The sequence below is a fragment of the Salvia hispanica genome, chromosome 6 (assembly GCF_029641045.1).
Source record: "Salvia hispanica isolate PSC_SH4W2 chromosome 6, Shi_PSC_v1, whole genome shotgun sequence".
Taxonomy (NCBI): domain Eukaryota; kingdom Viridiplantae; phylum Streptophyta; class Magnoliopsida; order Lamiales; family Lamiaceae; genus Salvia; species Salvia hispanica.
In genome coordinates, this window is record NC_142697.1 from 32,355,147 (window position 1) to 32,427,235 (window position 72,089).

Genomic DNA, 72,089 nt, shown 5'->3' on the forward strand with positions numbered 1-72,089 from the left:
CTATGGTTTTATGTTCTTAATGTGCTAGATCTATTTAAATTGCTAAATGCTTGAAATTTAAATATGCATATGTGATGAACATAAAAGATTGTTACAAATTAAGAAACGATTAATTAAGATTTAAAATCGCGGTCAAGCTTAGCGACCGCGATGAATCAAGTTAATTAATCGAAAACGAATAAATAAACGCAAGGGATTATACCCTAGATGTGTTCTAGAACCGGGCTGCCTTCGTCAGGGATCCGAGATCCAGATCTGGTGAGAAAAAGGCGGCGGCGGCTGGTCGGAGATGTCAGCGGGCAGCAGCTCCGGCAGCGACTGCATCGTCTTCGGACAGCAGCGCCGGGCAGCGGCTGCACAGTCACGTGACAGCAGCGAGCTCCAGCAGCTACGTCGTCTTCGGGCGACGATGCAGGGGCTGACCAGCGGCAACAGCGACAGCCACAGTCAGCGGCTGCGCTGTCTTCGGGCAGCAGCGGCAGCCGTGAGATCTGCAACGTCGGAGGCCGCGAGGAGCTGCGCAAGCAGCTCCGGCAGCGGCAGCAGCAGCTGCGTCACCTTCGGGCGCCGGCGGAGGAGTTGTCCTCGTCGGACAGCAGCTTCTTCTCCGGGCAGCAGTTACGCTGCAATGGCAGCGGCGTCTGCGACGCCGGATTCTTCGTCGCTGGACAATGGTGGCTGCTCCAGTGGAGCGGCAGAGGAGTAGGCGGTCAGAAGCGGCGACGCTGCAGTGGGAGCAGCGCCAGCAGCCGCGAGAGGCGGCGGTGGTCGGGCGCGGCAGCAGCGGCTGCTGCGAGGCCCGTGGCGGCCCAAACCCTAATTAGGGTTTTGGGTTGCATCGTCGTGTCGTCTCGTTTTTCGTTTTCGTGTTTTTGTTTCTTAAGGCACAAGTTATTTATAATTGTGGTTTAAAATCCTAAACCTAGAATAATTAAATATCTTGTGGGAATTAGAATGATTTTGCAATTAAGTCAAGATTCTAATTTAAATAGAATAATTGTCTTCTTTAAATTTTTCCAATTGGAATAAATAGTCAAATAATTGATTAAATTTGTTAATTAGTTGATTTTGGTGGATTATTTCCATCTAGATAATATCATGATAATTAACATAAGGAAATTCAATATTTATTTGATCTAATTTTTGGCTTTTCGTTAATTGGATGGAATTTTAAAGAATATTCTCTTAATATGCTTTCATGTTTTATTTTTAAGGTTTAATTGAAAATTGTCTATATTTTATTTGGTGTGTTATGGAATTATTTCCTAGATATATACCTAGGGAAAAAACATGAGTTTTTCAATTGTTTTAAACCTTCAAAATTTTCGAAAATTACATGTATATTAATTGGATGGATTTTAATTGGAATCTATTTCCTAGTTTGAATTTTGTCTTTAATATGATGTAGGTGAATTTTATTTCATCTAGATAACATCGGATTAATTAAAGAAGTGAAAAATTCATTTGGCATTTACATGCTACTAAAATCCTAAATTATTAAAGTGTTAAATAATTCATTGGATTTTAATTGGAATTCAATTCCTAGTTTAATTTGAATTTTATCTTTAATTTTGATGAAGGTGAATTTGTTTCATCTAGATAATATCAAATGTGATTTAAAGGTATGAAAATTCATAGAGCATTAATTTTGCTATTAAAATCTTTAATTATTTATTAAGTTGAATTTTGTCTTTAATTTTGATGAAGGTGAATTTTATTTCATCTAGAAAACATCATTTTGAATTAAAGATGTAATAAGATTCTTCTTGTCATGTGATTTTATATGAAAGCTATGAGAATTTTAATTCTCGAATTTAATTGGTGTGTTTTAAATGGATTTAGTCTTAATTGGATGAATGCGGATTTTTATATCCAAGTGGGCATTTTAAATTGAGACTTAGCTAATCTTTTACGATATATACCTAGACATTGATTTTTAGGATAAGGATGGATTAATTCTATCTAAGTAAATCCTAATAGTATTAAAAGGTAATTCTAATAATCAAGATACGTTATTTAACTAATAATGTATGATTGTTTAAGATTGGACTTAATGTCTAGATAATCTTGTTTATGTGAAGATAAAATTTTAATTCTATCTATTTATTTTAGATGCTTAATTAAATGATCAAGTTTCGTCATTATGTGTATGTGAACCTTTTGTAAATGTGTTTACATGTTTTATTGATGAAAGATGGATATTTAATTTGAGTTATGATTTTATTTGTTAAAATCTAGTTTAACTCGTGCATCGCCTATGTACTTATTGCCTTGCATGCATAGCTAGTACATGTTTAATTATTCTTTGAATGTGGATACCTACCTAATTTGCTTAAGTGATAATTAAACTATTAAAATCACCAACAAGAAAATATGAAGCGATAATTACAACACGTTTGTATATGGCCTCCATAAAATTGGTCTTAGTGCGAAGTAGTGACCGGCCTGTCTTTACGGGAGGAACATTACCAGTTCGTAAGTTTTGACTTCTCTAGATAAAGGTTATTAAAATCGTAAAATTAGTTTTTCAGTAATATCGCGACTGGTCTTTACCGGAGCAATATTGCTGCGAAATTATAAGGATTGTATTTTAATAATGTTTAGAGGGAGCTATAGGAGGAGGTGCTTGTCCGGTTCGACCTTTCTTTAGAGGAGTTCACGCACAAGTAAAGAATCCTTAGTGCTTAATTTTATGGTTATACGCTTTAGCATTGTTAGTCAGCCATGCCATTCTTATGGTCTCTGGACTATCTGTCGACATTGTGGCCAGTAAAAATAATGGATTTCTTGCATGAATATGACACGGCTTCCTAGTAGAAGAACGTTTGTGCTTGATTTTTGTGGATGTAAAATTATTTGCAATTCCTTGAAATTTTACATGTTTATATTATTGGTGTTTATTCTCATCTTGAACGAAAGATGTTTACTACTTGGGAAGTTTATAGTGCGATCCTTAAATCAAAGGAACGCGATTCTAATTCTTATTTGGATTGGAAAATGAGGCTTGACATTGATCAGTTGGCTAGCGATTTGAGGTTGGTCCTCACAAAGGATCGCCCCTATGCTTATTACATATCAGACAAGGAAAAGGATACTTGTGATCGATGGGATACCGCGAGCGGTTATGTCAAGAGGTTTTTGTTGGCCTCGGTCGGCAAGATTGACAAGCCCGACAGGTCATTGATTGAAGAACCTAAATGGTTTGATGAAATGTCCACCAAGTGTCTCATGAGATCGGTGGTGAACATTTTGAGGAGAACGGTCTTGAAGGAGAACCAAAACATTAACGACTATGTCGTGGAAATGGTTGATGGTTTTGATAGGCTCGAGGAGTTGGGTGGGAAAATAGGCCCAGAAACCCAACAACTCATGATTCTCGACGGACTTCCAAAGAGCCATGAGAAAGTAAAGAAAGAGATAATGGACAAGCTTTGGCCAACATCTCTTCTAGTACTCTCTAGCAAGCTCATTGAGGCACAAGTCCAAATAAGGAAGATGGAGGGTGGGATGGTCAATAACTCCACTGACCTAAGACGCAAGTCTGACATGGCAGAGAGTTCGAGCCAACCCAATGTGATTAGGAGGAAGACATGATCTTGATCTAGCTATGACATTTATGTTTTGAACAATGAAAGTCTTATTTTGCTTTATTTACATTGTTGAATTTTAAGAGTTTTTGATATTGTTTGGTTTTGATATCATATGGATTATTGATATGGAATTTTATTCCTAGTTTATCAATTGTGTTTTTGGATTATCGATGTCATTTTATAGTTCACTTAATGGATAATATACTTCCCTAAAATGATAAAAGAGAGCACTAAAAGCATGGATCACAAACAATTCACTCTAACACTCGAATACTACACTTTAATCATGTTTTACTTCACTAAAATGAAAAAATAGAACACTTAAAGCATGAATCACAGACACTTCACTCTAACCATGGAATACTTCACTTAAATCATGTTTTACTTCACTCAAACCATGAATCACAAATATTTCACTCTAGCAATGGAATACTTCACTTTAATGATGTTTTACTTCATTCTAATGCATAATATACTTCACTACAAACAATATTTACTTCACTATAAAGTATATTTAATAGACGATAGTACATATTTACTCACTAAAAAGCATATTTCTACACTACAACGCATATTGAGCATATTTACTTCACTGATCGTCACATATATTTCATTCTAACGTTTTTCATATCATACACAATCTAATCATGCTGAGCAACAACACTTAATTGATAATAATTGATGATTACCTTTAGATTCAGTTTCTCCTTCCTCTCCCGATGAAGAGGAATCGGAATCGAAATAATCTTCCGATGAATGTATCAGAATTGAATCCATGGGATAAGGAATCCAGGCGTCGCGATGAAGGAATGAACGTGAAGAATGAGTAAAATCGTGAGCGAATTTGATACCTTCGGTTTGCCACGCTGATCGATCCTGAACGATCACGCTGATCACAGAAGAATGAATTCAATCACGATGAAAAAACGTAGCTGATCAATCGTGAACGAATTGGATCGGGAAGCTGAATTTGTTTCAAACTTGAGAAATTGCGCATGAATTTGGTTCAGAAATCTCACAGTAATTCATGCTTGATTATCGTGAATGAATTTGATTGGGAATCTCATATTTTTGGAAGAAATCCTAAGCTAAATTTGGTTGAGATTTGCGCATGATTTGGGAAGATTGAATACAGAAGATTGAATTCACGATGATGTTCTTTTTTATTCTTTAATTCATATTGAAATATTGAATTCCCAAAATGCCCTTGGACAAGTATTTTTTCATAAAAATCTGAAATTTTGTTTAAACCATAGGATTAGTCTAGATTAACAAGATGTGTGGCTGAGATTTGTTCTCTAGTTATATACTTAAAAATAGTTAGACCTTGATCATTCCTCTATATATATATATATATATATATATATATATATATATATAGGGGTGTATTCAGATGAAAACCATAATGTATATTAAAACATCAAACCACGTAAATAATGTACATTATACACACTAATAATGTACATTTTATTCATGTATAATGTACTGTTCTAAATATTGTACACACTAATAATGTACATTTACATTATATGAATTCTGTACATTATGCTGACAGTACATTATACATGAATAAAATGTACATTATAAGTGTGTATAATGTACATTATTTTACATGGTTTGATGTTTTAATATACATTATGGTTTTAATCTGAATACACCCCTATATATATATATATATATAGGATTGTGTTAAAATGACAACACCTCTTAAAGTAACACCATACCACCATTCCTAGCCAATCATTTGTACATGTGGACGAATAATAAACTGCCATGTGGCAATCATAAAAATTGCTCAATGGTAAATTTTCACGGACTGCAATATCCAATACACTAGACTGCAACTTTTCCCGACTGCAATATCCAATACGCTAGACTGCAATCTATAGATTGCAGTCTAGCATTTATACTATTGCAGTCTAGCATATATAATATTGCAGTCTAGCGTGGTGTCACATTGTCATTTTAAGAGTGTTGTCATTTTAACGCACCCCTATATATATATATAGGGATGTATTCAAATCCTTTTCATATCTTTTGTCCTTTTTCCTTCTTAATCCTAGCCCCACGATTTTGTCATCTGACGGTTAGATTAATGCCACGTGTCATTTAATAATGCACAGCAGCTAATAATGCAACATTATAGACTAATAATGCACATTTTCATTCTAATAATGCACAACGGCTAATAATGCAACATTATAGACTAATAATGCATTGATCACAACCATCCAATTCAAGGATCCAAGGGCTGAGATTAAGTAGGAAATAGGACACTTAGGGTGCAAAGGAACCTAACGCACCCATATATATATATATATATATATATATAGGGATGTGTTAAAATGACAACATCATTTAATATAACACCATACCACCATTAGGGGCCCTAGGATCTGGGAATCGGACGGTTGCTAAGCTGCCATGTGGCAGCTCATTTTATTTTTGTTTAATCAAAATTAAAAGACTGGAGGGCATAATAGGAATTTTCTTTTCTAATTCATCTTCACCCATTCACGCATAAATTCATCATTCCGCAAATTTTCTTATCATTCTCAACCCAAATTTCACGCTAGATTCTGCAAATCACCCAACTAATCTCGATTTTGATTCTCGATCCTGCAATATCTAGCTCCAAATAACACGGCACATGTTCAATCCGGTTTGAGGTCATCTCAATTCGAGCTATCAATCTCACCATCGGTTCAATTGACCCAAATTTGATTCCTCCAGAATTGACAGCTATTTCTCTGCAATTACAGCACTTGTGCAATCGATTTTTGTGCTCTCTGCAATTCATTCACAAAATCGTTTGAATATGGGTGAATCGATTCAACTTTGACCTGAATGTTTTTCTAGAAGGTGAGCTTTGTTAGATTATCAATTCTTGATTCAGATTGTTTGCGGATTTGTCATATTCAGATTCAGATTGTTTTGATTATGATTGGTTGGCGAGTTTTTCTTTTTTTTTTGGTTAAAGGGTGGTTTATGATTTTGGTTGATGAGAAGTTTTTGGTTGAGCACTGTTCTGTTTCAGTAGATTTAAGGAATTATGCAGAATATGCAGGTTGTGATTTTATGGCAATACTATGTTTCTGTTTTATATAGTTTCTATGTACTAATTGTTGTTTTACATCTTGTTGTTTATATAGTCGTATATTGCAGTCCATACTATCTGAACTGATTCAGCTTTGATTCGGCTTTAGAGATTAGTACTTTTGCAGAAGGTAAGCATTTCCCTAATTTTGCAGATTTTGTAATCTCCGCGATAGGGTAACTTTCATGATATGTGTGTTGTGTAATCCTTGACACAGATTCAATTTTTTGTCATTAATTTAAGTTGTCGCGATTTTGTAAGTATTTGTAGATGTTGTTGTTCAATCAAATTTGGCCATATTTTGTGTTCACCAATTGAATTAATTCAGTTATCTTCAATTTTTGCAGCTGGTTTCAATATTTCGTTGTGCATTTCTTTGTTGGTTTCAATTTTTTTTACCATTGAATCAATTTTGTCATCTTCATTTTTCTCATTATACTATGCTGTGGCAGATTGCTTAGTTATGCAGTATATATCGCATTACATAGAAGAGGTATTTGCAGTTCTATACATGCAATGATTTCCATGTTCCCCTGTTGATTTATTGTTGCACACGTGTTATGTTTTGTCGTTGTTGTTGGTTTTGTAGTCATTACTTGATTCCAATTTATTTTTCCATTGAAGCAATTATGTGATGCTCTTATTGCTCCACCTTCTTTGTTGGCTTTGATTAGAAGTTGTTCAGTTAAGTATGTTTTGATTTGTGTTGAAATTACATGTTATTTGCTATGAATTGAGTTTTTTTTTCATGAGCTCATTGATTGTTGTTCAAATTCGTTTTGATTAATTTTTCTATTAAGTTCTAATGGATACCTTGTTTTTTACCAGATTGTTGCATTATGTGTTACATATTGCTGTCCACCATATGATTAATTGCATTCGATTGCAGGTTTGGGAAGCAGTTCTACAAACGATGCCCTGTTTGGGAGGTGTGATTTTGGGGGAATCCTGGAGGTATTGCTTGAGGAGCGGTGGCTTCTGGAGGCGGCAGGAGCGGAGCTGGAGGTAATCGGCAGTGGAGGAATTGAGGCGCTGGAGGGCTAGGGTTCTGGCTAGGGTACGGACGCCGAGGGGAAAGTGAGAGACGTCGAGGTCTCTCATGGTTTTCCTGCAGTTTTCATCATCACACCTTTTCTTCTCAATTTGGAGGGTTTTTCTCGATTTTCCTGCTCGATTTTTGTCTTATCGGCTTCTCGCCGTTGAAGCTTTTCTTCTCAATTTTTGGATTTTCATTTTTTCATCTCAATTTGAATTTTTTATTGTAGGAATATAAACATCCCAATACACATAAGGGATATTTGAATTTGTACATGATTAACATATTGCAGTGTGACCAAGTAGTATTTGTTGTGCACATATTAATTTATTGTACTTGTTCCCATTCGATTTTCTCGATTTTCAGTTTTTCATCTCGATTTAGATTTTTTATTATAGGAATATAAACATTCCAATACACAGAAGGATATTTGAATTTGTACATGGTTAATTTAATATTTTCTGTTATGTAATACGGATTATAAATTCTATATTGCTTGGTTAAGTATTCTATATCGCATTACACTGAACGAGCATTCCATATTTTACTGGCTTTTGATTGGTGTAAAGGATGACTCCTATATTGCATAGTACTTGAACATTTTATTTGTATTACTTTTTCACAATACAATTACAAGATTGTAGTTTTACTTTATAAATATTGCAGTGTTACCAAGTAGTATTTGCAGTTACAAGTCTTATCGTATTGCCTATTATAGCTTTGTGGCATGCAGTGTTTGAATTACTTCTTGGCTTGCACAACACAATAAAAGTTTTTTTTTTTGTAATTCTATACTGTTCTGGCAAGATTTGCATTCTCATTAATTAAATACTGCTTCCTAATAATTGCGTTGCAAACATACGTATTGCAGTACAGAACTTAATGAATTGCTGACTACTCCATCTTATGCATGCAAACATTATACAGTTATCGGACAGCTAACAACTATGCAACAATGAGCATTCAAATTATGTGACCAAAAAGGTCTACACCACGATAAAATTATCAGATTTTTAAGTACGAGTATTCACAAAATAATAACATTAGTCAATTCATTTACACCAAAAACTAACCCTGAAACTAAACCTAATGTTTGAAGATAAAAGAAGTTCATTCAACGACGATTTCTTGTAGTCCGCGACCATCTTCTCAACATCTTCGGTCTCTTCTCTTTTGCCTCCTCAAAGTGTTTTGTCGCAATATTCATGACAATGCATTACATTGTTAAACAGTGTTGGTGACATCCGAAAGAGCAGGGCCTTCACTCCCTTGTTTACTTTCACCATCACTGTTACGTAGAAGAGTATTTCAATCATTAGATCATTTTAATATTGCATTTTCATATACACTAATATGCAACCAACTAATGTAAATACTGCAAGGATAAATGTATACAAAAATGGAATGTCCTGTTGCACAACATCGTACACATGTATTTAATAGTGTACTGCAATGCCAAATAACAAAGTATTGTAATCTAAATATATGCAAATAATTTGTTTCAAATATGCAATCCGTATAACAAAATACTGCAATATAGACTCGGATGTACTGCAATAGGCAATGTAATGTCAACAAATTAATTTGTCTCAGATATGCAATCCATATAACCAAATACTGCAATTTATATAACCAAGTACTGCAATATAAACTTATATCCACAATATGCATCTGCATCATTTCACTACATTCACATATACATTAATCTGCAATCTCCAATACTATCAAGTGCATTCATGTTTTAAATCACTATCTCACGCACATATGCAAACATGTTACACAATAATGCAAGATGTAGGAGTAGTCACAGGATTGAACCCAAATGTCAACTTCATAAAAGAAATCGCCAAAAAAGTAAGAACAACATTAAACAGAACCGGAATTGAACGAATGATGCTTAAATCACTGCTTAATGTTCCATAAAAAGGCTACAGGCATTGCAAAATCAAGCAAAAATTGACAAAGTTCGATAAGCATAATACAAAATAACATTTTCAAAACAAATTCCTATCAACACCAACTACAAACGAGAAAAGAGTCCAACAATACTGCAATACTTTAAATGAAGCACTGCAATATATAACAAGCAATACTGCAATATATAACATCAAAACAGCAAGATGTATCACAATACCTAAACCTCCTAGTCCTGTTATTTCTCTTTTTTCTTCATCAATGTTTAAAATACTGCTTGTTTCAGCTTCCTCCTCATTCATATTTCGATTACTAGTGTTGTTTTCAACTTCTTCTTCTGTCTCCCTTCTAGAGTTATGTTCAAACTCTTCTTCTTCTTCCGTCTGTGATCTTGTTCTTTTTCGTGCCATTTTAATTTGTCTTACACTGCATTAAACCAAGAATATGAATCAAATATTGGCCACCAAACAAGCAACATTTAAAAAAATTCAGTGGATACAATATAGCAACTAATGAACAACCAAATCATTCCCAATCAACCAAACCATCCACAAATCATCTAAATCAACCAAAAAACGATCTCACATGGCTTGGTTATAGTAGCTCACTGATCTAGGGTTTCCTAACCGAGCTTCATCTATGTTCTCCAAAACATCAACCAAAATCTCAGAAAAACCTCAGATCCAAACCATAAATCTCTCACAAAAACACAAATCAATATTAAACAAGGCATAGATTGTAGGAATATTAATCTCTCAGCAACATCAAACAAAAATCGATAAACACATTCATTAATCTGCATAAACAAACCAGCAATATTCTCGGAAACGTATTCCCATCAACATACCTTGTCGACGGTGGACTAATTTCGGCGATTACTGGCTGAGTGGTATAGAGGCATTCGGAATTGCTGAAATTGGCTGATTCTCGAAGTAGTTATGGTCGAAATCGCTGATTCTCGAAGTAGTTATGGTCGAAATCACCGATTCACGGTGTAGAGGCGGAGGCGGCAGATTTTGTGTGAGATTTTCATAATTTTAGGGTTTCTATCGATCGTTTGAGGGTTGAAGAAGATTAATTGCGGTGTGAAGAAAGAGAGGAGGGAGAGAGGGAATGTAGAGAATGGCGTGATTGTGAGGAATATCCCCAAATCTGATTTAATTTTAAAATTTATGAAATGACTAAAATGCCCCCGACAGCAATTCGTAATACATTAGACAGCAATCTCGCAAAACTTAATCTTGGGTGTTGGATTTCCAGATCCTATGGCTGATATTGGTGGTATGTTGTGACTTTAAACATGGTGGCACCATAGTGTGCCCCTATATATATATATATATATATATATATATATATATATATATATATATATATAGGGTTTTGATCTATGAAGACCAGATTTAAATACAGAAACGCAGAACACAGTCATACATAGGACATTTTTAGGTAATAGTTAGTTTATTTTTATGTCATGCTAACAAAGCATGACCTAAAATGATCTTAACATGACATAAACCCAAATCTTATAATATGACCTAAAACTACGTAATTATGACCTTCCGTATTTTGGGTTAATTATTGACCATTAGATCATCTAATCCTAGGGCCAAGATTTGGGCTGCATTTCTGGATTTAAATACATTCTTATTTTGATCATCTCCCTATATATATATATATAGGGATGTATTCAGGTCAGAACGCTAAGTATAAGTAAAACTCAAAACACTTGCAGTCCATTGGATCATATGATCTAATGGTTAGATTAATGCCACGTGTCATCTAATAATGTAGAATTTTAGACTAATAATGTAGCTCGGATAATAATGTAGCATTTTAGTTTAATAATGTAGTATTTTAGTTTAGAAATGTACAGTTTTAGTCTTACAATGTACATTTCTAGTCTAATAATGTACCTCGCCTAATAATGTAGATTTTTAGTATCATAATGTAACAAATCACAGCCATTCAATCTAATGATCCAAGGGCTGTGATTTGTGCTGTGTTTTACGCTAAGATGCTGTAAGGACCATAACACACCCCTATATATATATATATATATATATATAGGGGCATGTTAGGGTGCCACCACCCCTTAAAATAACACCATACCACCATTCCTAGCCAATCATTTGTACACGTGGACGAATAATAAGCTGCCACGTGGCAAAAAAAAAAAACCCCCAAAAAAGACGGACAGCAATCTGCTGGCCTTTAAACAGGAATTTTTCTTGAACAGCAATATCCAACACGTTAGAAAGCAATCTATAAATTGCTGTCTAACGTGTTGGATATTGTTGTGTAGCGTTTATAATATTGTTGTATAAGCGTTGTCACGTTGTCATTTTAAGAGGGGTTGTCATTTTAACACAAGCCTATATATATATATATATATATGGGTGCGATCATATCATAACTCATATTCATGTGATAACCTAATAACCCTATCATTTTATGGGTTAAAAGTATCATTTTTACTACAAAATGATATTTATACACGATAAAATATATATATATATATATATATATAGGGTCTTGTTAGGTTGAGATTATTTAGCTAAATTGAGAAATGAGATGCAATATGGGCCACTAATCCACAAGATTAACAAAATGTCAACAAATACCACATTATGTCAACAAGGGGGTATAATTGTCTTTTCATTAAATTGTGTTTGAAATCATTTTCTAAAATCCTCTCTAAAACTCTAGCTTCAACATTCAAATCTTCAAATCTTCAACATTCAAATCTTCAAATCTTCAAATCTTCAACATTCAAATCTTCAAATCTTCAACATTCATATCTTCAAATCTTCAACATTCATATCTTCAAATCTTCATCATTCAAATGTTCAAATCTTCGAATCTTCAAATCTCTTCAACATTCAAATCTTCAAATCTTCAAATCTTCAACATTCAAATCTTCAAATCTTCAACATTCAAATCTTCAAATCTTCAACATTCAATAAAATAACACTTATAATTCACATATAAATACCGAGAATATCGAATGTCAACAACTCGTATTAAAATGTCGACAACTAACAAATAACACTTACAATTCACATATCAATACCGAGAATATCGAATGTCAACAACACGTATTAAAATGTCAACAACTAAAAAATAACACTTACAATTCACATATCAATACCGAGAATATCAAATGTCAACAACTCGTATTAAAATGTCAACAACTAACAAATAACACTTACAATTCACATATCAATATCGAGAATATCGAATGTCAACAACTCGTATTAAAATGTCAACAACTAAAAAATAACACTTACAATTCACATATCAATATCGAGAATATCGAATGTCAACAACTCGTATTAAAATGTCAACAACTAACAAATAACACTTATAATTCACATATCAATACCGAGAATATCGAATGTCAACAACTCGTATAAAAATGTCAACAACTAACAAATAACACTTACAATTTACATATCAATATCGAGAATATCGAATGTCAACAACTCGTATTAAAATGTCAACAACTAAAAAATAACACTTACAATTCACATATCAATATCGAGAATATCGAATGTCAACAACTCGTATTAAAATGTCAACAACTAACAAATAACACTTACAATTCACATATCAATATCGAGAATATCGAATGTCAACAACTCGTATTAAAATGTCAACAACTAACAAATAACACTTACAATTCACATATCAATATCGAGAATATCGAATGTCAACAACTCGTATTAAAATGTCAACAACTAACAAATAACACTTACAATTCACATATCAATAGCGAGAATATCGAATGTCAACAACTCGTATTAAAATGTCAACAACTAACAAATAACACTTACAATTCACATATCAATAGCGAGTATCGAATGTCAACAACTCGTATTAAAATGTCAACAAGTAACAAATAACACTTACAATTCACATATCAATACCGAGAATATCGAATGTCAACAACTCGTATTAAAATGTCAACAACTAACAAATAAGACTTATAATTCACATATCAATACCAAGAATATCGAATGTCAACAACTCGTATTAAAATGTCAACAACTAACAAATAACACTTATAATTCACATATCATCACCGAGAATATCGAATGTCAACAACTCGTATTAAAATGTCAACAAATAACAAATAACACTTACTATTCACATATCAATACCGAGAATATCGAATGTCAACAACTCGTATTAAAATGTCAACAACTAACAAATAACACTTACTATTCACATATCAATACCGAGAATATCGAATGTCAACAACTCGTATTAAAATGTCAACAACTAACAAATAACACTTACTATTCACATATCAATACCGAGAATATCGAATGTCAACAACTCGTATTAAAATGTCAACAACTAACAAATAACACTTCAAACTGAAAATGACCTTAAAATAGGGGTACTGCGGTTCAGAACTATATGCCCAATTCTTAGAATTATAATTGACTTGACTTGTTAATGATGTATTTTACCAATTTTAATATCTAAAAGAAAGAATTCTGAAGTTGGTCAATAATTGTATGGTATGGTCATTTTTCTTTGAGAAAAAACACCTATATTTTTCGTACCTTTACATGTAGATGACATATACTCAAATAAAAATCATCTTAATTTATTGTAAAGTGGAATTGTACAAATTCGTGCTACTGATTAAAGAAATTAATAATATACTCAGCAAAAAATAATAATAAGGGAATTAATGTGTATGGTTGATGATAGTTCTCAAGCAATAAATGTAGAGAGACGAGCAACTGAATCAAATTTGAATTAATGGAATATTCAAACATAACAAGAATACTGTGAAATTTTTCGCAATTGAAGTTTGAATATCAATATCGGCGTCGTTTCCGCTGCCTACGAACCGAGTCAGATCTACATTCCTCCTCCGCAGATCCGACATCGAGAAGCTGAAATCCGCCACCAAATCGCCGGCGTCGTCGTTTATCGCCGCCGCGGCGTATGTCTGGAGCTGTATGGTGAAATCGGGCGACAAATCTGACGAAAATGCAGCGGAGCTTTTCATCATACCTGCTGACGCCAGGGGGAGGAAGGATCCGGCGATACCAGAGAATTACTTCGGAAATTGCATCGTCAGCTCGGTGGCGCGGGTGGAGCGCGGGAAGCTGGCGGCGGAGGACGGATTCGCGGCGGCGGCTGAGGCAATTGGCGCGGAGATCGAGGGGAAATTGAAAAACAGAGATGAGATTTTGAGAGGAGCGGAGAATTGGATGTCGGATATCTTCAAATGCTTCGGGAAGAGCGTGCTCGGAGTTTCTGGATCGCCGAGATTCGTTCTGTTGAAGGCGGATTTTGGATGGGGAAAGGCGAGGAAATTGGAGGTGCTGTCGATTGATGGAGAGAATTATTCACTGTCGCTGTGTAGCTCGAGCGATTTCAATGGCGGATTTGAGGTGGATTAAGAGAGAGAATGTAGAGAGCTGAGAAATCACGGGAGACTGTTTCAATTGTGGTTGTTTCAATTTGTTTTCACTGAATTTACTATTATACCCTTTCATAATAAATTAATCTAAAAATACTTTTTGTGTGGCAAAATCTGGACCACTCATTTAATAAAAATGAGTGGCTGATATTGCATCTTATTTCTCAATTACCCTAAAAAATCTCAATTGATCATGAACCTATATATATATATATATATATATATATATATATATATGGGTGCGATCATATCATAACTCATATTCATGTGATAACCTAATAACCCTATCATTTTATGGGTTAAAAGTATCATTTTTACTAAAAATGATATTTATACACGATAAAATGATATTTTTTCAGCATGCATAAAATGATACTTTTATTCCATAAAATGATATTCTGTTCCATAAAATGATATTTTTCATCCATAGAATGAGGGTTATTAGGTTATCACCATAAATATGGGTTATGATATGATCACATCCATATATATATATATATATATATAGGATTTTGATCAAAACAAAAATCTCTTTAAACCAAGAAATACAGGCCGAATGTCAACCATAGGATTAGGCGAGATCATCTTAAAATTAGAATATCTAATGGCTAGATTAATTTATGAAATATTATTATTTTAATCACTAATAATCCTATAAGGTTACTTATGTCATATCATCTAATCGGCTGTTATGGAAAATCCTATAATGTTGCCTCTCAATAACAAATCATCTGCGTGAGTGATGAATCAATATTCCAAAACTTCAATCTCCTTCATATCTTCCATATTCTTCACACGATCCTCTACTCATCTTCCATTAAACTTAATTCCAAGGAGAGTTATTATTCTTGAGCAATTAGTTTCCAGATTTTGTCGCTGTCGTGTTCCAGATCAATCTGATCAACTTTCAATTCTATACCATCGTCGTTGGCAGATCCCACATATACTGACATCGTTTCTCATATCATTTTTCATTTCAGCCAGAGGTCAGAATCATAACCTACAATTCTAGTTTATGAATCTTCATTGTTTTTGTTTAATGTTTTGATAACAAAACCCATAGTTTTTTGCTTTGTATAGATTTATGTATCCTAACTCCAAAAATGGAATCCGACACAAATTCTACTTCGCACGTAGATAATCAATCATACTTTGTTCTTGAGAATACATGTAATGGTTATGTTTTTCATTTTCATTTGTTTGTTATGCTCTAATTCATATTTTTGTATATGTGACTGTCACCGTCTTCTGTTTTATGAATCTTTTCACCTATATTATCTTATCGATTTTTCTGTTATGCTTCGATTTGTGTTTAGTATGACCCATTTTCATGGAAGATAGTTTGTACGCGTTGTATGCCACGATTTGTCTTTATTATGACCTATTATTATTCTAAATCCAGTAGATGGAAACTTGTCTTTACTTCATCGTTAGTTTTTTATGAGTGTTCTAATTTATGAATCATTACAGATTTAAACCAGAATGCCCTGTAGAGCTTAAACCATTTGTTGGTCGTAGCTTCCCAATATTGGACAATGCCATTGAGTTTGAAATCTCCTCTAGTTAAGGCTGTTCATGTTGTCCAATGCCAAGATGTAGTAACACATATGAGAAGAAGAAGGCACAAGCAATTTTGTTGGGAGAGATTTTGGGTTTGTACCAGGCTATATGTGTTGATATGGATTGAATTCATGAGCTGACATCTATAGTTTGTGAAGCAAGACAACAGATTTTCACCGACGGCGTAGTAACGTCTACAGCCTAGAAGAAGAAATGAATTGGGGAATTTTATGGGTCTGAGGCACCCCAGGAAGTAGATGTTCGACCACCTGAAGTCGTTAGTACGAAGGGATCTGGTAGTAGACTCCCCTCAAGAGTGGAAAAGACTTTGAATTTTAAGAGCAAGCCTTTGCGTCAATACAAGATATGTCAGAAGTGGGGTCACCACGATTCAAGGCATTGCGACAAATTAAAAGAGAAAGAAAAGCGACGATCTAGAAGAAATTCTGAAGTTTGGTACCATGTATTCTGTTTTTCGAAGTAACGTCAGTTTAAGTTTTTTTTTTGGAGTCCATTTTATTTGCAATGTTTTACTCAGTTCATTCAGATTTGTATTAGGCATTCTGGTAGGCAGTAGTTTTTTTGTAATGACTCGAATATTGGATTATTATGACTCAATTTACCCATAAACTTCCATGACCCAAATATTCATCTAGTATGACCCGAAAGAATAGATTATGTTTTGGGAATTATAACGGTATCCTTGTACTCAGTAGTTTTATGTCATGTCTCGAATATTCGATTATTATGACCCAATTTACCCATATGTTTCCATGACTCAAATATTCATCTAGTATGACCCAAAAGCATAGATGATGTTTTTGGTTATTGATTGTGTATTCTTCTGTCGTACTAATATTTGTTTTTTTTAATATGTTTAAAACATGAGAACAATCGTGTATTTGGTTTTTTTAATATGTTCAAAACATGAGAATATTCTACGGTCGTACTAATATTCAGTTTGTTTGATATGAACATTTCGATCAAATTGTATGAGACATACTCAGTAGTTTTATGCCATGCCTCCAATGTTGGTATATTATGACACAAATTAACCTAACAATGTTATGACCCAAATATTCATTTACTATGACCCAATGTATCGAGTAATGCTCATCACATGGGCTATCGTCTACAAGAAACAAGAGGAAAACATTCCAAGGCCATTGTAATGGAAGTTTTTCTCATCTTACAAATCTGTAAGATGAAGTAATATATAGTAACAATGACATCCAGCCGCATATAAACATGGTTTAAAAAATGTGAATTACAAGCTCTAAACATCGTTTCATTAAAATAGTGGTAATCTAAACATCCTTTCGGTGCTTTTGGGATCGGCGGTATCTTCTTCTTCATCGTCGTTCTCTGATACACTACGAGACATCCAACCAATTGAAGTGAAAATTTTGCCAGATTTTGTCAATTTCAAGCAATCGTTGTACGAAATCTTACTAACCTTTTTCTGTCATGCCTCGCCGATCCAGAAGCTCAAGTGTCGACCATTGTTGAAGTAGGCTTTTGGTTAACTCTCCTCGTCGATTTCAGAATCGTAAATTAGGATTAGAGTTTTTGTGGAGTAGCCGCTTTGTGTGGAGGTAGGGTTTTTCTTGATTTTGTGGAAGAAGAAGAAGAAGAAGAATTGAGGAAAAATAGAAGAGTTTAGCGTGTGGAGTAAGTATCCCAATAAATCCGTTCTTAAAAAACGGAAGGGCGGTTCATTATATTTTCAGTTCCTCTTTTACCCTTACATGACACAAAACGCTTATATTATGACCCACAGAAATGGTTGACCAATCCATCATGGCCATTCATCTCCAGATCTAACGGACCATATATGGTCTGTATTTATATACTTAGGGGCTTCTTTTGATAGATGAAAACCCTATATATATATAGAGAGAGAGAGAGTTTTGTTGTGCTGGGCGCCCTATTTAAGCACCTCCGTGAGCGACAATGACATGGAGCCCATGTCAGCAATTTTCTTATTGTTTCAATGTATTTGTATTTTATAATTCTAAATAACTTTGCGCTCTCTCCCAAACGAGAACATATTAATTTTACGGCTCTGAGACTCTCAAAAAGTATAACAATAAAATTAGAATGATTATGTTGAAATTTCAAATAAATTCAGATCTGAATTTCAAGAATAAGTGAGTACTCCATTGTCGGAGTCTGAGAGCTCTCATTTCTTAAACCCAAAAATGAATATTTAATCATGTCATAACAAAAAGTAGAAGGGATAGTATTGATTTTAGTTATTCTTTCAAACAATTAAGGTAGACTGATGTCAATATTTAAAAGTGATTCAGATTTGAATTTGAGGAACGACGATTAATGATAAATTACAAAAAATTTTAGAAAAATAGATTTGACTCCTCTCTTCTCTGTCATCGTTACAGGCGGAGAACTGTGCGAAACAAACAGCTTATTAGAAACTGAGAAGGGATAAATAAGGAGAATCTAAAAATACTCCATAAAAAATAGGATGAGTTGCTGATTAATTATAGTCTTAATGGGTTGAGAGAAAATGGCATTTCCAGCTTTTCTATTCTTGCGAGAATTGAGAGACAGTTTTAGTTGAGGAAGGTAGATGAGAGAAAAATAAATGGAAAGAAAATTTAGAAATAAATGGGTAGAGAGAAAATAGTGACGTGGCTCAGTCGCTTAAATTAGACGCCCATATAGGGTACGCAGCAGATCAGTGCTCTATATATATATATATATGTATATATATATATTTATTACTGACTTCGTATGGTCTTGTAATAGTTCCATATTGGAGGGACATCAACTATAGAATTTTCAACAAATATTTTCCAGTACAAGGTCAATAAAAAAATAGACAAGAGACTAATATAGTAAATGGTGTAGATGGAGTTTCTTCCATCTTCTAGTCAAAAAGAGCTAGAGTCAATTTATAATCCTCGTCTTCGTCGTCAGACAGATCATCGGGACACTGTTCAACCACAGTCACACCATCAGAATACTCCACCACCAACGACTGAAAAAAAATGCAACGTTTCCATTGTTAAATAGTTCATTACGTTTTGATGCACTGTTCGAACTTTGTAACGTCCTTTCATCACCTTGAGACATTTGAGGTTCGGAAATTGTTAGCTCACATAATCCATCTCACACATGTGCCACTTCCAATGATGATTCGACGGATGGCCAACGTGGAAAGCTTGCAGTATCTGTTCCAGATCATCACATCAAAATGGATAGAATTGACGATGCCAACTCATCTCTGAAAACCAACAATATTTTGCTGCAATCTTGTTAATAATATTCTGTATATATATCCCTTAGTTAGTTAGCATCTTTGTCTTTTAGTGATTGATAATATCTAGATCCTTCCTATGCTATGTATATATAGCTAATTATGTAGTCCTTGTAGATCATCTTTTTGAGCAATACAACAGTGAACTTTCTCCCATATTTCTTTTGTGTTTCCTTTCATGGTATCGCGAACACAGCTCTGATCCTCTATTTTTTTAGTATCTTCTACTTATCCAATGGCCTCTTCTCCTTTTTCTGATTCCCCCACCTCCGCTCCTCTCGCCTTTACCCATTCTCACCCCATCCCCATCAAACTTTCCGATAATAACATCCTTATCTGGCGCCAGCAAATTTTGGCCACCGTCTCTGGCTACGGCCTTGAAGGATTTCTCACAGGCGACAATGTCGCTCCTTCTCCTGTCGATGCATCTTCCTCTCTCCCTAATCCGGCCTTCTCGGCATGGCATCGTCAGGACCAGTTGCTCTCTGCCTGGATTCAAAGCTCACTTTCCGAGAGCGCAATGATTCTTGTTGTCGGACTCACGTCCAGCAAGGACATTTGGCAGGCTATTGAGGCCAATTATGCCAGCCAATCCAAGGCCAAAGTGATGCAGTACAAGCTCCTTCTCCAGACCTTCCGGAAGAATAATCTTTCCATGAGTGAGTATCTCAACAGAGTAAAATCATATTGTGATTTTCTTTGTGCTGCAGGCCACCGTGTTTCTCAGGATGATCATATCCTTCATATCCTTGGTGGCCTCGGTCCTGAATATGATCCCATCGTGGTCACTGTCATGTCCAAATCCGGTGACTGGTCTGTTCCTGATGTTACAGCTATTCTCTTAAGCTTTGAATCTCTCTTGGAGGCTGCTCGTTCTCCTTCTCTGAATGTCGACGGCTCTCGGTCCTCTGCCTACGTTGCTTACTCTCCCTCTCCTCGCAGGGATGGTAGCTCTGGTTCATCTGCTTCGCCTCGTAATGATGGTCGGCCTCGGACCAGTTATCGCGGTGGTCGAGGTGGTCGTGGTCGTGGTCGCTTCTCCAACAACAGACTGACTTGCCAGGTCTGCCAAAAGCCCGGCCACTCTGCCGACCGTTGCTGGTACCGCTTTGACCAAGGCTTTACTCCTTCTGGTTCTTCTGGTTCAATTCTTGGCAGACCTCAGTTCGGAACTGCTCCAGCTCCTACTATGCTGCTGCCACCTTCGGCTAATCTCATTCAGTCAAGGCCTCCTCAAGGCTTTCAGCCTCCTCGGCAGCCTGCCCCTGTTCCTCCCTCTGAGTTTAGCTATGACAACTCATCTGTCTCCTCTTAGTACCCAGATTCCGGAGCTACCAACCATGTCTCCAATGATCTGGCCAATTTGAACATAGCTACTGAGTATCAAGGAGGTACATCTCTCCATCTTGGTAATGGATTTGGGATTGATATTGCTCTCATTGGCAGCTCTAAATTTCTCTCCTCATCTCTTCCTAATTCTAAATCTCTTCTCCTGAGTAATCTCCTACATGTTCCTCAGATTTCAAAAAATCTCTTAAGTGTCTCCCAGTTTGCCTCTGACAATAATGTTTGCTTTGAATTCCACTCTAACTATTGCCTTGTGAAAGATCAGGTCTCCCATCAAGTTCTTCTCAGAGGCACTCTTAAGGAAGGCCTTTATCACTTCTATCTGCACAAGCCTCCTCCACTACCAAATAAGCGCATCATCAGTGTTCCTGCTGACTGCTCTCCATCTCATTCCGCTGGATCTCCTGCTATTTATTCAGCTTCTGTTATTTCCTCTTTAGACATTTGGCACAAACGTCTTGGCCATAGTGCCTTTGATATGGTAGAAAAGGCCCTCAAAAGCTGTAATATTCCTTATCATTCAATAAAGACTAGCATATTGTGTCATCCTTGTTGCATTTCCAAGAGTCATCGGCTTCCCTATCCCTCATCTTCCACTATATACACAGCTCCACTTCAGCTAATACATACTGATCTTTGGGGACCATCCCCAGTTAAATCCAGAAATGGTTTTTCATACTACATCACCTTCATTGATCAATTCACCAGATTCTCATGGATTTATCTTCTGAAAACTAAAAGTGAAGTAGAAGGTGTCTTCAAGCAGTTTAAAACCACGGTTGAAAATCAGCTTGATCACAAAATTAAAACTGTCCAAAGTGACTGGGGTGGGGAGTATAGAAGCCTTACTAAATACTTTCAAGAGGTTGGTATCCAACATCGGCTATCATGTCCTTATACTCCCCAATAAAATGGGCTTGTTGAAAGGAAACATAGGCATGTTGTGGAAATGGGCCTTGCCCTCCTTGCCCAATCTGGTCTTCCTACTTCATATTGGGATGATGCATTCACTTCAGCCATTTTCATAATAAACAGAATTCCCACCAAAACTCTACAATGCTCATCTCCTTATGAACTTCTTTTCAAATCTAAGCCAAATTATCATATCATGAAAGTGTTTGGTTGTCTTTGTTATCCCTTCATAAGACCATATAATCACAACAAGCTCGAATTCAGATCTTCTCCAGCCACATTCTTGGGTTACAGCAGCTCACATAAAGGCTACAAAGTTCTTCTTGCAAATGGGAAAATTCTAGTCTCAAGAGATGTCATATTTGATGAATCTACTTTTCCTCATCTTCTGGCAGAACCTCCTACCTCTCTTATTCCTAATTCAAATGGTTATCCACCCCATTTTCCCATTCTCTCTCCCCCAGTTACTACTCCTAATAATTCACCTCACATCAGTCCCTCAACTTCTTCCTTCCCACCCTTGCACAGTGACTATACTCATGATACTCCTGTCTCTGATCCTATTAATGTTCCTGTCCTCTCTCCTATTACTTAGTCATTACCCGTAGCTTCTTCCTTCTCTAATTCTTCCCATGACTCTCCCATCTCTGATTCTTCTCAATCTCCCACTCCCACATCTGCTACATCTCAATCTTCTGCTGCTACAACAATTTCCCCTCCTCAAAACATCAACTCTCACTCAATGGTCACAAGAGCTAAGGATGGTATTTTTAAGCCAAAAATTTTCCTTGTTCTCCTCCCTGGTTCATTTCTTCCCAGATCAGCTGCTGCTGCACTTCTAATTCCAGTTTGGAAACAAGCCATGGTCGAGGAATTTCTGGCTTTGTTAAAAAATAAAACATGGATTCTAACTGTTCTTCCTCCTGGGAAGAATCTTGTTGGTTGTTCTTGGATTTTCAGGCTCAAGAAACATGCTGATGGTAGCATTGCTCGCCACAAAGCTCGCTTAGTAGCTCAAGGATTCTCACAGGAACCCGGTTTCGACTTTACTGAAACATTCAGTCCAGTTGTGAAGCCCACAACAATCAGGATTATCCTTGCGCTTGTTGTATCTGCTTCTTGGAGTATTAAGCATTTGGATGTCAATAATGCTTTTCTTCACGGCGATCTCAACGAAGAAATATACATGAAGCAGCCTCTTGGTTTCGAACAAGGGGGTCCTCATCTCGTTTGTAAGCTAAACAAGGCTCTATATGGCTTGAAACAAGCCTCCCGCTCTTGGTTTCTCACTGTACAGTCAGCACTTTTATCTCTCGGTTTCTCTCAGTCAAAGGCTGATACATCGCTCTTCTTTCGAATCCGCAAATCAGAGACTGTTTATCTCCTACTTTATGTCGACGATATGTTGATTACTGGTTCGTCATCCTCTGTTGTTGATCAGGTTATTGCAAGCTTAAGTTCTAAGTTCTCTCTCAAAGACTTGGGCCAAGTCACTCACTTTCTTGGTGTCGAGGTTACTCGCACGACTGAGGGTCTTCACCTTAGTCAAGGAGCCTATATCAAAGATGTCCTTGACCGTGTTAAAATGCAGGATGCAAAGGGAACTCCAACTCCTATGCTAGCTAATCTTAAACTCTCCAAGGATGATGGTAATCCCATAGTTGATGGAAAATTATACAGGAGTACTGTAGGTGCTCTCCAGTATGCTACATTAACTCATCCGGAAATCAGTTTCTCGGTTAATAAGGTAAGTCAATACATGGCTAACCCTTTGGATTCACATTGGAAAGCCGTGAAGCGTATATTGCGCTATCTGGCTAGCTCCATTGACTATGGCCTCCACATCAAAGCTTCAAACACATCTCTCACAGCCTTCTCTGATTCGGATTGGGCTTCTGACATTGATGATCGCCGATCAGTTGGTGGTTATTGTGTTTTCTTTGGCAAAAACCTCATCTCCTGGTGTTCTAAAAAGCAACCAATTGTCTCCCGCTCAAGTACTGAGGCAGAATACCGAAGCCTCGCCCAAGCTGTCTGCGAGATCTCTTGGATTTCAAGTCTTCTTCATGAATTGCAGATTAAATGTCCTTCTGTTCCTGTTATCTGGGTGGACAACATCAGCACAATCTCCTTAGCCAGCAACCCTGTCCTCCATGCTCGATCAAAGCACATCGAATTGGATATTCATTTTGTTCGTGATAAGGTCCTAGAAAAGTTGATTGATATTCGTCACGTTCCATCCCTGGATCAAACGGCTGACATCTTCACTAAACCTCTTTCATATCAATTCTTCTCCAGACTCCGAAACAAATTGAGCATATGTTCGAAGTCCTCGCTCGAATTGAGGGGTAATGTTAGCTCACATAATCCATCTCACACATGTGCCACTTCCAATGATGATTCGATGGATGGCCAACGTGGAAAGCTTGCAGTATCTGTTCCAGATCATCACATCAAAATGGATAGAATTGACGATGCCAACTCATCTCTGAAAACCAACAATATTTTGCTGCAATCTTGTTAATAATATTCTGTATATATATCCCTTAGTTAGTTAGCATCTTTGTCTTTTAGTGATTGATAATATCTAGATCCTTCCTATGCTATGTATATATAGCTAATTATGTAGTCCTTGTAGATCATCTTTTTGAGCAATACAACAGTGAACTTTCTCCCATATTTCTTTTGTGTTTCCTTTCAGAAATGGAGGACTTTGCTCAATTAGACCACCACTCAGTTCAAGAACCTTTCAATTTCAAGCAACCATTACCATACATATATACATTTAAGCAACAATAGTACTAGTAAAAGTAGTAGTGAGAGAGAGAGAGGGTAAGGTACCCTAAGAGTGTCAACAGTGAGTGTAACATTGGTAGCATTTCTAAGTTGGTGAAGCATCCTAACACATTTCTGATGCAACCCTTTCACATTGTATATAATACCCTCTCTGTTCATCTGTAGAAGATATAATTCTTTTTTGGCACGAGATTTAATTAGAAAAATTGTTTTAAATGAATTAAGTAAAACGAAAATAAAGTACAAAGGAAAATGTAGAGAGATGAAGAGAGAGTAAAGTACTTTTTGACAAAAAAAGGAAAGACTCAGCTGTAAAAGGACGGAATGAGTACCATAAATGTCTACATAGACTTGTTCCAACATTGGGAGATTCATCTTCGAACATTCCAACGGTGAAAAGTTCTCGTATCGAAACGAGGTAAGCAACGGAGCAGAAACCTCTTCCATAGTATGCGAATATTGAAGGAGTTCAAGATCTCTAAGCTTCGGAGCCTTTAAAACAAGGCCAATCATTGGATACCCGCATAGTGAGAGCTTCTCGAGCTCAGGGAGGCCAGAAAGTGGCTCCATCCCGTAAGGCTTAAAATAATTATCGAAGATCAAATGGGTTTCGAGATAAAGGGTTTTCAAATTTGGTAAAGAAAACCGCTCTGGTAGATGAATGATGCTGTGTAACTGCCTGAGCTCTAGCTCCCGCAGCGTCTTGGAGGCGTAAAACGCGGAGGGAAGCCTCAGAGAAGGGTAGCATGGCGCGTGGAGGTGGAGGGATTGAACGCCGTGGTTGATGGCGTAGTGCACGCATTCCTCGACGAATTGTGTGTCTGTGTTGGGATTGAATATGGTGTCGAGGGAGAGGTGGAAGTCGTGGACGGCGGCCGTGGCGTCGCGGTGGGAGAGGAAGTGGGAGACAAAGCGGAAGAAGCGGGGAGAGAAGGCTTTGGTGTCTTTGTAATTTTTTATAGGGACGCGGCTGTGGGCGGCGGCGCGGCTGAGGTAGAAGCGGATGCCGGGGAGGGAGCGCCAGAGGTTTTTCCATCTCTTGGAGAGAATGGTTGTTTCAACGGCTTCGTAAATGTCGATAAAGGAGAGGATGTGTTGAAGAATTTCATCTGGGAGTTGGCTGATTCTGTCTTCCTCCATTGTTTCAGATGATTAATTAGGCGATGAATTTTGTTTCATTTGTGATTATATTTTATAGTACTAGTATATGTTAATGTTTTCTTGATGTCCAAGTTCGAATATTTTTGAAACTCATTTAAATTAATCATTACTAGTAGTTATGCATCCAACGCACATTGAGCATTGACCTTGATCAATTATTATAACTAATGTACGTATATGTATGTATATAGTTACTTGATCGAGAGTATTCATTCGGTGGTGTTCGGCTTCGGCTTGCAAGATAAAATAATATCAAAATACAATCTAGGATTGAGGTGTAAGATTATTTTAGTTATAGGAGGTTAGCTATGATTAATTATCCTATGATTATCCATCTAGGATTAAGTTGTGGAGTTGAATATCACGAACCAAACACACAACAAATTTAGTCCCGGATACGATCTTTGGCCTAAACTATTAATCTTATTTCACTAAAAAGGGTAAAATTTGAGATAACCATTACAATTTGTAAACAACGTAAACTAAAAGATGGTTGCTAACAGATCTATCTCACATCCGAGAACGAAGGAAGTTGAAACTGTATATATAAAAGTATTGTCCAATTTTAATAATTTTGAGGCTTTTAATAGTTACCCAAAAAAATTCTGTACATACAAACTTGACTATTGACTAATTGTGTCCAAAGCAGTAACTTGATTTGTTAATATTAGATCCCAGCTCATAAATGCAGTCAATTTGGACTACTCGTACTAGTCATGGCGATTGACGCACATCATCGATGGTCACAAACTAGAAGTATTAATAAATTATTTTTAATCTACTTTCAATTGTAGGAGAACGATATAAAAAAAAAATAGTTAAGAGTCGAACGCATGCACATAAAGGTGAATAATTGGCTAATTAGTTTTCTAACTAAATTTATTCGAGAAATAGAGTAAACTAAAAGGAATAATAAACTAGAATTAAACAAATAAATAAAATAACAAAATTTCAGATGACTCTTTTGGTAGGAAAGAACTTTTCTAACATATTTTGTAAGGCTTCAACACATGTAACTAGATTAAACTCTAGCTCAATTTCATACAATTAAGAAACGCATATGTTTTATTCTCCTGATCCACCACGGATTATCACAAAAAGAATTGTACAATTAAGATAAGTTGAACGCGTCTTAATGTCGACTCCTTAACTATCACGCCACTAAATTAAGCGCAATTGACTGTATATTTTCTAATCAATACATTCACTGATATTTGAACTGTTTTAGGCTTAGGATTTTCAATCTATATATTCTATTGATTCTCGAACAAAAGAATCTGTAGTAGGGCGTTTCTTTTCAGCACGAGATTTAAGAAAAAATTGTGATAGGTAAAGAAAAAAGTAGAAGATGAAAAGAATAAAGTAAGAGATAAGAGAGAAGAGAGGTTGCATCATTTGGTCGAGAGCACAAATAAAAGCACTACATGCATACTAGACGAATTATTGTGTAGGGAATCAGACACATTTTACAAGGTGTAAAAAAATGGATATGAGACGAATATTGTTGATATTGGTATTTAGGGTTTGAGCACAAGAAGCTCTTCAAACATGTCAACATTTCAATTTCGGAATAGATGATCAAATCCCCAATTATAATCGGTGTCTTCCTCGTCGGACATGTATTCGGAATTCTGTTCAACCACATTCACATCATCAGGAAACACCACAATCATCGACTCAAAATACAAAGTCCCCACTGTCAAGTAGTTCATTATGCTTTGATGCACTGTACGAATTTTGCGACGTCCTTCTACCAACTTTAGACATTTGATGTTGGGAAATGGAGGAGGACTTTGCTCAATGGGACCACCATCCAGTTCAAGAACCTATTCAGATCATTAATAAGACTTTTGAATAACAATTTCTACAAAATAAATTTGAAAACTTTGAGAGAGAAGGAGAGAGTTAGGTACCTTGAGAGTGTTCAAAGTCAATGAAACAATGGTAGCATTTCCAAGTTGTTGAAGCATCCTAACACAATTTAGGTGCATCCCCTTCACGACATGGTAACCAATATGTTGAATGTCTAAATAGACTTTTTCCAACATGGGGAGATTCATCTTTGAACATTCCAACGGCAAATAGTTCTCATATCGAAACGAGGTAAGCAACGGAGCTGAAATCTCTTCTATACTATGCGAATATTGGAGGAGTTCAAGAACTCTAAGCTTCGGAGCCTTTAAAACAAGGCCGATCATCGGATACCCGCGCAGAGTGAGCTTCTCGAGCTCTGGGAGGCCGGAAAACGGCTCCATCCCGTAAGGCTTAAAATAACCATCGAAGATCAAAGGGGTTTCGAGATGAAGGGTTTTCAAATTTGGTAAAGAAAACCGCTCTGGTAGATGAATGATGCTGTGTAACTGCCTGAGCTCGAGCTCCCGCAGCGTCTTGGAGGTGTAAAACGCGGCGGGAAGCCTCAGAGATGGGTAGCACGGCGCGTGGAGGCGGAGGGATTGAACGCCGTGGTTGATGGCGTAGAGCACGCATTCCTCGACGAAGGGTGTGTCTGTGTTGAGATTGAATTTGGTGTCGAGTGAGAGGTGGAAGTCGTGGACAGGGGCTGTGGCGTCGCGGTGGGAGAGGAAGTGGGAGACGAAGCGGGAGAAGCGGGGAGAGAAGGCTTTGATGTCTTTGGCATTTGTTAACCTGACGTAGCTGTGGGCGGCGGCGCGGCTGAGGTGGAGGCGGAGGGAGGGGAGGGAACGCCAGAGGTGTTTCCATCTCTTGGAGAGAATGGTTGTTTGAATTCCTTCATAAATGTCGATAAAGGAGAGGATGTGTTGGAGAATTTCATCTGGGAGTTGGCTGATTCTGTCTTCCTCCATTTTTTCAGATGATTAATTAGGTGATGAGTTTTGTTTCATTGGTGATTATATTTTATAGTACTAGCATATGTTAATGTTTTCTTGATGTCCAAGTTTGAATATTTTTTAAATTAATCATTACCAGGTATAATGCATCCAACGCACATTGAGCATTGACTTTATATAGATTGATGGCGTACGTAGAGCACGCATTCCTCCATGTCAGGAGGAATCTCTACCTTTAATGATGACTCAAAATGCAAGTTCCGATTGTCAAATAGTTCATTACGCTCTGAAGCACTGTGCTTATTTCGCTAGATCCTCTTATCACCTTGAGACATTTGAGCTTTGGAAATGGAGGATGACTTTTTTCAATGGGACCACCATCCAGTTCAAGAACCTTTCAATTTCAAACAACCATTAATTAAAATACAAACATTTGAGAAACACTAGTAATAGAATTAGTAGTGTACGCACCACGATAGTGTTCAAAGTGAGTGAAACAGAGGTTGCATTTCCAAGTTGGTGAAGCAACTTAACACAATTCAGATGAAACCATTTCAATTTTATGTACATAATTCCATGAATGTCTAAATCGACTTCCTCTAACATAAGGAGATTCATCTTCGAACATCCGAAAGGTGCTAAACCCTCGTATCTAAACGAGGTAAGAACGGAGCAGAGATCTCTTGGATTCGGATAATAGAGTTAGATCCAAAGATTTCAAGAACTCTAAGCTTGGGAGGAGCCTTTAAAACAAGGCCTTTGCACAATCTCAGAGAATGTGTTGTGGAGGATTTCATCTGGGAATTGGCTGATTCTGTCTTCTTCCATTTTTGAGAAATTGAATTTTTTTTAATGATGAGAATGTATATGCACAGACTTCTTGGTGATCAAATCTGAAATTTGACTTGTTCTCTTTCCTATTCAAACTCCTATCATAATGTGTATCGGAGGGAGCAGTTTTTATAAGAAGGGTTATTTCTTTTTTTTTTTATATATATAAAAAATTACTGTATATCTAATTATTTATAATTTATTCAATCGCTTATTTTATATTTTTATTGTCATATATTAGCTCAGTTTCTTAGTAGTGGAATTATTTTTTTTTTTTTAAAGTCAACACATTTCTTCTCACTTATTTACTCTCACTTACTTCTATCTTCATTTCTGTACCCTTTCTATTTTACTATTTATTGTTCCTTTACTTAATTCACTTAACACATTTTTCCTTAAATTGCGTGCCGAAAATAAATGTAATGGATTATTTTTTTTCTCTTTCATATTTTTTATTTTATTTTATTATCATTTAATTCATTCAACATAATTTCTTAATCTTCGGGTCTAAAAGTTTTGCCCCAATTTAGCTAGGATGAAGGGATTATTACTCATTCAGTAACATATGATCAAGTTTTGATTTTAGGTTGTTCCATCGTAAGTAAATGATTTATTTTTTAGCAAAAAACAACACAATTATCTTCTTACTTTCTTTGTCCCACCGAATATGACACACTTTCTTTTTTGGCTTTTCCCAACCAATAGAAATGAATACACTTTTATCTCAACTTTATTCCTTTTCTCTTACTTTATTTCTCCACTTAGTACAATAAACCTTTGACTTTTAAGCTTAGCCTATGTTAGCTATCAAATCTTGTTTTCGTATTTAAAGCCGTTGACTTGTTGCCTTGATCTTCATTAAACACCTGGTCAAATCTCTTTAAATGAAACCCTAGTCTACATTCTTGTCGCCTTAAGTTCGCCCAGTTAACAGTCGCCGTATTTATTATACCCTAGAAATGCCGGGCTGTTACAATTAAAAGATGAAATACGACTAATACTAATACTAACGGGTATTATCGGAACTAACGGGTATTACCCGCGCGGGTAGTGGGTATACCTGCTACCCGCAAAACTCTAAAACACTCTAACCGATCCCGCCCCGTTTCCCGTTATCGTCGGACAACGGGTACCCAATACCCGGTGGTTAGCAGGACGAGATGGAAATTACCCATAACCCGCTACCCATTTTGCCACCCCTATAATTTACAAAACATAATGATTTTATTTTTTGTGTACTGATTGTTTACCAATAATCTTGACGTATTTATAATACGGAAGAATATACACATATTTACCAAAATTAATAAAATATAAATTATTATATTTGAAATAATTTTTTTAATTTTATTACCTAATAATATTGATGTGACTATTATTGTAATCATATTTGCTATTAATACGGAATAATACAAAGATAGTATAAACATTATTACCAAAATTAATAAAATATGATTATTATAATTGAAATAGTGTTTTGAATTTAAGGACTAAACAAATAAGATATTGATGTCCATTAACAACAAATTAATTATAATTAACTGATACAGTTATAGAGTATATGACTTGGAGGCTAATCAAGTTATTAATTTGGGTTTTTTTTAATTTTGTAGTTATTAGAATTAGTAGATGAAAAAATATTAATTGTTTATCCTTCTACTAAATTATAATTTTTTTGTTTTTTCTTATTTTCCTTTTAGTTATTTTTCTTTTAGTTTTATTTTTCATAAGTATAAGATTTCCCTTTGCCTATATAAAAACCTCATTGTTGATCTTTAAAAACAGACTTTGATTTTTTGATAATAATATTTTTGATTTCACTGAAACTAGGATTTCTTTGATTACTTCTCCGTGATAACTTCTCCGTTCATTCTGTTTTCTCCATACGTTGGTGATGGAGAACCTAATTTTGTAGAAAGAAAAACAATTAATATTTTTTCATCTACTAATTCTATTAACTAGGAAATAAATAAAACCAAAATAATAACTTGCTTAGCCTCCAAGTCATATATTCTATAACTGCATCACTAACTTTCTCGACTTAAATTATTTTTTTGCACAACATATATCAAACTAAAAATAATTTTATAAGGATTCTAACGGAATCCTAAACGGAATCATATATGCATATGTTCCGATGTTAAAATTTTATAAAGCAGCTTAATATCAATACATGTTACATAATATGTCAATACAGTGCTTGTACAATGTCAATATAAAATTTTAGTGTCAATATTTTTGTTCTTAAACCCTAATTGATAGTTGTTATAATCTTTTTAACATTAAAAAACAAAAAAACAAAATTAATAAAATATAATTATTATAATTGAAATAATGTTTTTAATTTATTTACAAATTAATTTAGAGATCCTAGTATGAATATTATTGTAACCATATTACAAGGATTTCAAAAATCTTCCTCTATCGCGGAAAAGGACCCATAGTTGGAGCCGCATATGCTTTTCGAAATATAAAGAAAAAATTAGTATAAATTATAAATCTCATTTTATCTCACCAAGTGTATTGGGCACTGTTGAAATATTGAATGATGTTATGACTGTCTTCACTTCATCAACGGAATCAACCTCCTTTTCGTCGTCTAATAGTGCTTCCTCCTCTCCACTAATATTGGGACGCACAACGGAAAGATCACACTAGGCGGGTGCAGGTTCTCCAACAATTCGCCTTCCTCCCCACTGACATCGGGGCTGCAAGGTGGAGCTAGTGGGGACTTATTCAAAGGCGGGGCAACCGCTGCAGCGGGCAGGCAGCAGCGCCGCTGAACAGTTGTGGCTTGTCGGGGTTCAGGAGGACGGGTGCTGCAGTAGTGGCGGTGGGACAACCGCGGCAGTAGGTAGCAAGTTACTCTATGGATCGTGATAGAGATAGGAACGTGAGAGTGTTACAGACGTATTCCGTAACTGATCCGTTTACTAACGTCTCGAGAAGGAAGAACGAAGTACCGGCTGCCTGAGGGGCTCGGCGGCTGTGTTCTTGAGAAGCTGGTGCGGAAAGTTCCGTCGGCAGCAGAGGATTAACGATAATAACTTGCTGAACAAGAGAAGTTTGGGCAAAATATTTCATTAATTAAATGTTACTAACAAAATAGCCCTTTTTATAATGCTAAGGACCCTAGGGTTGGTTCTACCTATCCTATTCTATTCGGGAAAGAACCAACATAGAAAACACGAATGGGGCTAATAGTTTTGGCCCGACACTTACAATTCAAATAAAGACTTAAATAAATAAAAATAACCAAAACTAGAAAGAAATAAAAATATCCCAAAAATATGCATGTATTCGTCGCCCTTATTTGGCGATGCCATCTTGGTATCGTTCTGGCGCCTTGAGGTTCTTGCGTGGCCTTAGTTTCCTTCCCGGCGCTTTATTGACAGATTCCCGTTCCTCCCCAGCATCCTTCTCTATCTCTTCTTCTTCACCACTTGGCTCGATATTCCCTGCGTTTTCATTGTCGTCTGTTGCCCCCGCGGTGTCTTCCGGAGATGCTGGTGTACTCGCAACAGAGAGGCTTCGGGATTCAGCGGAGTCCAATAATCATCAAAGTCACCTATGGAATTACTCCTTCCCTCACCAATAGATGCTAGACGTTGGGTACCATAGGAAAGGTAAGGATGTTGAGGCGGCTGATCATATGGTGTGTATTCTTGCGGCGTTTACAGTCTCGGTGGGTCCCAACATGTAGGCGGTCTAGGAGGCAGCCGGTGTAAGGGTTGGTAGCTCTGATGTTGGCGCTGTTCGGGGAGATCTCAGCTCGTTGGCTGGCAAGGTTGTGTGGCTGGTAGCATCTGTATCGAACCTTGTGGGTACCAGCGCATATAAAGGTCAGAGCTCGTGAAGAATTGAATTTGGGGAATCAATTGTTGTAATATTATTGCTCACTTTGAATCACAGAGTCTACAGCCTTTTATAGACAAAATACCAATTTACATATGGTAATACAATCAAGGAGATCCTATTCTATTTACGGAGAATGATCAATTAGAATAAATCATATTAATACTATGATTTCTTTCCAACACTCCCCCTCAAGTTAAGTGATGGGATTCCCAATACTTAAATACTTAACTTGCCCAATACTTCTCTAAATGATTTGGAGTTCACTGCTTTGGCCAGAATATCCGCCAACTGATCTTCTGACTTAACAAACGGCAACTCAACAATCTTAGCTTCAATTTTTTCCTTGATGAAATGCCTATCTACCTCCACATGCTTTGTTCTGTCATGCTGGACGGGATTCTCGGAGATGCTGATAGCAGCCTTATTATCACAAAATAGCTTACACGGCTTGGGTATGTCAAGATCAAGTTCTATCATGAGTCTCTTCAGCCAAAGTATTTCAGTGAGACCACTCCTGATTCCCCAGAATTCCGCTTCGGCACTTGAGAGTGCAACTACCTTCTGTTTCTTACTTCTCCAAGTGACTAGGTTGCCTCCAACGAAAGTGAAGTACCCGGCAGTGGATTTTCTGTCATTCGGGTTTCCTGCCCAATCTGCATCAGTAAAGCCATTAATCTCCAGATGCCCATGTTTCTCGAACAATATCCCATGTTCGGCAATGCCCTTTAAGTACCGAACGATCCGCAGTGCAGCTTCCCAATGATCCTCCTGTGGTGAGTGCATAAACTGACTTACTACTCCCACGGCATATGCTATATCTGGTCTAGTATGGGAGAGATAGATAAGCTTCCCAACTAGTCTCTGATATCTCCCCCTGTCGGTGAGTCTTGCTCCTTCGAGAATCTATAATCCATGATTTTGTATCATTGGAGTGTCGGCTGGCTTGCAATCTATCATCCCAACTTCAGCTAGAAGATCAAGAATATACTTCCTTTGATTGATGAAGATTCCCCGATCTGATCTTAAAACTTCAATTCCCAAAAAATATTTCAGGAGGCCAAGGTCCTTCATTTCAAACTCCTTGAATAGGTTTTTCCTTAGTTCGTTGATTTCTTCTTGATCATCCCCTGTGATGATCATGTCTTCAACATAGATGATAAGGCATGTGATCTTCCCATTCTTCTTCTTGATGAACAATGTATGATCCGAGTTGCTCTGTTTGTAGTCATATTTCTTCATCACTTCAGTGAACCTACCAAACCATGCCCTCAGAGACTGCTTCAATCCATACAATGTCTTCTTGAGTTGACATACTTCCCTGGGCTGGAACTCATCAGTGAACCCCGGCTTTGGTAACTCTCCATGCAGAAATGCGTTTGTCACATCAAATTGGTAGAGGGGCCAATCCTTGTTCGCCGCAATTGAGAAGAGAACTCTCACTGTATTGATCTTTGCTACTGTTGAAAAGGTCTCCGCATAGTCAAATCCATATGTCTGAGTATACCCTTTTGCCACAAGTCGTGCCTTGTACCTTTCGATCGAGCCATCTGGTCTTCGTTTGATTGTAAACACCCATCTACATCCAACGGCTTTGACTCCTTTCGGTAGCTCTCCCTTTATCCAGGTATTATTCTTCATTAATGCTTTCATTTCAGTGAACATGGCTTCCCTCCATTGCCTATGCTTCATTGCCTCTTCTGCGGTTTGTGGGATTTCCTCTTCCTCATATAGTGCCGCTTCAAAGGCTCGAGCCATCTTGGTCAGATTTCCTTGCACAAAGTTTGCCACTCCATATCGGCTCCTTGCACCAATCTTCTCGGGAGAGTATCTCTTCGAGGGAATGCCTCGAGTGCTTCTATACGGAAGGATGTATCTCCCAGTATCACTATCCACAGTGTTATCCCCATTCTCTGCACTGTTAGTAATAACTGTAGTAATCGTCTCAGTCTCAGGTTCGGAGTTTACCTCGGATATTCTTGGAGAAAGATCGGGAGGCAATGGTTGAGGAGACTCTTGTGGAGAGGCTTGCTCGGCGGTAGTGACAACTGCCTCTGTTTGATCCCAATCAAAGGACTTAGAGGTAGCACAAACCAACTTAGACAGTTCTCGTGATTAATTTTAGGATTTTGCTCCCCCTGACTACTAAGGTGGTATGGGTAAAAGAACTCGGTTTCCAAGAAATTGCAGTTTATGGTGGTGACGATTTTCTTAGTGGATGGATCAAAGCATCTGTAACCTTTCTGGTTTACCCCATACCCAACAAAGACACATTCGGTTGCACAAGGAGAGAATTTGGTTCTCTCGTGTTTTGGAATGTGGACGTAGACTATGCACCCAAAAACTTTTGGTGTCATGCTAAGGGATTTAGGTATTTTGGCTTGCGTGGAGAGAATATCGAGAGGAGTTTTCTTGTTCAAGATTTTTGTGGGCAATCTGTTGATAAGGTAGACCGAGGTTGCTATAGCTTCAGGCCAAAGAAAGGATGGGACTTTAGATTCAATCATAAGGGCAAAGGTAACTTCTAAGATGGTTCGGTTTTTTCTCTCAGCCACCCCATTTTGTTCGGGTGTATAAGCACATGAGGTTTGGTGAATAAGACCTTTTTCTCTAAAAAATTCAGACATAGTGTTGTTGACAAATTCCCTCCCGTTATCAGACCGAAGGATTTTTATGGTGGTTTGGAACTGGGTTTGAATCACATGGAAGAAAAGGATAAATTTATCGGTCACCTCAGATTTGTGTTTTAAAAAATAAATCCAAGTCATCCTAGTGCAATCATCGATAAAGGTAACAAAATATTTGTAACCATTCCCCCCAATAATAGGTGCAGGACCCCAAACATCAGCATGCACTAGATTAAACATAAATTTCACACGAGTTTCTGAAGGTTTAAAAGATTGTCCGTGGCTCTTGGCCAAAACACATGTCTCAAAACAAAAATTTTTAGGAAGTGTAAAATCAGGAAACAAAAGCTTAAAATAACTAGGGGAAAGGTGTCCTAGTCTTCTGTGCCACAGCCAAGCCTCCTCTTTCGTGGATCCGTGAGCCAGCATCGCAGTACCATGTTGAGCTACCCCATCCACGTAGTAGAGTACTTGGTTCTTAGTGCCACGCCCAACGATCATCCTCGTCTGAATATCCTGTAAAATACAAAAACTTGGATGCATTAGGAGTGTACAGTCAACTCTCTAGTCACATGACTCACAGACATCAATCTCTGAGATAAACTCGGAACAAATAAGCAATTTGTCAATCGAAGATTTGGAGAAATCTCTATAGTTCCAGTTCCGACCACTGTAATTAGTTCCCCATTCGCAGTCCGAAAAAAAGTTTTAGTAATTTCACCAAAATCAATAAAATCAGCTCTCTCCGGAGTCATAGTATCGGTGGCCCCACAATAAAAAATCCAACCCTTCCTATTTATTCTATCACCATTTTGCACGTTAAATGCAGCGGATAAATTTATCAAGGGTGCAAAACGATTCTTGGTAACAATTACATCATTTTTTGGGGCCAAACTAGAATTATCAACTTTTGTGGGTGATTTATCATATTTCAATAAATCTGGGGGCTTAAATCTAACATGGGGTTTCTGACGGAATTTAATCAAACTTGGAGGATTAAATTGCAAATTGAAAATATTATTAGGGTTTGGTGGTAAACTGATGCACTTTTTATTTGCACTATAAATACCTGCAAGTATACAGAGTAGGTATAGTATAGCAAAAGGTTAGTACCGGGTATCGAACACGGGGAAGATGTACACAAAGTGTCTATCTTCTACTAGAACTCAATTACAATCTGGAGAAACAAGAATTTTTTGTAACTTTTTGAAAACAGTAAATATTAAAAACAGTAAACAACTAAATGCAAGCAAATCACGGAGAGAAAAGTATAGAGATAAGGGGAATTCCAGGGATGTGCTTTCGCTTTTATGGTTATACAAATTCCAAACTACAATACCCTAGCACAGTTAATACTTTGAAAGGACGAGTCACCTAGCTTATGCTCATGCGATACAACGTTGATTACTAACATTAGGGTTGTCAATCCTAACACGTAACTCCAAAAAGCTCCTAAGACCCTTGAAAAGTCCCCACTCTCAATTAACAGTGCCGTTTTAAAGGAAGCTAACTGTAGTGTCTACTAAGTGGATCTAACTCGCTAGAACTCTGTCACAGTTATGAAGCAAGTTGTATTGAATCATACATAATTGTGTCACTCAATTATGAAGCATCATGATTAACTTAGGGAAGAAACAAAGTAAAAACAAAACGGATATTAAATAGAAAATGGAATTGTATAACCAAAGTTGCTACTAACACATCCCTAGAATCCTATGAGTTTAGTTACACATGACTGAATAAACTAAAAACATAGATTGAAGGGAAAGCAATCTGAACATAAAACTAAAGCAAATAAAACCCGTAGGTTGAATCCTTGTCGTTCTTGATGTTCTTGAAATCCTTCTTCAACTCCTTGCACAATTGAAGTACTCTAGCTTTTGATCTCTATGAATGTGTTCTTGTTGTGTGAAAAAAAAAAACTCCCTTTTGATGAAGCTTGAGGTCCTATTTATAGGGGAAGATTATTCCTCATCATAGAAGGAAAAGATCTTCAAAATTTGGTAAATCTTGGAGCAAATCTAGGGCTGGTCGGATTCACCGCCTTTCTCCGGCGGGCCGCCGCACCTTGGCCGGCGGTCGCCGCGTTGGAGTCCAGAGACTCTGACCCTTCGGTGGCGGACCGCCACATGTCCTCCGGCGGTCGCCGGGCGAGACTCTTCTCCTAGCATAAATTTCCGAGGCGGGCCGCCACATAGCCCTGACCGCCGGGCGCCGGCGGTCGCCGTACAACTTCGAGGCGGTCGCTGGTCGCCGTCTGACTCCAGATTTCCAGACTATGCGTTTTTACTCCCCTTTTCGGCTCAAATATGCACATTTCTCACAAAACACGTCAAAATACCAAAATGTATAGAATATGCAAATAATGGACATGTAGAGTGATTTTGATAACAAAAACGGACCAAATAATGGCCTTAAAACAGTGCAAAATCCGGGCGTATCAACTCCCCCAAACTTACATTTTTGTTTGTTCTCGAACAAAACACTAAAGACACAAGAATAGACGCACGGAATGCACAAGGACTAGACGTCATAATTGCCTCAAAAGATGAAAGAATAGATTAAGCATGGATTAACACAATCAAATCAAGCAAGGCTTAATAGTGCACTTTCATTACTAACTCGTGGAACACCTTGAATTCAAGCACTTACATGTGGCAAACTTCCAAAGATGGGAAGTGTTCTTTCTCTCACTCTCAAAGTGTATAAAGGTAAAGTGTAAATCACTCAAATCATGCATCATGCAAAGTTTACCATAAGCTTGCTCAAAGTCTAATCCCTCCTCTACTCAATGTGATTAAGCATCAAAAGTCCGAAAGGTCTTTCTTTTCGGTTGTAACGTAGGCTCTTTGGTAGGTGAGGAATATTTGGCTAAAAAGTGACTCAAATATAAAAATATCCCAAGTAGAGTTAGGATGACTCCACTTTTCTAAAACTTAAGGCACTTCTAACACTTTATTTTTCTCCTTCAATTTACTTTCAATCCTTTGATTTTATTTTCTTTTCACAACCTTTCACACATTTTTTCTTTTTTTTTTCTTTTTTTTACACATCCTTTCTTTTTTTTTTCTAAGATCAAGCACATATTTGGAATTTTTCTCAATTTCACAACTTGTACTTTCTTAATATTAAGCACACTACTTTTTATACTTTCCTCCTTATCTCTCCAATTCCTTTACAAAAGAAGATAACAAATACTATACTAACCCAAGGAATTGTCCCCCCATTTATTTTGGCTTCCAGAGAAAAGGCTCAAAGGCTCAAAATTGGCTCCAAAGGAAAAATTTGAGAGGGTCGAAAATTTTGGATATAAAAGTAGCTAAGAAAAGACGGCCTAACATTCTCCTAAATCAACTTAAACACTATGTAAACTTAGGCAGACTAGGAGCAAGTTCTAGAAACATATACATGCATACAGATAAATCACACAAGAAAGAATTTAAGGCTCAAATCTCACAAGGTAGAAGCACGATTCAAGGCGAACAAGCAATTCACTAATTATGCACCTTTTCACCCAACCATCATATCAAAACGTTAAGCCACACTTAAACATAGATGGAATATAATATCATTGGCAACTCGGTCTAATGCGTCCCTAAGCATGCGTGTTTCTAAGTTCTTCATGTTATGTTCATGACATGGATTCAAGAAAACATTTTTAGAACACAAAAAATCTCCTACGGGTTTTTGGAAAATTAAAGCAAAAACAACTAACAACAAAAAGAAAACCCTAAACTCACGGTCCACCACTTCATCCCCCCAAACTTATTTACAACAAAGTGTAAAATAAGTTTGTAGAGTCGGTAGGGACGTGAGTATACTACTGAAAACAAAAACGTACCCTGAAAAATTTCGCGTAGAGGTTGAGTGGGGCGAAAATTCGCGCTGGAAAATTATGCCCAGGTGGCGGTCCGCCGCAGCTGTTCGGCGGTCGCCGCACGTCAAAGATGCTTTCCAGCGTTCAGGTGGCGGACCGCCGCGGAGCTTGCGGCGGTCGCCACGGAGAGGTCAGAACCTGCGAAAATTTTTGCAAAGCCCAAAATTAAACCAAAACCAAAAATACTTAAAATTAAAGCAAAAATTGTTAAATCAAGGAAATAAATCGTCTCAAAAACATCCAAAAACATGGTACAAATGCTCATTTAAAGTCATCGAGCTTGACTTCTTCAATCTTGAGGAGGTGGAGGGAAACGGGCGCTAAGATCCTCGAAAGCTCCAACGAGGTACGTGATATCACTCCTCATTGTCTCTCGTTCCTCTCTAGCTTCGGCGGCCATCCTTCGGAGCTCTTCATATTGTTGACGCCGATGAACGTCTTCCAAACGTTGTTGCTCCCAAAATCCTTGCTCCGCCGTGCGCCAATCGCCTTGAGCCGTCCACCCTTGGCGGTTGTAGGCATTCTCCGCTTGTTGCTCCGCCCATCGATTGTCCCAAGCGTTGGACATGTTTTGCATATAGGAGAAAATTTCTCCTAATTGGGCGGAGGTGTTGACTTGAAACTCCTCTTCCGGATTTGGCCTCCCGCGGCGGCGGTTCGCTCGTGTCCGGCGGCGATGTCCTTCCACTTCCTCTTCTTCTTTTTCCTCTTCTCGTTGTGGTTGGGATTGCGGTGGTGGCGGTGCTGCACTCCTTTGAGCTTGTGAATGCTCCGCGCCTTCTTCATAGTTATCAATGGCATCAAATGCGGAATCCTCATCGGGCTCAAATTGAGGAATGCGAGAGGTATGCGAGAGGGAATGTTCCTCTTTCTAAATTCCCCATTGACGGGGTTAGCCTCGATAGCTCTCCGGTGGGCGGGTGTGTCGAGCTTCCAATTGGCTTGGTTTGCCCAAACATCGACCTTGGTCAATTGCGGGAGTGGAACGGGAAAGTGATCCCCCGCTACTTGCATAAAATACCCTTGACCCCAATGATCGGTCTTCAAAAGCCCCACCGAAAATAGCACCTCATAAGTGATAAACTTTTCTCCACCATCCTCCGTCATACCGGCAAAAAAGACCCCCAAATGTTCGCCAATTGCCGTAATCAATCCCCCACAACAAATGACGCCCCCGTCTTTCTTCGTGATCCTATCCACATAGTACGTAAAGAGGGTCCCATAATCGATTCCCTTCTCGTTGAGTAGGCACCACATCACGTTGAGCTCCGTTTGGGAGACACTTCCCCCATCGATACGAGCAAACATAAGCTGAGTCATAGCACGATGGAGGTACCTCAAGATGGGGTTGCGAATTGATGAAGACTTGGCATAGCCCGCTGCATGCTCTTGCCCATTTGTCATCGCCCCCCAAACCTCTTAAAATTCATATTAATTGTCCTCTTCGGGGTTGGGGTCGAAGCAATGGAAGATCCCACTAAGCTCTTCCATGGTGAGCGAGTGCCAACGGTTCCCTAGGCGGAAATCAATGCTAAGTGGAAAATTTTGGCGGCGATCCTTAGTGACCTTTAGCGAGCTGAGGAACTCGAGAGTATACTTTCGAAACGATGGCCACTTCCTTTGGAACATGTAGACGTGGCCATTCCCATCACCCACGTCGCACAACTTCCAAAAATCCTCCATGATCCCCAAAGTTTGGAGAGGGAAATCGTGGGGATATCTAGAAGGTGCCGTTTCTCGGGCCGACACTTTCTTCCACATAGCCTTTTGCTCTTCCGTGGCAAGGCTAATGCCATAGTTCTTCGCATTCTCCGGTTTCCCTTTTGATCCCATTATCCTACAAAAGAAATTACACTCTTAAAAGAGCATCAACAAGTGGGAGGTCAAAAGTTCCCCCAAACTTGCATTCAACCAAGTAAAAATGAAGAGATAAGAACTTATATGCAAGCTTGGGTACAATAGCATCCTAATTTTTAGCATAATAACATGTTAAGCAAAATCAACAAAATTAGGACACAACAAATCATCCCCCAACGTGAATTCATCCCCCATGCAGAGACGTATCAACCAAATATCCATAAAAACCAACAATCTCTACAACATCACAAATATTGCAATTCATGGAACTAATAATAGCCTCACAATGCTATGAACATGATTGCAACTTTTAAACACTATAAACAAAGAGAGAATCATCATTCACAACTTAATAATCACCAATCAAGCAAATTTTAAACCATAGAATTCAAAAATTCATACACATAATCATCCCCCATCATGAAATAAGAGATTCTACCGAACAATTCACCCAAAATAAAGCACAATCCATAGAAGAAGTAAAGAAAAACCCAGAAATTGAGTTAGGATTCATACCTTTTTGTGGAGAGAATTTGTAGAAGAAGAGCTCTAGACTTTGAGAGAATTGAGAGAATGATAGTGTGGGTGTGTGAATTTGGTGATTTATATAGGTGGGGGTTGTGTGCAAGGAAGGAATTTGAGAAGGAATGTGAAAAGGAATGGAAAACATACCTTTTATGGTGGAAATCCCGTCTCTGGACTGCGTGTGGCGACCGCCGCGTCTCTCGTGGCGGGCCGCCACACGGGCCTTCGTAAACAGCAATCCTGGCGGGCCGCCGCGGCCCGTGCAGCGGTTACTCTAGCCCGCCCTAAGCCCGATCCTTCCTGCACATGTTAACACACGTGTGGCGACCGCCGTGCTTTAAGTGCGGCGACCGCCACCAAATTTTTTTTTTTTTTTTTTAACAGAACATAAAAAAAAAACGAGAAAATAAAAAAAATAAAAGAAAATTAGGTTGCCTCCCAATAAGCGCTTTTGTTAAAGTCGTTAGCTCGACTTGAAGTGGCCCACTAGTTGGGCGGATCAATAACTCGAGTGTTGAAAATTGGCATAGGGAGCAATTTGGTCCCTAGCTTCTTCCACCACTTGTACTTCCCCTCTTTCGTTTTGATGACGTATATCTCGGGGTCCTCTTTGGGTGTTTTCTTTCTCTTCTGTTTCTTCTTCTGTGGAGCAGATGTAGAAGAATTAGCATCACCCTTTTTAGAAGAGTGTCTTACCTCTTTGATAATGTAGATAGTGGAGGTTGAAGGATCCTCCGCTTCAAAGGGATCTTTGGACTTGGTCAAGTCGGTAGCCATGACTGCTCTGCACTGTTGTTCCATTTTTGCCCGCTTTGCCTCCTCAAACTTTATCATCTCGCTCTCGATCTTATAGGTGGATTGACCATGATTATCACTGATTGTGATTTCGCCACGACCTACATCAATCAAAGCTTTGCAAGTGGCAAGAAAATCTCTCCCTAAGATTAAAGGGACGTTCTTGTCTACTTTCATGTCAAGCACAATAAAGTCGGCAGGAAAAATAAAATCATCAACTTTAACTAAGGCATCCTCAATCATACCTACAGTCTTGATGGACGAATTATCGGCCAACCTGAGTGTTACATCTGAAGATTTGAGTGGCCCGATGTTGAGCTTTTCGTAGTACTTCAGTGGCATGAGATTGATGGACGATCCTAAGTCGCACAGTGCTTTGTCAACCTTCCCTTCTCCAATTCGGCACCTAATGATGAACTGGCTCGGATCTCTTTGCTTCACTGCCCGTTCCTTTTGGATGATCTCGCTGCAATGATGCGGTAGCTTAAGGTCGGCTTTAGTCGGCTTTTTTTTCCTCATTACCGCCTCCCTTAGTAGCTTCGCATACTTTGGTATCTCCTGCAACGATTCAACAAGTGGAATGTTAGTATGGACTTTGCAAAACATGTTAAGGAATTGTTTGAACTGCTCTTCAAGCTTGAACTTCCTCTTTGGCTGAAAAGGGAGTACAATCCCGTTGTGCCGCACAAGCTCCTGCTTAGTGGACAATTCTGCCTTGTCAGTGGCGGGCCGCCGCGGGGTGTGCGGCGGTCCGCCGGCGACTGGGCAGTCCTGCGTGGTTGACTCTGCCGTCTCAGTGGCGGGCCGCTGCGGGGTCTGCGGCGGTCCGCCGGCGACTGGGCAGTCCCCAGTTTTCTGCTTTGCCACCCACTTCTTGTTAATATCATCCACTCTTGCTGCTGCCTTTGCTCTATCCTCATCTAACTTCTTCTGAATTTGCTCCATTTGAGTGGTAATATTGGTTACAGCTGCCGAGATTGTGTTCATTCCTTGCTCGAGGTTGTTTATCCTTGCTTCGACCACTCCGATCTTGGTGTCATTAATCTTCCTATCTTGCGTAATTACTTCCAAGATCTTCGTGATTCCTTGTTCATACTTGTCTTCCTTCTTCATCGGCTCAACCACTCCTCCTTTGCTAACATTAAATCCTGCAGGGGGTTGCAAGTAATTATTGTTAGAATAAGAAAGATTTGGGTGCGGACGGTTCCCATTATAATTATTGAAATTACCGCCCCCCTGATTAGGGCGATAATTGTTATTGTAGTTTCTGGGACCGCCTCCTTGCACGTAGTTGATTTCTTCCACAGTTGATATGGCAGTTTCGGGTGCATTGCCTGCCACTATGGAAGTTGCCGGAATTGGATCTTCCTTCCTCGAGATGTCCATTTGATCAATCCTGACTCTAAGTTCTGCTAACTCCTTAGCAAAAGAACTTTCTTCGGCCTCTTCTATGGCTGCTACTCTTCTCGTGGCATGCCTTTCCTTAGACCACCCCCGACTGTTGGTGGCGAACTCCTCGATCACCGCCATGGCATCCTCTCCTGTCTTTCTTAGAAATCCTCCATTTGCCCCTGAATCAAGCATAACACATATTTTCTCGTTAAATCCATTATAGAGGATTCCTACCTGATGGTCTATGGAAAAACCATGGTTTGGGCACTTTCGAAGAAGAGCTTTGAAACGAGCAAATGCCTCATAGAGGGGCTCGTCATGGCCTTGTGTGAACTGAAAGATCTCACTTTTGAGCTTCAAAATAGTGCCTGGCGGGTAGTATTTGTCGAGGAAGGTAGCTACGATGTCCTTCCATATGGAGACCTTTTCTGGTGGCATACACTCAAACCACTCTTTAGCAGAATCAATCAATGAGAATGGAAAAAGTCTCACCCGTATGGCATCGTCGTCGACACCATTTAATTTCAGAGTGTTTGCGATTTCCACGAATTTGGAGAGATGGCGGTTAGCATCTTCAGTCGCCCTACCTGCAAAAGGAGTTTGCTCGACCCTTTGGATAAGGGGCATGCGTAACTCAAAATTGTTAGCATCAATACGAGGGCCGTTAGGAAAAGTGATCATATTCCCATGATTGAACATGTTCATCACAGGTAATGTTTCTCTGTTTTTCTTTTCCATGGCTTCTCGGGCTGCTCTCTCCGCATCTCTCTCATCCATCAGCAACTTCACCATCTCCTACAGCTTCTCAATATCTGTTCGGTCACCCATTGTTCCTGATCCTTTTTCACTTCTTATTATTCTACGAGTTCTTTCAAGTTCTAAATCAAGTGGCTCTAAGATGTACTTCCCAGAACGCGTTTGCATACAAAACCTGCAAGACTTGAAAACAAAAACAAATTAAACTAAAAAAAATTAAAACAGAATGCAATAAAAATCCAAAGTAGTAAAATTATCCGTTTGAAGATATCACTCCAAAGTGAATTGTCTTCCCCGACAACGGCGCCAAAAACTTGATGCACTTTTTATTTGCACTATAAATACCTGCAAGTATACAGAGTAGGTATAGTATAGCAAAAGGTTAGTACCGGGTATCGAACACGGGGAAGATGTACACAAAGTGTCTATCTTCTACTAGAACTCAATTACTATCTGGAGAAACAAGAATTTTTTGTAACTTTTTGAAAACAGTAAATATTAAAAACAGTAAACAACTAAATGCAAGCAAATCACGGAGAGAAAAGTATAGAGATAAGGGGAATTCCAGGGATGTGCTTTCGCTTTTATGGTTATACAAATTCCAAACTACAATACCCTAGCACAGTTAATACTTTGAAAGGACGAGTCACCTAGCTTATGCTCATGCGATACAAACGTTGATTACTAACATTAGGGTTGTCAATCCTAACACGTAACTCCAAAAAGCTCCTAAGACCCTTGAAAAGTCCCCACTCTCAATTAACAGTGCCGTTTTAAAGGAAGCTAACTGTAGTCTCTACTAAGTGGATCTAACTCGCTAGAACTCTGTCACAGTTATGAAGCAAGTTGTATTGAATCATACATAATTGTGTCACTCAATTATGAAGCATCATGATTAACTTAGGGAAGAAACAAAGTAAAAACAAAACGGATATTAAATAGAAAACGGAATTGTATAACCAAAGTTGCTACTAACACATCCCTAGAATCCTATGAGTTTAGTTACACATGACTGAATAAACTAAAAACATAGATTGAAGGGAAAGCAATCTGAACATAAAACTAAAGCAAATAAAACCCGTAGGTTGAATCCTTGTCGTTCTTGATGTTCTTGAAATCCTTCTTCAACTCCTTGCACAATTGAAGTACACTAGCTTTTGATCTCTATGAATGTGTTCTTGTTGTGTGAAAAAAAAAACTCCCTTTTGATGAAGCTTGAGGTCCTATTTATAGGGGAAGATTATTCCTCATCATAGAAGGAAAAGATCTTCAAAATTTGGTAAATCTTGGAGCAAATCTAGGGCTGGTCGGATTCACCTCCTTTCTCCGGCGGGCCGCCGCACCTTGGCCGGCGGTCGCCGCGTTGGAGTCCAGAGACTCTGACCCTTCGGTGGCGGACCGCCACATGTCCTCCGGCGGTCGCCGGGCGAGACTCTTCCCCTAGCGTAAATTTCCCAGGCGGGCCGCCACATAGCCCTGACCGCCGGGCGCCGGCGGTCGCCGTACAACTTCGCGGCGGTCGCTGGTCGCCGTCTGACTCCAGATTTCCAGACTATGCGTTTTTACTCCCCTTTTCGGCTCAAATATGCACATTTCTCACAAAACACGTCAAAATACCAAAATGTATAGAATATGCAAATAATGGACATGTAGAGTGATTTTGATAACAAAAACGGACCAAATAATGGCCTTAAAACAGTGCAAAATCCGGGCGTATCATAAACCAAACCCGTTACCTCCTGAGAAACCGCCGTCTCCCCTGCTCCAGCCTCTCCACAAAATTTCCGACCCGGACTCCACCGCCTCCGCCGCCGCCGTTGTTACTGCCGCCACCACCAGCGTTAATTTCGGTATTGTTCCCATCGCCAATTGACCATTCTCGCTGTGCGATTTGGGTGTTCTACCGCTGTCCCGTCTCTGCTATGTTGGCGGCGGCGAACTTCGCCTGAGCCCGCGCCCTCTGCCTCTCGTCCCACTATTCCGGGTATCCCACCCGTAGGAAGCAATTCTCCCTTGTATGTTTGTTGTTCCCACAGTGGGAGCACCATAGCTTGCTCTTGTCTGGTTTTGCTCCGGTTTGGTGGCTGGCTCCTCTGGCAGGTGGCGGTCGCGGCCCATTCCGGTTATTCGGCCGGTCTTTTTGTGCTCCAAATCCGTATCCTATCTCCCCCGATGATGCATCGGCGCTTCCCGCGTTAGAGGGGTCTCCGGTGAGTGAAGAGGATGCCAGTGGCATGATCTTCCGTCGAGCCGCCTCCCTCTTCACATACCCGTAGGCTTCTTCGACTGAGGGGTATGGTTCCAGTTTGAGTATGTCTCGCCGGATCCCGTCGAATTCCCCATTCAATCCAGTGAGAAATTTAATCAATCGCTTTTCACTTGAAAATTGCCGGAACTGCCTAACTCCTTTATCACAGCACGTCACCGGCGATTTTTGGGTTCTGTCGACACTTACCCACAAACCGTGGATTCGACGGTAATATGTTTCGAGATCCATATCCCCTTGTCTAATTGAGATTACCTTGTCTTCCAGGTCATATATGAGGTACGGATCAGCCCTGCTCTCGAAGGTGATCTGCAGGTTGTCCCACAGCGCTTTGGATGTCTGGTGATGGGCAAAATCAGCGAGAATATCGGTTTCGATATTGTCGACAATCCATGAGAAAACCACGAGATCGGTCTCCTCCCACTCGCGGTATCCCTTGCTATCTGGTTCGGGTGGTTCGTCGGTGATATAGGGAGTATCGCGACCTTCATCAGTCGTGACCACAACGGGTAGTTCTTCCCGTTCAATTTGAACGCCACGGTAACGTTCCTGGTCGTTCTTAGTCTGGATGTTGGTTCAGTTGTTGTTTTCTCCTCCTCTGAGTCTGACATCTTTGTGTATAAGGGTTGGGATTGATACTGTGTTTGGTTTTAGTTTTGTTGGCCGAGAATTGGGTATGAAAAAAAAACAGGGGCTATGATGAAAGATTTCTGAGCCAGAATTTCTCCTGCTCTGCTATGATGCCATGAAGAATTGAATTTGGGGAATCAATTGTTGTAATATTATTGCTCACTTTGAATTACAGAGTCTACAGCCTTTTATAGGCAAAATACCAATTTACATATGGTTATACAATGAAGGAGATCCTATTCTATTTACGGAGGATGATCAATTAGAATAAATCATATTAATGCTATGATTTCTTTCCAACAGCTTGGCGGCTGCTACTGCCAAGTATAGGGCTGGTACGGAGGAAACGGTGGCTGGTAGGGCGCGTAAGGCGGCTGTGTGGTGGCGTTCAGCAGCGGCCCATCGGGTGGGTCAGGTTCGCGGCGCAAATAGTACCCCGATGCAAGCCTTGGTGCTCTAAAGGGGGGCGCAGGAATCGGGTGTGGCATCGCCTGTGTTGCGCCTACACCAAGAACAGCGGCGTCAAGTCGGGCCTCTAATTTGTTGGGTGCAGCACGACACGCTCAAGCTGCGAGGTCATGAACTCTTCCGGTGAAGCCTCCACCAGCGGCGATGACTTCCCCGGGCGTAGCACTCCCCAAGGTTGATGGTGTCGATTCCCGTCAGTATGAGCCATGAGTTGTAAAGATCAAAGCATCAATTGTTAAGGAATAAATTCCTTAACAAGATTTCGGCGTCGCGATTGCATCGGCAGAGGGATAAAAGGTAGTCACGGGAGCTTTACCCGTCGATCAAACCAAGAACAATATAATGCAGAATTGAAATAAATCGTGAAAATAAAATAAGATAATTGTATTTCTCCAATGATTCCTCCAAAATCCTATTTATAATACTAATTCCCTAATACCCTAACTTAATGACCAAAAAAATAATTATAAGCATATATGGAAAATAATTGATAGACAAATTAATAGAGGTATGGAGATATCTCGTATCAAGATATCAGTTAATCGGATCATACAAATAAAATACTCCCTGTCCCGGCCTAAGCAAGACGTTTTTATTTTGGCACAAGAATTTAGGTAGTGGTATTTAGTGAATTAAATTATTAATAGTAAAGTAAGAGAGAGAGTAAAGTAAGAAAAAGTAAGAGTGAAGATAAAGTAAGAAAGAGAAAGAAAAAGAGAGAATAAAGTAAGAGAGATGATAAAGTAGGAGAGAGGAGTGAGTTGATTGTTGCCAAAAAAGGAAACGTCTCACTTAGGTTGGGAAGTACCAAAAAGGAATACGTCTCACTTAGGCTGGGACGGAGCTAGTAGATAAACTCCACTAGAGGTGAGAGATGGAGTTTAGAAAAATATGTTTAAAGTGCCAATTGCTAAGGAATAATTTCCCTTAACAAGATTCCGGTGTCGCGATTGCAATCCGCGGAGAAATAAAAGGCAGTCTAATGGAAAACAATACACTGACACAGATTAAGAAGACTAGCCCTAATTTAATCAACAAGAAAGCAATATATGGGAAATATATGATAAATTAATTAAAAGACTAAATAATAATATATGGGAGATATTGAGATTTACTCGTATCACATTTTACTTTTAATTTAAATTAACTGTAGATATTAAAAACACGTACCGTACAATAGGTCCTTAACAAAAATTAATTCCTCAATATAAACTATAATACTAGAGATGAGATGAGAAATGAGAACGCACCATAAAAAACTACACAAGTGTAGATGCCAAACAAAAAATGAGGAAAACAAAAGATAAAAGAAGAAGCACATAAACGCCAGAAAGATGAAAATGGATCACGAATATGTTCTAGTTGGCAAATCTAAAACGATTGTGTATAATCTTCCTAAAAATATAAGTCATAATAGGCTTTCGGATACTGTTGAACTACAGCCACATCACGATGAATCTCTACCTTCAATGATGACTCGAAATACAAAGTTCCGATTGTCAAATAGTTCATAACGCTTTGAAGCACTGTATGAATTGAGTAAAGCCCTTTCCTCACCTTGAGACATTTGAGGTTCGGAAATGGAGGAGTTTGTTCAATGGGACCACCATTCAGTCCAAGAATCTTTCAATTTCAAACAGCCATTAATTAGAATACAAACATTTGAGAAACACTAGTAGTAGAATTAGTAGTGCACGTACCATAAGAGTGCTCAAAGTGAGTGAAACAATGGTAGCATTTCCAAGTTGGTGAAGTAACTTAACACAATTCAGATGCAACAATTTCAAATTTTTGGACATAATTCCATAAATATCTAAGTCGACTTCCTCCAACATCGGGAGATTCATCTTCGAACATTCGAGAGGCGAAAAACCCTTGTATCTAAACGAGGTAAGCAACGGAGCAAAAATCTCTTTGATTTGGATAAGAGAATCAGATCCAAAGATTTCAAGAACTCTGAGCTTAGATGCCTTTAAAACAAGGCCATTCCATACTTTCACGGAAAGTTTCTCGAGCTCTGGGAGGCCGGCAAAGGGCTCCCTCCGGTCATCATAATTGAAGTACAAATCTACGTCAAGGTAAAGGGTTTTCAAATTTGGTAAAGAAAACCAAGCAGGTACCTGAATCCAGGTGTTTTTCTGACTGATCTCGAGCTCCTGAAGCGTTGTGGAGGTGAAAAGCGCGGCGGGAAGGCTCAGAGTTAGGCCGGCGGGCGCGTGGAGACGGAGGGATTGGACGCCGTGATTGATGGCGTAGAGCACGCATTCCTCCACGAGTGCCAACTCTTCACGGAACCAAAATTTGTTACTGAATGAGAGGTGGAAGTCATGTAGAGGAGCTGCAGCGTCACGGTGAGAGAGGAATTGGAAGACGAAGCGGTGGTCGGAGGCGCCGCCGAAGTGCAAGCGGATATTGAGGACGGAACGCCACAGGTGCTTCCATCTCTTGGAGAGAACAGAGGTTCGAACGGCTTGAGTTAGGTCGATAAAGGAGAGGATGTGTTGAAGAATTCCAACCGGCAATTGGGTTATTCTGTCTTCCTTATTGAGGAGGAAACGCCACAGATGTTTCCATCTCTTGGAGAGAATGGAGGTTCAAACGGTTTGAGTTGGGTCGATAAAGGAGAGGATGTGTTCAAGAATTTCATCCGGGAGTTCGCTAATTTTATCTTCCTTCCCCTTTACGAAAAACATAGGAGAGAAAGAGAATTTACAAAACCCAATGATTTACTTTTTTGTGTACTGATTGTTTACCAATAATCTTGACATATTTATAATGTGGAAGAATACAAAGATAATATACACCTAATGAGATGTAATCAATTGCTAACTAATTATCAATCCTAAATTGAGACCAATTTTCAACCATTAGATTAGAAGATCTTGTGGTTAATATAATGACAAGTGTAAAAAATTTAAATTTAAATAATTATTAATTAAATTAAAAGGGTATTAATATTAAATCCTATATGTAGTAATTATAACTAACTACTTTCTCTCCCCTCAAAATCATCTCAAATCTTTAAATTTACGTAACTCTCTCAATTTAAATTATTTTTTCGCAAAAATATATCAAATTAAACATAATTTAATAAGGATTCCAACGAGATCTCAATTGCATATGTTCCGACGATGTTCGGGTGATGAAATTTGATAAATTATATTTCAATTTTCGTACATGTTGATAAGCAGCTTTTATCAACAAATGCAACAAAAAATCTCAATATATTGTAGGCAAAATCTCAATATTATGCATGTCCAATCTCAATAAAAATATGTTGATATTTTCTTGTCCTTGTATTGATATTCTAATGTCATATTGTTGATATTTGTAATACACAATGTTGATATAAAAAAACACCCACGAAAATTGTCATATGATAATATAATGACGATATTACCCTTTTGTTGATATTTTGTCTACTATTTATTGAGATTTGTGAGCTTTAATCTCATCCACTCATTTTAAAATCCAAGGGTGGAGATTTAGTCTTGATTTTGGATTAGGGTCCTATAAGCATTAGAATAGGACCCTACACATAATTACCAAAATTAATAAAATATAATTATGGTAATTGAAATGATGTTTGTAATTTAGTTACAAAATAATTTATTTGCTATTAATATGGAATAATACAAAGATTGTATACACATAATTACCAAAATTAATATAATATGATTATTTTAATTGAAATAATGTTTTCAATTATAAAATGGTGTCGAGTGAGAGGTGGAAATTGTGGACGAGGTTGTGGTGTCGCGGTGGGACAGGAAGTGGGAAACTGATAGGTCCTCGATCTAGCAAATTTTGCCGAAGATCATCCTCAATATTTATTTCTTTATTTTATTTGATTTAGCATATCTATTATTTTAGTAAGTTATCTTTAGTTATTTTCTTAGAATTCTATAAATAATATAATTTTATAGTATTTTGATTCAATAAATAAAGTACTCCATAAACTTATTCTCATTCTCGGTTCGTTCTTTGGTGCTCTAGTCCAATAGATTAAGGGCCTATCAAAGACGAAGCGAGAGAAGCAGGGACTTAAGGTTGAAAAATGGAATAAAAGATGTAACATCTCGGAATTTAGAACCCTAATTTTAGAGCCCTAGAATTTATTGTTGATGACGTGGAATCGAGAATGCTTTTATTTCATGAGATGATGTGGTCGATTTGAGTCTAGGGTTTGTGTTGAAAGTTTGAAAAGTCAAACTTATTGATTTAATGATGTGGCATGTGATTTATTAATTTGTGAGATTATGTGGTAAAGTAATTATCTAAGGGTGAGTGAGAATATTAGAGAAAATTTCCATAAATACTTGTTACCCTAATTCTTGTAATTTTCGAACCCTAGACCCCCTTTGGAGAGAAATTCTATTTCTTCCGGAATTTATTTAATCCTTGGGATATTTATCCAAATTAAAATTCAAGAGCCAATTATTTAGAACCCTAATTTTAGAGCCCTAGAATTTATTGTTGATGACGTGGAATCGAGAATGCTTTTATTTCATGAGATGATGTGGTCGATTTGAGTCTAGGGTTTGTGTTGAAAGTTTGAAAAGTCAAACTTATTGATTTAATGATGTGGCATGTGATTTATTAATTTGTGAGATTATGTGGTAAATTAATTATCTAAGGGTGAGTGAGAATATTAGAGAAAATTTCCATAAATACTTGTTACCCTAATTCTTGTAATTTTCGAACCCTAGACCCCCTTTGGAGAGAAATTCTATTTCTTCCGGAATTTATTTAATCCTTGGGATATTTATCCAAATTAAAATCCAAGAGCCAATTATTTCCTTATTTTGAGGATGGAAAAATCGAGCCCCTTGTTTTTGAGTGATTTTCGAAAATCACTATATTTGGGAAGGAAAGAATTATTTTATTTTATTTGGTTCCTTACTTGATTTCCTTCCATACCTAGAATTTAATTATTCTACCAAATCTTTCCATACCTCAAGAGATCTTGCCTTACCTTTTTCTAGGCAATATTTGAAAATCCATGCCTTATTTAATTAGGCATAGGGACGCCTATTTCTACTCCAAGGTGGGAGAATTCTTATTTTTATTTTACTCCGTGATATTTTATTCTACTCCGTAAAATATATTCAAGACAAAATCTTGGCTAAACAAATAGCCTAATTTTCGAAAACTAGGGAAATTGCCCTAGGATCTATTTTTGTTAATTCTTCTTCCCTACTTCACAATATTTTGTGGAGAATGAGATCTTACCAAATATTCTATTCTAATTACCTAAAGATCTTGTTGAACTCTATAAATAAGAACCAAAACCCCAACCCTTGCCCCATATTTTCGGCCCCCACCATCCCCTCACTCTCTCAAATTTTCTTCTTTTACTCTCCATTATTTTGCTATCTTTTGGAGAAGAATTGAAGTTTAATCCAAGAACTTTGAAGAATCAAGACTAATACTTGTTTTCTACCGATCGTTTTTCTCTAAAAGGTATTCTTGTTTAAGAGTTATACTTGTTCTTCTTCTAACCGATTAATCGGTCTTCTTGAACCCTCATGCATCTTGGTTGAGTGAAAGAGGGATAAAAAGGGATGTGGGAACATGTATGTGTGTGTGTGTGCCGTATGTGTGTGTGGCGTGTGTATGTGTGCCGTGTGTGTGTGTGTGTTGTTGTGTTGCGTAGTGTGTGTTTAATGGCTAAATAATCTTGTGTGATAAGCATGATCTTGATTAATTATTAATGATAAGATAAATCGTTGGGAAGAGGGAAAAGTAATGAAACATGCATGAGTAAGAGTAGTATTGAACCTAATTTGTGATATGTGCCTATGTGATTAAAAGGTGAAACTTTGGTTGCGAAGCCGGATAACGGAAAAGCGAAACTACTTGAAAACTAAGCAGTCGAGGTGGGCTTTACTCTAAAAACTCTCTTTTATTTTTATCAAAATGTTGTTTGGCGTTATAAGGGTGGTTTAACTGTTATGCCATGCCTATGTTTGTTTTAAATGTGATACTTGATATGCTTATACGAATTCGAGCCTGAGTATGGGCCGCAAGCCCTACCAGACTGTGTACACGATGGGATCGGGAGCCGTCCTTGCTAGTCGGCCGGTCTCGTGGGCGAAAAGTGTGGCCACACTTTCGTCGCACCATGGAATGATTGTTATTTTGATGAGAAAATGGGGGATTATTTTGACTGGCCAGTCTATGAAAATATATTTTGTGATACTCGTGATATTTCTTTTATAACTGCTTAAAACTCGAGTTCACTTGGTAAGGGTGGCATAACTTATAAAATGTTTTGGTAACGAGCTCACTGAGTATTTCAAAATACTCAGCCCTGCATGTGTTTTCCTTATGTGCAGGTTGAATGATGACGAGCGGTGGCGGGTGTTGAGCAGTTTAATTAATTAATATGGATATGTTGAACTTCTAGCGTAGTTGTGTCTTCATACATAGCTATTCTTTTCTCTTGGTCGCTTTCCGCTGAATTTTGACACACTCTAGAATTTCTTTTGGGAATATTTGCATCTTGCTTTCGGTTGAGGCCTTAGCCTTTTTCTTGTGACTTTGTCTTGGATATTATGTCGTACTCTTAAGGTTTTTGATCATCATTTATGATATCTCCTTTAAACTTCTAGGTTAGGTTGTTGCATTAAATACTCTGATATTTCTTCCAATTCTTTTGGTCAGCACTCTTTAAATGAAACCCTAGCCTATGTTTACTTCTTCTGAGTCGGTTTTGGGTAGCAGCCGCCGCATTTATTGTACTCAAGGAGGGCGGGCTGTTACAAAAGATCTGGTGGTGTGTGATACTGAAGGGCTTAAAGAGATTTTTCGGAGCGGCCTAAATTTTTAGTTGGTGAACTCCATGACTTAGTTGGGGAGGCGTCTAGTCAATACATATTTGGGGAGGCGTCTAAATTTTTTAAATATTAGCATTGGCTTTTCCATATTTGACTGGTGCTCATTGGAGCTTGGCTATTTTGCCAAAATTCCCGAAAGTGCTATGGAAGGTGGACTGGATCATCTATTTGACTCTGATATTAGTAGAAATTGCTACTTTAACAATCTTGATACTGTTCTATTCATAGTGATAGGGACCTCAACACCCACTCCGGCAGCACCAAAAGTCAGGCAACCCAGCGAGAGGGCCTCAATTCACACTCACGTCACAGCTGCTCCAGCCGAGGCCCAACAGCTCGATACCGTGGCTTCACGACTGCCGGCCCAATCATTCCCATGCAGCCCAGATGTCGAGGAGAGCCCTTCTCAGCAAGAGACTTTAAAAGCCCGAGAACCACATCTCACCAAATCTGAAGATATCATCACAAGATATTTCTTATTCTAAGTCAAGGATTTGGCGTATATCAATATAATTATCCCTCGTATCTTCTAGTTATTTAGTCATTCTAGATTCTATAAATTAGTAGTATGTTTAGCATTGTTTTCATTGAGAAATACTCCCTCCGTCCCGGATAATTCGGGTCACTTTGACCGTGCACGGGTTTTAAGGATTGTAATGAAAAGTGGATTGAAAAAGTTAGTGGAATGTGGATCCTACCTTTATATATTAGTTTTATAATAAAATGTGAGTAGGAATGAGTTATTGGAATATGAGGTCCACTACCAAAAATGATAAAAGTGAAATGAGACAAATTATGTGGGACGGACCGAAATGAAAAACTGAGACTAATTATCTGGGACGGAGGGAGTATGAAATAAACTTCTATTCTCATTCTTGTTTCAAAAACCAAAAACCCTAGAACTTCAACTAGGGAATTATCTCTTTTGTTCCGTTCAATCTTCACGTGCTCTACAAACCTCTCGATAGGGAACTTAACCCCTATCACACAGTCTCAACATTTGGCATCACGAATTTATGCCTTTGATAAGCGAAAGTAAGTGAATTATTCTAATGTGTACAGGCAGTACAGCTGCAGCTCTACAACTACTGCTAAGTCTCCTACATGGCATTCTGAATCTCCTAATCAAGTTGAATCAGCTGGAAGATCAAGTCACTGGCCAATATTTTACCATCGATGGCAGTCGGAGGTACCGATTCGAAGACCGAAATTGATATGAAGGTTGTAACAGCAGCGGATACATTACTCCATGTTGGGAGGAATGGCCTAATCTGAGGCGCAGCGGATAAACAAACCTCCCCAATCGCAAGAATATGATCGGAGCACAATATAATAACACCTAACGTGGACGAATCAATAATATGATAATGAGAAATGAAAATATCAACACCAAGATTTTAAGTGGAAAACTCTCTTCAATGATAAAAACCACAAGACCCACCGGTCTATCAAATCCACTATCACCAAAGAGAGAATACAACCAAGGAGTTTACAATGATATCTAATCCTTGGAAGTCTGGAATGGCTATTCCCATGTAGAATGGAATGGCCATTCCAAATGGAATGGTGATTCCTAAGATAAATTCATCTACTCACGCCCATAATGGTCGTTGCTGGGGTTGGACAAGCTATACGTGATTGTGCTTGGGGTTGCTCGAGGCCTTGAGTACATGCACACAGGTTACAATACGAGAATCGTGCATTTTGACATCAAGCCTCAACACATACTCTTGGACGAAGATTTTCACCCCAAAAATGCTGATTTTGGGCTTGCTAAACTCTTCAAGAAGCAGAGAAAGATATCACTGCTCGGGACAAGAGGAACTATAGGGTATATTGCTCCTCAAGTATTCTCTAGAAACTTTAGGTTAGTTTCTCGTAAGTCGGACGTGTATAGCTATAGAATGATGCTCCTTGGAATAGTGGGGTCCGAAGAGATGGTTAAGACCAAACCTATTAATCCAATAGAGTGAAAACTATTTTCATGAGAGTGTTTATGAGCTTGTATTGGTGAAGAAGGAGAACATTGATGATGTAACGAGAGATAAGAAAGAATATAGTGAAATGAAAATGGTAATGGTGGGGGTTTGGTGCTTTCAGACGGCTCCATCACATAGGCCGTCGATAAGTAAGGTTGTGGAGATGTTACATGGAAGTGTGCAATCTATATGGAGGAGAGGATCTGCTTCATTTGGGAGTTACCTGATTCTATCTTCCTCCATATTTTCCATTTGAGATATCAGTTAATCGGATCATACAAATAAAAGTAGATATACTCCACTAGAGGTGAGAGATGGTGTTTGGAAACATATGTTTAAAGTGCCAATTGTTAAGGAATAATTTCCCTTAACAAGATTCAGGTATCACGATTGCGATCTGTTGAGAAATAAAAGGCAATCTGATGGAGAACAATACAATGTCTCTCCTAACAATGAACAAGAAAGCATGATATGGGAAATACTATATGATAAATTAATTAAAAGACTAAATAATAATGTATGGGAGATACTGAGATTTACTCGTATCACATTTTACTTTTAATTTAAATCAAGTACTGTAGATATTAAAATCACGTACCATACAATAGGTCCTTAACAAAAAATAATTCCTCAACATAAACTATAATACTAGAGATGAGATGAGAAATGAGAACGCACCATAAAAAACTACACAAGTGAAGAAGTAGTAGATGCAAACTAAAAATGAAAATGAAAAAGAAAAGATAAGAGAAGAAACACATAAACGCCAACAAGATGAAAATGGATAGTGATCCATTTTCTAGTTAGGAAATCAACGATTATCGTGTATACTCTTCCTAAAATTATAATTGATCATAGACTTGGGGATGCTGTTGAACCACAGCCACATCACGAGGAATCTCTACCTTCAATGATGACCCAAAATACAAAGTTCCTATTGTCAAATAGTTCATTACACTCTGATGCACTGTATGATCCGAGTAAAGTCCTTTCCTCACCTTGAGACATTTGAGGTTCGGAAATGGAGGAGTTTGTTCAATGGGACCACCATCCAGTTCAAGAATCTTTCAATTTCAAACAACCATTAATTAGAATACAAACATTCGAGAAACACTAGTAGTAGAATTAGTAGTGCACGTACCATAAGAGTGTTCAAAGTGAGTGAAACAATGGTAGCATTTCCAAGTTGGTGAAGCAACTTAACACAATTCCATTTCAATGTTTCGTAAATAATTCCATGAATGTCTAAATCGACTTCCTCCAACATCGGGAGATTCATCTTCGAACATTCGAAAGGTTCAAGACCCTCGTATCTAAACGAGGTAAGCAACGGAGCGGAAATCACTTCGATTCGGATAGGAGAACTAGTTCCAAAGATTTCAAGAACTCTAAGCTTGGGAGGAGCCTTTAAAACAAAGTCATTCGATACTCTCACGGAAAGTTTCTCGAGCTCCGGGAGGCCAGAAAAAGGCTCCATCCAGTCATCATAGTTGAAGGACAAATCGACGTCAAGGTAAAGGGTTTTCAAATTTGGCAAAGAAAACCGTGCTGGTATACGAACCCTCGAATCCTGGTGTCTTTCTGCCTGATCACGAGCTCCCGCAGCATCGTGGATGTTAAAAGCGAGGCGGGAAGCCTCAGAGGTACATCTTTGGGCACGTGGAGGCGGAGGGATTGAACGCCCTGATTGATGGCATAGAGCACGCATTCCTCCACGAGTGCCAAATCTTTACGGACCCAAAGATTGGTGTCGAGTGAGAGGTGGAAGTCGTGAAGGGGAGCAGCAGCGTCGCGGTGAGAGAGGAATTCGGAGACAAAGTGATAGGGTCCTCGAGTTAGCAAATCTCGCCGAAGATCATCTCTAATATCATATCTTTTATTTTAGTTAGTTATTTGATTTACATATCTTTTGTAATCTTTTTATTTATTTATTTTGCTTGCTTAGCAAGATAGGTTTTAGAGTTTAGAATTCTATAAATAATAGAATTCTCTATCATTTTGATTCATTGAGAATTAAGAAATAAAATACTTCTTTTCTCATTCTTGTTCCAAAACCCTAGAACTTCAACTAGGTGTGTTTATCATATTTTCCGATCAATATCTGTCGTACGCGTGCTCTTTTTGCATCGATAGAACCTCACGTTCTATCAATTGGTGCTTTCATTGAGAGCTCTTCCTCCATACCATTCCACCCCTCAAATCCCCTCAAATCTCACGCAACAATCCCTCCCAAAATTCATTCCCTTATTCCTTTCACCCCACTATCAGTGGCGATGGAAACAATCACCAACAACGCTCCACCACCGTTGCATGAATATTCCTACCAGGTTCACAGGAAAATAGAGGAATCCCTCGCCAAGCTCACAACTGCCATTACCGTGGCGAGACAGAAGGAGCCGCCGGACCAGCCGCCGGTTGCAACACCTCAGCGGAGCTGGCCTCTTCCGCCGTCGGTCACAAAATCACCTCTGGGTATCAAACCTTGGGCCGTGCCACGCCTCCACCTCGAGCCACCACGTTTCGACGGAGAGAATGCTCCAGATTGGATCTGTAGGATCCAAAAGTACTATAATCACCACTACACACCACTAGATGATCGTCTTTATCTTACGCAATATCTCTTCGATCACCCAGCATCAGATTGGAGAGAATATTGGGTGGAAAATAACAAAGGAAAGGGTTGGGATGACTTCTTGCTAGCCGTTAAGCAGCGATTTGATCCCGATTTATATGACTACGTCGGTCGATTGGCTACTCTCAGGCACACTTCTACCGTCGAAGCCTATCAAGCATCGTTCAAATCATTGCTACAAAAGGCTTCGCACATCAGGGAGACGACGCTATCCTCTTTGTTCATTGCGGGCCTCAAACCCCCACTGAAACACATAGTACTGATGCGACGGCCTAGCACACTCAAGGAAACTTTCACCATCGCACAGCAATTAGAACAGCGGCAACCCAATTGCACAACAGCGTTTCCTGTCGTGAACCAGGAGCCCAATTGCCTGCCATCGCAGCAAAAGGAGGAGGTCACACAAGAGGTATTTGCTCCGAAATTCTCTGAAGAGGCAGTTTCATGTGTGGTTGAGAAGAATATGTTAGATGTTCTGCCTTCAATTGTTGACAATCAATTTGTTGCTCGTCCTTTGAACGCGGAGTCTAGCAATATTTTTGCTAATGGGAGTAGTTTAAATTCAATTGTGTGTGATGGGAATATGAACCAGAATATGGGATCGGCAAATTGTGGTGTTTCTAATGAACTTGGTTTTGATCCAATGGATGCAATAAGAGATGTTGATCAATTCCTTGGATTTGGTAGCCCAAAGTCTTATTCTGGGTGGAGTTTTGATGCTGAATTGCCACTTCCAAACTGCAATAGGGGCGACGGAAAATTTCCGGTTGAGGCTCGGTATATTCGGGATATTTCTGGCGAGGCAATAGGTGTTCCTGTGGTTTATAATGATAATCACACGGAGACAAATTTTTATGAACAGGCAGTGGCGATAGATTCCTTAGCCACTGCACAATCTAATCTTGATGATGCTGCAACAATTTGCCTCATGGAAGAGATGGTGTTCGCTATGAAGGGGGACGGACATAACATGGCCCCAGATTCTCATTTTGTTGAGCACATCGCTGGTGTAGTAGATGGTTATTTAGTTCACCACAAAGCAAGTCACTCTGATGATCCCGGCAACGTTTCAAAATCCCAGAAAAAGTGTCACTGCTGCCGGAGAGTGAGCAGGCAACGGACATCATACGTCGCGGGTGAGAAAGTTTCGGCTAGTGAGATTCTGGTCAATCCAATAAGACATACACCGCAAAATGCCTCGTCCACACGCACATGGCGCCCCCCACCGTCACGCACCGAGGCAGCAGTGCGCATTGCTGAGGTAAATTTCAGCTCCACCTTCAATTGGTCGAATTTGCTGCATTTGGACGTTTCTGAGAATGCATTTAGTGGGAGATTTGCGATCGGTTTAGGCTGTGATGTGAATCTTAGACACCTTAATCTTGCACACAATTGGTTTAAAGAGCAAGAGCTCTTGCAAGCTGTTATGCTTTCTGGTTTTGAGTATTTGAATTTATCAGCTACTAATGTGATTGGTGAGATTTCTTGTAATGGCTCCCATTTGAGTAGTTTGAGGATTCCGGATTTATTTGTGGGGCTGCTCTCTTTGGCAACTGGGAGTCGGAGCAAGGCCTCAATGTGGGCAATGGAGCAGAGTTCTAGTACAGAGGAGCTCACTATCTCGAGTGCCTTCTCGTTCCACACAGATGTGATGCCACCTACGGTGGATGTGAGCCGGGTTGGTGTAGAGGTTGCTAGGCCATTTACCCTTATTGAAAGGATTGTGCAAATCTATAGTGCTACTGCCAGAAATTGGGAGAAAACACCTATTGAAAATGCTGTCAATGTAGTATTTGCTTACGCCAAGTTGATAGAAGAATACAATAATGTTAGCAATGATCAGTCTAAATCTACAGCTACAGCCAACCGAGTAGGGACTGTCTTAGTTCTACTCCAGTTACACTTTCTCGTCGCAGCTTTCCCTACTGGCCACTGCTATTATGATTTCCATTTTCACTTTGAGGACGAGCCGCCTCTATTCTTCTTTCATGACCCACCTTGAGGTCAAGGTGGTTTTCAACGGCGGGAGAGTTGATAGGGTCCTCGAGTTAGCAAATCTCGCCGAAGATCATCTCTAATATCATATCTTTTATTTTAGTTAGTTATTTGATTTACATATCTTTTGTAATCTTTTTATTTATTTATTTTGCTTGCTTAGCAAGATAGGTTTTAGAGTTTAGAATTCTATAAATAATAGAATTCTCTATCATTTTGATTCATTGAGAATTAAGAAATAAAATACTTCTTTTCTCATTCTTGTTCCAAAACCCTAGAACTTCAACTAGGTGTGTTTATCATATTTTCCGATCAATATCTGTCGTACGCGTGCTCTTTTTGCATCGATAGAACCTCACGTTCTATCACAAAGTGATGGCCGCGGTTGTACAAGACATCGTCGCGGAGGTGCAAGTGAATATTGGGGAGGGAACGGCAGAGGTGTTTCCACCTCTTGGAGAGAACGGAGGTTCGACCGGCATCACGTATGTCGATAAAGGAGAGGATGTGTTGAAGAATTCCAACCGGCAATTGGGTTATTCTGTCTTCCTTGTTGAGGAGGAAACGCCACTGGTGTTTCCATCTCTTGGAGAGAATGGAAGTTCGTACAACTTCACATGTGTCGATAAAGGAGAGGATGTGTTGAAGAATATCATCAGGGAGTTCGCTGATTCTATCATCCATCTTTTTTACAAAAAAAATATGAGAGAAAGAGAATTTACGAAATATGATGACTTTATTTTTTGTTTACTGATTGTTTACCAATAATCTTGACCTATTTATAATACGGAAGAATAGAAAGATAGTATACCCATAATTACCAAAATTACTAAAATATGATTATTAAAATGGAAATAATACTTTTTATAATGGTAATAAAATATGATTACTTGTAGTGGGAACGGAAAGAGTATTAATTTCTATTAACAACAAATTAATTGTAACTGACTTTTAAAAAATATCTCAAAACTTTAAACAAATATCACTTTCTCAACTTAAATTATTTATTTGCACAATATATATCAAATTCAAGATATTTTTATAAGGAAGAATCCTAAATGATATGTTTTGATGTCAAAATTTTTTAAAGCAACTTAATATCAATACATCTAACATAATATGCCAATGCTTGTATAAGTCAATATGAAATTATGTTGACATTCGTGTTTATATATTTAATTCAGCATATTCATATTGTGTTCTCAAACCCTAAATTGATAGTTGTTAATCCCTCCATCCCATTTAAGATGACACGTTTTCCTTTTTAGTTTGTCCCAAATAAGATCACACATTTCCTTTTTTGAAAACTTTATCTCTCCAATTAATACACCCAACCACTTTTTTCACTCCATTTAAAATATTAATTTCTCTTTCTCTCTCTCTTTGAATACTTACACCACCTTTTCTCTCTCCAATTAAACACATTAACCAATAACTCCTAAAATCCAGTGTCGGCTAAGAAAAGTGTCATCTTAGCCGGAACGGAGGGAGTATAATCTTTTTAATTTATTTACAAAATAATTTAGAGATCCTGATATGTCTATTATTGTAATCATATTTGCTAATAATAAGGATTTCAAAAATCATACTTCCTCCATCGCGGAATAGGACCATATAGTTGGAGCCGCATATGCTTTTCGAAATATAAAGAAAAAAATAGTATAAACTATAAATCTCACTTTATCTCACGAAGTGTATGGGGTTATTGTTGAAATATTAACAAGCAAGAGTATTGCATCCATAGAGATTGATATGGTAACAGACTAACAGATGAAGATTCTTTTTTTGAAATTTTAAAAAAAGTTTGCAGTAGAATAAAAGAAAAAATGTTGGTAAAGGCTTAAACCTCTCCATAGCTCCTTGAATGTTCTCCATTGTATCAAACTTAGGGTTTTCGATTGCGCTGCCAATATATTTCTTCTAGTGTCAAATATATTCAGAATATGCTTTCTACTAACTTAATATTAAGGATTTGGGAGATGCTCAGAAGTTTCTGGGCATTGACATTGTTAAAAACATGAAGGAGCTGAATCTTCACCAAGGTTCTTATGTAAAAAAGATCCTCAATAAGTTCAATATGGTGGATGCCAAACCATCCATTATTCACTTAGCTTCACATTTCATTCTTAGCAAGGATCGGTGTCTTAAGAGTGATAGTGAGATCCAAAAGATGAGGAATGTTCCCTACTCCAATGCAATTGGATCAACTATGTATTAGATGGTGAGCAAAAGGCCCGACATTGCCTACTCAGTCTCATGCTTGTCCAAATACATGTCCAATCTAGGACAACCACATTGGGAAGCTCAAGTGGTTAGTGAGATACCTTAAGCATACTGCTCATTAATGTTAGTGGATTGTGAGGTTCACTTTATTGTATTGGTATAAGTTGTAAATAAATTGATATATGGTGGTTTAATGATTTCCTAATTAAAATAGAAAGTTTACAAGTTTCTAATTTTAATAGATGGACTAAAATGGAAAAAATTGCTATTTGAAAATACAGAGGTAATAATATATGGGAGATATTGAGACATGTTTGTGTCACATTTCATTTTTAATTTAGATAACTATAGATATTAAATAAACGAACAATTCAATAGTTCATTAACAAAAAGTAATTTCTCAAGATAAACCAGGGCGGATCTACCTTAAGCATAGGTAGGTCATTTGCCACTTCTCATATTTTTTATCTTATATATATATTTTTTTATTTTTCATTTTCATTGCTTTAATTCTCACTAAATATCCCTCCTCAAGTTCTTAAAACTTCTTTGAATATAATTTGTCCCCTTTCTTATAAATTCTTGCCTCCACCCCTGAGAACTATAATATTCTCTTCGTCCATCGAGAATATGCACTCTATCCTTTTTAATCCGTCCCACAAGAATATGCACTTTCTAATTTTGGAAAGTATTTTATCTCTAATAAGGTGAGACCCATTTTTCACTAACAATACTTTATTTACTTTTTCTCTCTACCTCTCTCTTACTTTACCAATTTTATGTTAAAATTCATGCTGACTTCAAAGTGCATATTTTTTTGGGACGGAGGAAGTAGTATATAAGAGATGAGAAATTACAAGGCAAAATATAAAACTATACAAGTACAAAAGTAGAAGATGCCAACTAAAAATGAGAAAAAGAAAAGATAACAAAAGTGTTGAATATTTTTGTGGTGGACTTTCATTTGGGCTGTTTATTTGTGTAGCCCATGTGATATTAGTTTGGGCTGAGCCCAATCCTCTTACCTTTACCTCCGGATGATGCCATGTGTACAGCCACCCGGATCAAGGCTCTGAGCCGTTGGATTGTGACATGTGTTAGTTATGTGAGAGGAGACTCTTCGAGTCTCATTCATTCCATTCATTCCCTTCAACTCTCTCTCTCTCTCTCTAGTCTGAGATACTCTCGCTTCTCTCTGTTTACTCTTCTTCTCCGATGGCTTCCCCGGTGCTTTCCTTGGAGTTATTCGCGGTGGTTTTGTGCGATTGACAGAGGTGTTGACCAGTGGAGGCAACTGCTCTGGTTGTCGGTTGTGTTGTGAGACCTAGGGTTTTGGTGTGTGAGAGATTTCGTGTGAGGTTGTGTTCTTGAGTCCTAGATCTGGCGTAAAGGAGTTCTTGGTGTTGATCTCTGTGGTGTGAGGTGAATCACTTGTGGATTCAACGGTTGCTCCCTTGGATTTAGGGTCCTGGTGAATAGACTTGTCCTATAGGCGGGTGGCTGAGACACTATCTTGATCTGTTCTGTATTTCCTCTTTATCTGTGGTTCACTTGATTAACTGGTTTAGATCCGAGAGGGTCTGGATTTGTCTTACTAACAAGTTTATTAAGTGTGCAGGTGGTGGAGATTCAAGGTTTAGCCAGAGTTCGATATTGATTGTAATAGCTAGACTTTGCATTCTTGTATTCGAACTTTGTAAATCTTGATACTAATTTAATGTGTATCTATCTTTCAGTTGTCCAATATAAAATGATCCAATAAAGATTAAAGTTTGGAGTAAAGTGTATCCATTTGTTATGGAAATAAGTGTAGATACCAATTTGTGATTTTCTATTTGTTGAGGGACCAATTAGAAAATAAAGGAACTTATGTTTTCTATAAATATAAGTTACGGTTATGGTCACCCGACGTCAGAAGAACATATCGATATCTCTGTATTCTCTCGGCAGACTATTGCGAATAATGTTTGTGATCGTTTAGAAGATCCATAGCCATTGTAAAGCAATTCCACCGTTCAATTTGTTATGGATCAAGGTACGCTTCCGCTTTATGGTTTGTGCTCCTTCTCCATGGTTCTTGGTTAATCATCATAGAGAGGTTTATGTAACTGTTCACACAATTATTCCAACAAGTGGTATCAAAGCCACTCTATTAATGATTCTCTAAGAATTGGGAAACGGAGAATATGGTTTCTGTTCTTGCTTGTTTTGTGAGTCCTTGAAATATTGAATTTATGTTTTTGTGGATTTGTTCGGATGTTCTGTGGTTTTGTTTAACTGTTTGGTTGAGTGATCTCAATTCAAAATTTACAATGACTATCGTATGTCGAGAAATTCTTCGGTTTTGATGAATTAAATTCTTTTGTGTATACATAATCTTGTAAAGTTAGGGCGAGTTGTTTTGAATCGGTAATTTTACGGAACAAAATCCACCGCCTCTGCAGGTGCAAGTTTTATTGGATTAATTATTGATCATTACATGTGTTTCCCTATTCTGTGGACCGTCGCCGCTCAAGTTTATTATTTTAATTCATGCATAATTGAGAAATTTAGTTTTCTCTACCATAAAGAATAGCAATGAATTAAGCTAATTCCTAGTGGTTTGATTGTTGAGAATTCACGTGATTGGGAACTCCTTTCATGGTTGTGAATTAATATTTCAATAGGCCCGGTTAATCAATTTGTTGTATTTATGCACGCATATGTAGACTGTTTTAGCAATTTTTTTTAGTTCCATGTTTTGGAATTGAGTGTGGTTATATTTGGTTCAGGAATTGATTATTCAATTCGTATGCGTGATATCTTGTGACTGAAAATTTGGTCAGTTTGATTTGAGAACTAAGAATACGTTATAATATGGAATGTGAGATTGATGGTTCAATTTAATTGTATTAAGTACAATTAAATTGTGGATTAATTATTCATTTTAATACTCCCTCCCACAAAACATGTCACACTTGTAGGACGACACAAGATTTTAGGGGGTTTTGTTTTTGTGTGTTAAATGGAGAGATAAAATATAGTTTTTATATTCATGTGAGAGAGAACTTTTTCCAAAAAGGAAAATGTGACATCTTTTGTGAGACAAACTAGAAATGAAAGTGTGACATCTTTTGTGGGACGGAGGGAGTATGTTTTATTTAGAATTAAATTGTGAATTAATTTTTTCAATTTAATTGTATTAAGTACAATTAAATTGTGAAATAATTATTCAATTTAATGTGGTTTAAGTGCAATTGAATTGTGAATTAATTATTCATGTGATTTATGTACGTTTATTTTCATAACGTCTTTACATTAAGGAAGGAATTTGAATAATTAATTCACATAAAGTCTCTCAATTAATTGGCTAATTAATTGAGAATTAAAAAATTCTTTTGAGAATTTAATTAAAGTTTTAAATTCAATAATTTTTGTGCATCTCATGTTCCTTTATTGATGTGTGTATTTTAATGCGAATATTAGTCGGCCCAAAGAAAGATTAATATTTGGCACGAGATATACACATACCTTTGGTGATAAATATGTGACAATTATTTAGTTTTTCGTGTGAGTAGTGTGATGCCCAAAGGTGGACACTATTTAACATGATTTTATTATCACTGTTTGATCACTATAAAGAGGTTGTCACTTGCAAGTTCACATTACTGTCAAAAGACTTGATGTGGATGTTGTGCTCGGAACCTCGTAATGTTTTACTAATGTTCAAAGTAGATTAGTCGAAGCAAGACGTTGCAAAACTAACCTCTTTGTCTAGACTTCTTTATTGCTAATGTTGGGACGGTGATGTGTGTGTATCTTAATGTGGATATTAGTCGGCCCAAAGGAAGATTAATATTTGGCACGAGATACACATATACCTGTGGTGATAAACAGGTGATAATTATCCAGTTTTCGTGTAAGTAATTGTGATGCCAAAGGTGGACATTACTTGACATGATCTTAGTGTTTGATCATTACAAACAGGTTGCCACTTACAAGTTCTCCAAAGACTTGATATGAATGTTGTGTCGGTACCTCGAGATGTTACCATTTTATTTGAATTTTATGATATGAGCATGGCAATTAATTTTGGTTTTGTTCTCTATTCAATTATGATGTCTGCTTCTGCAGTTTCTTCCAACATGAACAATATGTCAGTGTTGAATGGGTCAAATTTTAAGGATTGCAAAGATTATATTTTGATTGCTCTGGGTTGCATGGATCAGATTACGCTCTAAGGATTTAGCAACCTACTTCTCCTATGGACGATAGTATTTCTTATTAAAGGAGAAACTACGAGAAGTAGGGATACTCGAATCGTGTAAGTCTACTGATCATTAGGTGCAGCATCCCAAAAGCCTTTCGAGGCACTGCATCTAAGTATATCATTAAGGCCAATGAATACCTTGCCAAAAATTAAGGAACGTTTTGCTAAAAACATTAAGGCTAAGACAAGCATGCTTGATTCCAATAAAGTATAAGGGCAAGGGAAAAATAAGGGAGCACATTATGTATATGTCTCACGTTGCTTCACTAAAGCTTGAATTTTAAAGTCTTGCTTGTGCATTTGGTGTTGCACCTCTGGTCAGTATCTCAAGAAATAAAGTAAAAGGGCATTAAGTGCTACTATGGATAAGGGTTCATCACAAAAGAAACAACATAAAGATAATGATAGTTGTTTCTTTTGTGGTAAACATAGATATAAAAAGAAGAATTGTAAATATCACGCATGGAGGGCAAAGGAAGTTACAATTCTTGTTTTGGCCTGTTCCGAAGTTAATTTGGCTTTAGTCCCTAATGATATTTAGTGGGTAGATTCTGGTGCTACTACTTACATAAGGTTATCAATGCAAGGCTGTCTTAGTTGCCGAAATCTATTGATAGTGAAAGATACATTTAAGTGTGATATGACAAATCGGTGAAAGTATAGGCTATTGAGCATTGTAGATTGTTATTAAAGACTGGAATTTTTCTGGGTTTGAAGGATACTTTAGACAAAATTTGGTTTCTATTTCTGCTTTGGACAAATTTGATTTCTCTTGTTCATTCAGAAATAGTAAAGTTCTTCCTTCAAATAATTCTAGTATTGTGGGCACCGTTTCCTTAAGTGCATATAACAATCTTTGTTTGCTCAATTATGTTACTTCATATTCAGAAGCTTTACATGTTGAATCAAAAAGGACTAAGCGAAAATTAAATAATGAAAATTTGGCAAACTTATGGCAAAAGCGGTTAGGTCATATCTCAAAATCAAGAATTGAGAGACTTGTGTCAGATGGTATATTGAATACACTTACCTGTTCTTATCTTGATTTGTGTGTTCAATGTATCGAAGGAAAGCAGACCAAACATAAGAAATTAGGTGCCAGTAAAGCTATACGTTTTAGAGTGGATATATACAGACATTTGTGGTTCATTCCCTTCGGTTTCTTGGAATGATCAACAATATTTTATATCATTCATTGGCGAATATTCTTGTTTTGGGCACCTACATTTAATCTATTAAAAGTCTGGAGCCTTAGACAAGTTCAATATATTCAGGGCTGACGTTGAGCTCCAACTCGACAAAGACATTAAGAAAGTCAAATCTGGCCGTGGTGGCGAATACTGCGATTGAAATGACTGCTCAGGTGAACAATGTCAAAAACCTTTTGCCTTCCATTTGGAAGAGAGTGGGATCGTCCTTTAGTACACCATGTCGGGATCGTCTAGCATGAGTGATGTAGCTGAAAGACGAAATAAAACTCTTACGGATATGTAAAGGAATATGATTTCTCATTCTTTCTTGTTACATTCACTTTGGGGAGAAGCATTAAAGATTGTAGCATATATTCTCACTTTGTTCATCCAGAAGAATTTAGGGGTTCTTTAAATTTTATGATCCCACAAAAGGAACTAATTTGGGGACGAGAAATATAGTATCCCTTGAGGATGTTGAGTTTGGGGGGAAAATGTAATAAGGGACATTACTTTTGTGGAGGAGTCTTCTTTGACACCTAATATTGCTTCTGACAATGTTTAGGGATCAATTCCTACTATTGAAGAAGAAGTAGATCAAGAACCTCAGTATGATAATGTTGTAAACATTCAATCTCATGTTGATTACATAATCTAAAATCAACCTCAACAACCTCAACCAAGACTTTCGTCAATGGTTCCACAGATTTTATGAAGTAGTTCTTTCATTTGGATTCAGAAAGAATGTCATTAATAGTTGTGCGTAGCACAAGTTCGGTGGGAGTAAATGCATCTTCTTGGTATATGTCAATGACATATTGTGATTAATGATAAGGATTGTTGCACTAACACCAAGAATTCTCTCTCGAAGAAATTTGAGATGAAAGGTCTTGGGGAACCCTCTTTTGTATTTGGAATCGAAAGAAATAATTTTCGATTGCCACAGAAGGGATATATGTGAAAAGGTGCCTAAAGTATTTGAGATGCATAATTGCTAGTAAAGAATTACTCCTATGACTAAGGGAGGCAAATGTAGTCTCATTCAGTGCCCTAAGATAAATCTTGAGATTTAGAAAATGCAGAAGGTTCCATATGTTTTGGCGATTCGGAGCCTAATGTGTACTGGAGTATGTATTAGACCCAATTTGGTTTATTTGTTAATATGTTGGGCAGATATCTCAGTAATCTGGTGTGGATCATTAGGAAGCAGCAAAATGGGTTATATGAGATATTTACAGAGAACTAAGCATTACATGCTCATATACAGAAATATCAGATCATTTGTAGAGATTATTAAGCATTCACTGATTCTGATTTTGTTATATGCCAATATAGTAAAAGATCCATTTTTAAGTTACGTATGTCTGTTGGCTGTAGAGCCATTTCGTGGACAAGTGCTGAGCAAACACTTGTAGCTACTTCTGTCATGACAACAGAATTCGTAACTTATTTTGGGGATCTAGTAATTGAATATGGCTGCTAAAGTTTTGTCACGAGGCTGCATATTGTTAAAGTATTGAAAGACCACTTAAGTTATGTTGTGACAATAACTCTACGGTATTATATTCTGAAACAACAGGAACTTCCTGGTGTTGAATAAAGGGTTCGGAAAGGAAAAATACATATAGAGCATAAGGGAACGGATTTGATATGACAAATCCATTCATTATGGGACTATCACCCAAGTTCTTTTATGGGCATGAAGCTCAAATGCGTGTTATGTTGTTTAAGGGAACTTCCGTTCAGTGGGAGTAGTTTTGGTTATTGCTCTATATTGTGTTTTGAACATGAAGTTATAAACTCATGCTATTCTCTGCCGAAATAAAGTATTGTGTTTTGTCCATTACTTATGTAATTTGGTTTTGGTTTGATCTCACTAAGGATTTGGAAATAGGCATGTATGATAACCTTGCATGAAATTTCCATGCTATATTCCATAATTGATCTGTTGTTGATTATATTTGCATATGTGATTACTGATGGGTTTAATCATGAAAAAATATGGTGACTGCCTCTTTAGTCCCATGCCGATATGGTTGATAATAAGATTGTTTGGGAATACACTATGTGATAGCATATTTGAGCGCTCATTCAGTTTGTACACATTTATTTGGTGTCATGTGTTGCCCAAGTGGGAGATTGTTAGAAATTTGGGCT

At 37.9% G+C, this 72,089-nt stretch overlaps 3 protein-coding genes, 1 non-coding gene and 1 pseudogene across 4 annotated transcripts; 2 read left to right on the forward strand and 3 right to left on the reverse strand.

Moving 5' to 3' along the window:
- Window positions 1-20,155: 20,155 nt before the first annotated feature.
- Window positions 20,156-24,703, forward strand: LOC148923592 (uncharacterized). The gene is made up of 3 exons (XM_089061553.1): window positions 20,156-21,187; window positions 21,236-21,748; window positions 22,775-24,703. The coding sequence occupies exons 1-3, from the start codon at window positions 20,156-20,158 to the stop codon at window positions 24,701-24,703; spliced, it is 3,474 nt and encodes a 1,157-aa protein (XP_088917679.1).
- Window positions 24,704-24,796: 93 nt separating this feature from the next.
- Window positions 24,797-26,115, reverse strand: LOC148923593 (F-box/LRR-repeat protein At4g14103-like). The gene is made up of 3 exons (XM_089061554.1): window positions 25,308-26,115; window positions 25,021-25,151; window positions 24,797-24,925 (listed from the first exon to the last, which is right to left on the reverse strand). The coding sequence occupies exons 1-3, from the start codon at window positions 26,113-26,115 to the stop codon at window positions 24,797-24,799; spliced, it is 1,068 nt and encodes a 355-aa protein (XP_088917680.1).
- Window positions 26,116-27,644: 1,529 nt separating this feature from the next.
- LOC148923594 (F-box/LRR-repeat protein At4g14103-like) lies at window positions 27,645-28,964 on the reverse strand. Its single transcript, XM_089060048.1, has 2 exons — window positions 28,050-28,964; window positions 27,645-27,962 (listed from the first exon to the last, which is right to left on the reverse strand). The coding sequence occupies exons 1-2, from the start codon at window positions 28,959-28,961 to the stop codon at window positions 27,696-27,698; spliced, it is 1,179 nt and encodes a 392-aa protein (XP_088916174.1). The 5' UTR covers window positions 28,962-28,964; the 3' UTR covers window positions 27,645-27,695.
- Window positions 28,965-44,955: 15,991 nt separating this feature from the next.
- Window positions 44,956-45,062, forward strand: LOC148923595 (small nucleolar RNA R71). The gene has a single exon (XR_016133079.1). It is a non-coding gene; the product is annotated as a small nucleolar RNA R71 (small nucleolar RNA).
- Window positions 45,063-47,193: 2,131 nt separating this feature from the next.
- Window positions 47,194-48,338, reverse strand: LOC148923596 (uncharacterized; annotated as a pseudogene).
- Window positions 48,339-72,089: the final 23,751 nt, after the last annotated feature.

Excerpts from the sequence above, each read along its gene's own strand:
- LOC148923593 (XM_089061554.1), bottom strand. The coding sequence starts at position 26,115 with ATGGAGGAAGACAGAATCAGCCAACTCCCAGATGAAATTCTTCAACAC. Across the intron at positions 25,152-25,307 it reads AGTCTATGTAGACATTTATG|AATTATATCTTCTACAGATG; the intron begins GTACTCATTCCG and ends GTGCCAAAAAAG. Across the intron at positions 24,926-25,020 it reads TCACTGTTGACACTCTTAGG|GTTCTTGAACTGAGTGGTGG; the intron begins GTACCTTACCCT and ends TGAAATTGAAAG.
- LOC148923594 (XM_089060048.1), bottom strand. The coding sequence starts at position 28,961 with ATGGAGGAAGACAGAATCAGCCAACTCCCAGATGAAATTCTCCAACAC. Across the intron at positions 27,963-28,049 it reads TGACTTTGAACACTCTCAAG|GTTCTTGAACTGGATGGTGG; the intron begins GTACCTAACTCT and ends TGATCTGAATAG.
- LOC148923592 (XM_089061553.1), top strand. The coding sequence starts at position 20,156 with ATGGCCTCTTCTCCTTTTTCTGATTCCCCCACCTCCGCTCCTCTCGCC. Across the intron at positions 21,188-21,235 it reads CTCCTCGGCAGCCTGCCCCT|TACCCAGATTCCGGAGCTAC; the intron begins GTTCCTCCCTCT and ends GTCTCCTCTTAG. Across the intron at positions 21,749-22,774 it reads GCCATAGTGCCTTTGATATG|TCATTACCCGTAGCTTCTTC; the intron begins GTAGAAAAGGCC and ends CCTATTACTTAG.